At 37.2% G+C, this 55,643-nt stretch overlaps 7 protein-coding genes across 15 annotated transcripts; all 7 read left to right on the top strand.

The window, feature by feature from the left end:
- Nucleotides 12,915-14,957, top strand: LOC109235841. Its single transcript, XM_019402090.1, has 4 exons — nt 12,915-13,611; nt 13,792-14,204; nt 14,496-14,690; nt 14,781-14,957. Exons 1-4 carry the CDS (start codon nt 12,915-12,917, stop codon nt 14,955-14,957), a joined length of 1,482 nt encoding a protein of 493 aa, XP_019257635.1.
- LOC109235842 (cytochrome c oxidase subunit 3-like) lies at nt 20,716-24,934 on the top strand. The gene is made up of 2 exons (XM_019402091.1): nt 20,716-20,805; nt 24,515-24,934. The coding sequence occupies exons 1-2, from the start codon at nt 20,716-20,718 to the stop codon at nt 24,932-24,934; spliced, it is 510 nt and encodes a 169-aa protein (XP_019257636.1).
- On the top strand, nt 26,443-30,868 carry LOC109235214 (LEAF RUST 10 DISEASE-RESISTANCE LOCUS RECEPTOR-LIKE PROTEIN KINASE-like 1.2). Its single transcript, XM_019401231.1, has 4 exons — nt 26,443-27,410; nt 29,283-29,315; nt 29,404-29,652; nt 29,744-30,868. Exons 1-4 carry the CDS (start codon nt 26,642-26,644, stop codon nt 30,715-30,717), a joined length of 2,025 nt encoding a protein of 674 aa, XP_019256776.1. The 5' UTR covers nt 26,443-26,641; the 3' UTR covers nt 30,718-30,868.
- On the top strand, nt 32,070-35,168 carry LOC109235215 (LEAF RUST 10 DISEASE-RESISTANCE LOCUS RECEPTOR-LIKE PROTEIN KINASE-like 1.1). Its single transcript, XM_019401232.1, has 4 exons — nt 32,070-33,555; nt 33,674-33,706; nt 33,783-34,013; nt 34,092-35,168. The coding sequence occupies exons 1-4, from the start codon at nt 32,835-32,837 to the stop codon at nt 35,066-35,068; spliced, it is 1,962 nt and encodes a 653-aa protein (XP_019256777.1). The 5' UTR covers nt 32,070-32,834; the 3' UTR covers nt 35,069-35,168.
- LOC109235216 (LEAF RUST 10 DISEASE-RESISTANCE LOCUS RECEPTOR-LIKE PROTEIN KINASE-like 1.1) lies at nt 37,106-41,094 on the top strand. 3 transcript variants are annotated; one of them, XM_019401234.1, is made up of 5 exons: nt 37,106-37,521; nt 38,653-39,324; nt 39,438-39,485; nt 39,710-39,964; nt 40,045-41,094. In XM_019401234.1, the coding sequence occupies exons 2-5, from the start codon at nt 38,763-38,765 to the stop codon at nt 41,010-41,012; spliced, it is 1,833 nt and encodes a 610-aa protein (XP_019256779.1). In that variant the 5' UTR covers nt 37,106-37,521; nt 38,653-38,762; the 3' UTR covers nt 41,013-41,094. The 3 variants fall into 3 exon arrangements, with proteins under 3 accessions (XP_019256779.1, XP_019256780.1, XP_019256778.1); XM_019401235.1 differs by having other exon boundaries at nt 38,658-39,324; XM_019401233.1 differs by lacking the exon at nt 37,106-37,521 and having other exon boundaries at nt 37,538-39,324.
- On the top strand, nt 41,185-45,817 carry LOC109235217 (LEAF RUST 10 DISEASE-RESISTANCE LOCUS RECEPTOR-LIKE PROTEIN KINASE-like 1.1). The gene is made up of 5 exons (XM_019401236.1): nt 41,185-41,329; nt 41,501-43,891; nt 43,979-44,023; nt 44,266-44,520; nt 44,599-45,817. Exons 2-5 carry the CDS (start codon nt 43,147-43,149, stop codon nt 45,540-45,542), a joined length of 1,989 nt encoding a protein of 662 aa, XP_019256781.1. The 5' UTR covers nt 41,185-41,329; nt 41,501-43,146; the 3' UTR covers nt 45,543-45,817.
- Nucleotides 46,935-50,906, top strand: LOC109235218 (LEAF RUST 10 DISEASE-RESISTANCE LOCUS RECEPTOR-LIKE PROTEIN KINASE-like 1.1). Of its 7 annotated transcripts, none has more exons than XR_002069337.1 (6): nt 46,935-47,710; nt 48,210-48,245; nt 48,387-48,638; nt 48,788-49,570; nt 49,858-49,972; nt 50,478-50,906. XR_002069337.1 is itself a non-coding variant. In XM_019401240.1 (5 exons), exons 1-5 carry the CDS (start codon nt 46,996-46,998, stop codon nt 50,483-50,485), a joined length of 1,794 nt encoding a protein of 597 aa, XP_019256785.1. In that variant the 5' UTR covers nt 46,935-46,995; the 3' UTR covers nt 50,486-50,906. The 7 variants fall into 7 exon arrangements, 5 of the variants coding, with proteins under 5 accessions (XP_019256785.1, XP_019256784.1, XP_019256782.1 ...); XR_002069338.1 differs by having other exon boundaries at nt 49,882-49,972; XM_019401240.1 differs by lacking the exon at nt 49,858-49,972.

Raw genomic sequence — 55,643 nt, forward strand, 5'->3', positions numbered from 1 at the left:
GGATCTCAAAATTTTTTAGGATTTTCAATTGTTGTTAACTTTTGTGAGGATTTTTTAGAGGCTTAAAAACTTCTTTTCCAATGCATTTAGAGGCTGCCCTTTTATAGGCAAAAATGGGGTGCCAGATCTGATTTTCAGCCTCTTGCCAATTATCCCTCTTTTTTATTTAAGGTTTACAACTAGTCCTTATTAATTGACTTGCCTTCTAAGTAACTTACACTTATCTTTGCAATTTATCTAAAAGCCCCATCTAGAAGTCCTAGAAGTTCACTCTAAATTCCTACCTCGAATTCCTATTTGTACCCTGAGTTTAACCAAAATCGCAGCCTATAACCAAACAAATCCCTGAATCTGCTGAATTTCAACATACTGAGATAATCTAATTCAAGATAAGACTAACAAACTAGACTTTAACTAATTAACCGAAGATTGAAAGTAAAACAAGAATATCAGGAGATCATGATTCCTATAAGAGTAATACTGAAGTTGAAATAAGAATAAATTCTACCAAATCGACAGGAAAAAATTCAACAACACAATTATAACTAAATGATTATCATTAGCTAAAGAAACAATTTTACTAAACTGGAATCAGAATTCAAATCAAACTAAACTACACAAGCAACAAAAAAATTCAGCAGAAATAAAACTCAGAATTGGACAAAAAATAACTAAAGACGAACTATTAAACTAACAGTGATAGTAATGTATGGAGAGCCAGAGCAACAAAAAGGAACTTAGACAAAGAAAAAGAAAAACTCGGGAAAAACTCAGGACTTGATTTAGTCCTTATTTCCAGGATATCCAAATTAGTTCTCCGGTGATATGTTGTGGGCAGTCAACAAGGTGAGTTAGAGAAGCATCATTGAGAAGGGAAATTTTGTGAGGGAGTAGTGTGGGACATTTGGAGTAATTCGGAGCACTTAGGGTTTTGGCCGGAAAGACTCAAATTTGAAATGAATCAACAGTTATCTGCATGTTTGGAGGGTGTTCTGTAGGTCATTAGAAAGGAGGAGAACGAAGGAGGATTCACGTTTGAAAATTTGGGGTGATTTGGAGGAGGTTGCGTCATCGCGGAAAAAAAGCTTCTAAAACGATAATTCGATTCGGGTGTCGTAGCTGTCGAGGAAACCATTTACAGATTTGGAAAGAGGGGGACGAGAGGAACAAAGGGGTGTTAAGTTGGGTGGAGTGGGGTAGTTTGTCGGGGCCGTAGTTGTGTGCGATGGAGGCCGGGAGAGAAATGTTATGATCTAATATGCGAAGGCGTGTGGAGGTGGGATTTGAGGGAAGTGAAGTGATAAGATTGCGTTTGGGTAGAGGAAGAGGAGAGAACCTAGGGTGTTATTTTGATGTGGTGTTAGAGACGGGCCTGCCGTCCGTAGGCAGATTTCGCGGCGTTTCACGGCGGGCATTACGGTTTGATGGGTCTGTGAGGTATGGAGGACGTACTATAGAAGAGGGTGGAAGTGAGGGATATTGGACAGTCTTATATTCAATAAGACTGCCCACTTCACTGACTCGTCCGATCAGCTAACCTAGACGGGCTCAATATTTGAGCTGACCATAAACGGGTGGTTGTACGTTTTGGAGTTGATGAGTAAATGGAAGGCTGGGTTTTGGGGTTGAGGTTTGTGGTAGATGTTTGGTACTGGGATGTGAATTTTGAGGAAGGGTTCGTTGCTAATGAAATTAGGCCCAAAATAAATGCCTGTGTTCTCTTTTTGTTTTAAGACAAGGCGGTTAATTTTCAACGATTCTTCTTCTTCATATCTTTGGATTTCTTTTTCCTTTGGATGTATCTTTTAAATTTGGAAATAGACAACAAAATCTAATAATGTTAGCCTAGATAATTAAGGAAACAAAAGTCTGAAGGTTAAATCCCCAAATGATCGAAATAACTACGAACAAGATTACACACAAAGACTACCTAAAGACTAAATCAAGACATCAAAAATTTAAAAAAGGTGCCGAACTTATGAGCACTATACTTTGAGTTTGCTTTTATAAAGTAAGTATTCTAGCTAATTAATCCTCTATAGTAAATGATTGAATCCTCTATAGATGTGCAAATAGTTTGGTTAATGTGACTTTTTTTTTAATATGAATTAAAATGCGAAAAACAAGATGTGGAACAAAAATTCCCAGAATAGCAAACTCAAATGTAAGAAATTATTTTGTTTGCTTTGGGAAGTTTCCTATAGGGCAAAAATCACGTGGTGGCTCACGAGCTGCCACCTCTGTTAGCTCTGGGGGAAGCACGAGAGTCTCGTGGGCCAAAGTAATAAGTGAGCGGATCCACTGACGCGATTTTGTTGGCCGGTTCGTATATACTCCGTGTGAAGCATTGTTGGAAACCGTCTGACCGAACCCTGCTTCAAGGTTGCTATAATATCCTGGCTATAATAGGAATCTAGTCATTGTAGCTGGTATGGAAGGTGGTGGTAAGCTGACTAGGTAGCAGCTGGCTGATTTCAATTGCGTTGCTGCTGTCTACTGGCTGCTGAGCCTCCTTATTTACACAAAAGAAAATCAAAGCTAAGCTAGTCTATGTCTATCTAATACTATGATTACTGAAGATTCTATCTATAATCTCTTCGGAAAACTTTGATCTGAGTCTTAAACGATTTTGCTTGTTGACGTTCGACTGAATCTTGGAATAGCTCGGGCAGATTGTATAGGTGTTTTACTTCGGTTCAGTGCAGTATTGGGTCAAAACAGTATCAAGCGGAGCTGTGCTTCAATGCAGATTTTGAGCAACTCTGCACGCCTTGCGTCTACATTTTGAGTTCATTCTTTTGTATCTTTTTTCTTTTTCTTGATTCTGGATGGAGAATCATTCCTATGATCAGTCTCACCTTTGTGTCTTGATCGACCTGCTTAGATACCAGAAAACAGAATACAAACGAACGAAATTTTCTGCAGCCGCAGTTTTTCACTAGGGAAAATTCGAGTGAGTTAGTTATGACACATATGCTAAGTCAGTCAAAGTCAGATTGTGTATCGCGTGTAGTGGAATGAATCCAGAGTTGATGCTGTGAAATGTGACCGGGTTATGCCGGAAAAAAGAAAAGGGTCCTGGTTTGCCGGGACGGAGCAAGAAAAAAGTGATCTGTTGTCGGTTTCTTGGCGGGATTGGAAGGAAAAAGCTCCTTGGCTTTTGCCAGGGTAGAACCTCGGTTTTTGGCCGGATTGGGAAAAGAAAAGCTCCCTTGAGGTTTTGCCAGGGGTCCATCGGTTTTTTGGCGGGATTTTGGAGAGAAAAAGTCCTTCTTGTTTATTTGGCTGGGGAAGATACTCGGGTTTTTTTATTTTTTGGCCGGGAATTTGGAAAGAAAAAATGCTCCTCGGGTTTTTTGCCGGGAGGATCCGCGGTTTTTGGCCGGGATTTTGGAAAAGAAAAAGACTCTCGGTTTTTTGGCCGGAATCGACGGTTTTTGGCGCATTTGGAAAGAAAAAGCTCCTCGGTTTTTGGCCGGGAGATCCTCGGTTTTTAGCCGGGGATTGGAAAGAAAAAAGCTCGCTGCGGTTTTTGGCCGGGAGATCCTCGGTTTTGTTTGGCCGGAATTTGAAAAGAAAAGTTTCCATCGGTCTTTTTGCCGTGGAAAGTCCACTCTGGTGTGTGCCGGGATTTGGAAAGAAAAGCTCCTACGGTTTTTAATCGGGCTGAGAGATCCCGAGTTTTTTTCCCCCCCCCCCCCAAAAAAAAAAACACTACTCTGATTTTCAGATCTAAACTTGAAATTCAAACATTCAAAATCCAGAAACAACAAAAACAGAAAAATAAATCGAAAATAATCCACTGTTTCATTGCCTTCCTTAGGTGATTTTCAAATTCATAGCCATCTAGAGTAGTTTAGGGATTTATTCAAGTCATCATTGAACATTTCCAGTTGCTGAAGGTGTGCTGGATCATTTGGTTTCAATATTGAGTTTATTTGAATGTGTTCGAGTTGTTGCTGGTTAATTCTGGTGGTTTAAAGTGATCTGTGGTTTTCCTAAGTTCGATTTTGAGTAACTTGAAGTGTTTTGGTTGATCTGTTGCTATTTATTCATCTCTAAAGCACTCATGTTTACTGTGGTATCGTGTGGTGGGGGAAACTCTGTTTGGCTGCTGCTCTGATACTGTTACTGACTCCTATTTTTCTTCTACTGTGATTTAATACCCAGGTACACATTTGAATTCTCACTGATGTAGTTTTGATTTGAGGAATACATGATGAAGTGCCATTTGAATTGTTGTTTGAAGTCGACTCCTAAATTTACTTTGTTTCTGCCTAGTTCTAATGTATAAGACAGCTTGTTACTCGAGGTTTTGAGTCATTTGTATCATTGGACTACTGGACTCTCATATTTGCATAACCATTCTGCCAATAGTATTAGTAGTATGAATTATGTATAATTGAATTGTTAACTTTTCCTAGAACTAGAGAGACGTGTTTCCAGTGATAGTCGATATGTCTAGTGCAGTTTTTGAGTTCAGATTACTCATTACAGTTGTATCTACATTGATCATCTTCATGTGCAAATAATCAGGGTGCTAGGCTGTTAGAGTTATAGAATTCGTCTACCAAATAATGTCAAGTTGAGGTGTAGTTGTTCAATAATGTTTAGTTAGGGTGATTTAGTTCTGAAGCTTATTTCAATCCTCATCACACATCAGGATCGGTGTTGCTATTAAAAAATACAATGTTTCTAAAATCAAAAATACAAAAAAATAACGTTAGTCTATCAAGTTTGTTGTTTGAATTTGATATTTCAATTCAGTTAGTACTCACTCTAGTTTAATAATAGCCTCTGAAATATTGAAGTAGTATGTTGGTTTAGGCATAATCTGGATATGTGAGTTCGATTCTAATCAATTGCGTTGTTGAGTTGAGCTGTGATTAGTGATTGTCTAGACTGCACTTTGACTTTAAAATCGGATTGCTCGTGACTGTAATGACTTTAAATTTAATATGTCTATGAAGCTAAGTAAGCAGAATTGTAAATTGGCATTGGAACATTGTCATATTGGGCTCAACGCAGGGCCCAGGCATCAGTATTCAGCTGAACAACTGAGTTGCCCACACTGGCGTACCCTGTGCCTAGGCCCTTCCTCACAGGCCCAAATGTCACGCCCTTTATACACGGAATCTGGGCTTCTTTGGATAGTCACTAAAAACGCCCGGTGTTTCTTACTAGATTGTTAAGCCTAAATGAGTTGAAATCGATTTATAAGAACTGGGCTCTTTCAAATAATATTAATTGATTATGACCTTTTCTTATTTGTAGAGACAAACAAAAATAGAAAATATAGTTCACTTTAGGATATCCTTACATAAAAATGAAACGAGCCTCGCCAAATAAATGCATAAATTGCGGGGCCCTCTTTAATTGTTCTTATAAAAATACTTAGAATTTGGGATGGGCTGTCTAGCGAATTTCACGGCCTTCCTCAAAGTTAACAATACGCTAGTCGCTTTAGGGTCGTCATTAAATAATTTTACCTGCCTAAATACGGGTGCACATTTATGTGACCCAAATCCAAATCCCAACGAAGTCGAAATGTGTCAAAAATCGCGGGTGCATTTATGTGACGTGGTTCGAGACGCGTTTTTACGACGTTGCAATTCTCTTTAAAAATAATAATAAAAGCAGTTTAAAGTTGAAAAGCATAAGTTAAAACATGTATTAAAATCAGATTATAGCCAATTGTAATAATTTAAGCGACCGTGCGAGAACCACGGGATCCGGGTGTGCCTAACACCTTCCCTCAGGTCAACAGAATTCCTTATTCAGAATTTCTGGTTCGCAGACTCCAACTGGGAAGTCGAAATTTTCCTCGATTTGGGATTGGGACACCAAAAGCCAATCCTATCCCAAATGGCGACTCTAAAAATAAATAAATAATCTCATTTCGAATAATGTCACTTTAAATGGAAAAACTCCCTTATACATTATCCTTCGGGGTAGGTGTGTAAAAAATGACGTGTGACAAGCTCGGCGACTCTTGCTGGGGAAACGAACCCAGAATTTCGATTCAGGGTTCAAGAATTCGAGCTTAGTATGATTGTTAATATTTGGCTTTATCTGATTTTCCTACATGTTTCATGCTAAATGTGCTAAATGCTTTACCGCTTTGACATTATCTGAATTGTATATATGAAATTGTTACGAAACCCTTCTCTTCTCATCTCCGGGGATGTGCTCACTGGTTGAGACTCCCTATTCTGTTAGTGTCAATACCTTAAAATAAGAAAGAGGCCGGACAAGTTACTAAGCCGGATGGCCTTTTGGTTCCCGGTACGTAGCTCCCTCCCCGACTCGAGTTGTCCACTCGGGTACACAGTCTAGAACATATACTGAGGTTTTGAACCTAGAATAACTCGACCTCATGCCGGATCCCTAGTAGGACGTTTGTTTGCATCAGTGCATTTGACTTAGGGGCCTCAACACAGGGGTTGGGTCCGTCTAGGACATGTGACCCGAAATGAATTGACCATCTTGATGCATCTTAACGTGCTACTTGCGCATTTATTTGCTCGGCTGTGCATGTTGACCGGCTTGTATATAAGAGTGAAAAATTGTGAAAAGTAGCAGTGTTAGACTAAGTGAGGAAAATCATTTGTTTGAAAGAGACCCAATACCCAAATAGTACCAAAATGCTGCCGGATTTTTGAGAAAAATAAAAAAAAAAAGAGAAAATATTTGAAACACAGAAAGACAATTGTTGGTCAAAATAGTTTAGTTTTTTGGCAAATCTGACTGAACTACGCGGGTCTGATTCTCACCGGATTGAGATACGTAGGCAAACCTCATCGGTTCCGACCCCAATTTTCAAAAAAATCCAAAATAATATTTTCCTTCAGCTCTTTCTGTAAAAAAAAAATTTCAAGAAAATCTAAAAAAGAAAGAAATCAATACAAAAAATCCAAAAAATACTTTTAAATGTCTTTCTTTGGTAAATGCCATAAATATTTGAAACAATTGAATCCAAAAATATTTCGCTTTTTACTTGAGAAGTGCTTTTGTAAAATAAATAAAAGCTCAAAAATTCAAAATATTTTTTCTTAAAAAGTCCCTCTTTACGAAAATTAAGAGGTTACATCCGAAAGCCAAAAATATTTCTTTCTTCCTTAGCCTATTTGCTTTATTCCCGATCTGACCGAACTACGCTGGTTTGATTCTCACCGAATGTGAGATACGTAAGCAACCCTCATCGGGTCCAACCATCCCTTTTCAAAATAGCCAAATAATGTCAAAATTTTTAATGTTTGCCATAAATAAGTCGGGTGAGGCTATTCCTGTCTAAAACAAGCCGAATGTCCCTAAAGGGGCGCCGGAAGGCTGTCTTTGCAAGAACAGCCACCCTGTGTCATTTCTCAACGGTTAGCGGGCACAACCTTAAAATCTTCTCCCGAAGTGTTGAAAGGCCGTATCTGCAAACTGGCTGTTTATTTTAAATCAAGAATTTTGAATGAAAAGAATAGTGTCATTTTTTTTCTAGGCTAAAATAAGTGATTAAATCACCTTAATAAATGTGCAGGATGAGGTCAACAGGATCCAAAGCTGTAACACTGCCAAGAAAATTTGGGACACCTTACAAGTGGCCCATGAAGGAACACCTCAAGTGAAGAGGTCAAGAGGAACACTGCTATATTCTCAATATGAGAATTTTACTATGGAGGATGGAGAAACCATCCAAGAGATGTATACCAGGTTCACTACACTGACAAATGAACTTGAGTCTCTTGGAAGGTTTATCCTGGAAGAAGACAAGGTTGAGAAGATCTTAACTAGAGTTCTGCCAATTTCCTGGGAAAGCAAAATCACAGCCATTCAGGAATCCAAGAATATTGCTACCCTAAAATTGGATGAACTGATTGGAAATCTTACTGCCTATGAATTGAGAAGGCAGACTATGAAGATGGATGCTCCAAAGAAAGAAAGGAGTCTGGCTCTTAGAATCTCAGAAGGATCAGATCTTGAAGATGATGAAATGGCTAGGATAACCAGGGATTTCAAAAGGTATCTTATGAGAGGAAAGGGTCCTTCAAGAGGAACAACCTCTAACAAACCTCGGGCTCCTGAGAAGCAGACTAATGATGGTTGCTATAAGTGTGGTAAGACAGACCACATGATCAAGAATTGCCCTCAATGGGAGATTGAGTGGAAGAAAGAAAGAGCTGAACGGAGAAACAGGAAGAAGGAACAGGTCCAACCAAAAAGGAACAAAGGTTCAATTAAAGCTATGGTTGTTGCATGGGGAGAAACCTCAGATGAGGGCTCAGAAGATGAAGCTGAAGATGAGAAAGCTCTTATGGCCATCGGAGAATCAGAGGATGAACAGGAGGTAAGTATCCTACATCTTAAAGAAAAGATTAAATTTTTGTCTAAAGAAAGGTTGGCTGAGCTATTATTGGACTTCATTGATGAGTCTGAAATAATAAACAGTGAGAAGGATGTTCTGTCTAGGGAATGTGTTATCCTAGAAGCAAAATGCAAAAGGTTAGAGTCTAGGGCTGATGAGAGTGACAACACAAATGCTTAGTTGAAGAACCAGGTTCTTGAACTTGAAAATAATGTCCTAGAACTCAGATCTGAAAATATTAAACTGAAATTAGGGACAGGAAAGAAAATGGCTGATCAATCATTTCTCACACTAGAAGAAAATCTAGGAAAAATAAAAGATGAACTATATAAGAAAGATGAATTGATTAAGGCCCTACAGGAAGATTTAGGAAAGGTAAAGCATGAACTAGACAGAACATGCAAATGGAACAAGGCTTCTGATGCACTCTCCTGGCTGCAAGAACATCACAGCAGCAACAAGAGAGGACTTGGGTTTGGGAAACAAGCTCCAAAATGGGATCCCAAAAACAAGTATCTCACACTTCCTAAAAATAAGATATGCACACAATGTGGTAAGACTGGCCATTACAAAAATGAATTCAATGCAAAAGAAAAGGCCAGTCAAAAGAACAAAGCCTTTGTTCAAGAAAAACACAAACTGCCTGGTTGGGCAAAGAAAAATTTAATTCATCCTTTTGCCCATAGAAAGGGACCCAAACTAGTTTGGGTTCCTAAGACTAACCCATGATTTCATTTTGCAGGTCCAAGTGAAAAGGAGTAGCCAAATATGGTACATGGATAGTGGTTGCTCAAAACATATGACTGGGAACAAGGACCAGTTCCTTTCACTTGAGAACCTAAAAGGAGGTAATGTCTCCTTTGGAAATGGAAAGAAAGGTGAGATCATTGGGGTTGGAAAGGTAGGAAAGACAGACTCTCATTCCATCGAGAATGTCTATTTTAGATGGCTTGAAATATAGCCTGTTAAGTGTGTCACAACTATGTGACAGAGGTAATCTTGTAGCTTTCACCTCTACCAAATGCTTTGTGATTAACCCTACTACTGACAAGATTATTTTGCAGGGAAAGAGAGTTAACAATATTTACATTGTAGATTTGTCAACTCTCTCTGAAAATGAACTCACTTGCTTAAGTGTGTTAATTAATGATCCCCTCCTTTGGCACAAAAGACTTGGTCATGCCAGTCTAAACCAATTGAACAAATTAGTCTCCAAAGACTTGGTGATAGGGTTACCTAATATCAAGTTTAAGGAAGACAAAGTTTGTGAGGCATGTGCAAGGGGGAAGCAGGTAAGGTCATCCTTCAAACCCAAGAAAATGGTAAGTACGTCCAAGACGTTGGAACTGGTTCATATGGATCTCTGCGGTCCAATGAGAACCATGAGCAGAGGTGGAAAGAGATATGTAATGGTGCTTGTTGATGATTATCCTAGATTTACCTGGGTGCTTTTTCTAACCTCTAAAGATGAAGCATTTGAAATGTTCACTGCTTTTGTTAGAAAAACTCAGAAACAGTTAGGAAATCAACTTGCATCCATTAGGTCTGATCATGGAACTGAATTTGAAAATGCAAAGTTTGGTGAATTTTGTGATAAAAATGGAATAGATCATAATTTCTCTGCTCCTAGGACCCCTCAGCAAAATGGGGTAGTTGAAAGGAAGAACAGGACCCTTGAGGATATGGCAAGGACCATGCTTCTTTCCAGTAAACTACCTCACAGCTTCTGCGCAGAGGCTATAAACACTGCATGCTACATAATCAATAGATGCATGACTAGATCTCTTGTAGAGAAAACTCCCTATGAGTTACTTAAAGGGAGAAAACCAAACATATCCCATCTTAGGGCTTTTGGTTGCAAGTGCTATGTGCACAATAATGGCAAAGACTCCCTAGGTAAATTTGATCCCAGAAGTGATGAGGGAGTATTCTTGGGATATTCTTCACATAGCAAAGCATATAAAGTGTTTAATAAAAGAACTCTATGTGTAGAAGAAAGTGTACATGTTGTATTTGATGAATCTAACATTCTTTCTGAGAGACAGGAACATGAAGATGAAGCCATTGGACTGGTGAAACAATTGACTGAAGCCACAGCACAAGTCAAAGTGGTATCAAAGGAAGGAACAGGTGATAGAACAGGTCCTTCAAATCAGGGCAACCTGACAGGGGGAACTAATCTGAGAGAAATTAAACAAAACTCTCTGAAGGAACCTATACTTGAACCTGTTCCTCAACAACAGAACAATAAAGAAGCATCTAGCAGGAACCAGCTGGCAGGGAAATCTTACAAGTACCTGAGCTCACATCCCATTGAGAACATCATCAATGATCCAACATCTGGAGTCAAAACTAGATCTTAACTGAAGAATCTATGTGCATTTGATGCTTTTCTGTCCATCATTGAACCCAAAAATGTTGTTGAGGCTTTGCAGGATGCAGATTGGGTCAATGCTATGCAGGATGAACTTAATCAATTTGAGAGAAGTCAAGTCTGGCATTTGGTTCCAAGACCCAAGGACAGATCAGTCATTGGCACAAAATGGGTCTTCAGGAACAAACTAGATGAAGATGGAACGGTTACAAGAAATAAGGCAAGGCTGGTGGTTCAAGGCTACAGTCAAGAGGAAGGTATTGACTATGATGAGACCTTTGCTCCAGTTGCTAGACTTGAAGCAATTAGACTCCTCATAGCCTTTGCAGCACATATGGAATTCACTCTTCATCAGATGGATGTCAAAAGTGCCTTCCTAAATGGCTACCTCAAGGAAGAAGTGTTTGTGAAACAACCTCCAGGATTTGAAAGCAAGGAGTGTCCTGAACATGTGTACAAGCTAGACAAGGCTCTATACGGTCTCAAGCAGGCCCCAAGAGCTTGGTATGAAAGATTGTCAAAATTTCTACTGGAGCATGGGTACAAAAGAGGTAAAATTGACAGCACTTTGTTCCTAAGGGAAAAAGGTAAAGATCTTCTTGTTGTACAAATATATGTTGATGACATAATATTTGGGGCCATTACAGAAAGGTTGAGTAAGGACATTGCAAAACTAATGGGAAGTGAGTTTGAAATGAGTATGATGGGTGAACTCAACTTCTTCTTAGGTTTGCAGATCACACAAAGTCCAAATGGAACTATGATCCATCAGTAGAAGTACACAAAAGAACTAATCAAAAAGTTTAAAATGGAAGAATCCAAAGAAATAGATACACCTATTGCTACTGCCACTAAGTTAGAAATTGATGAACCTGATTCATCAGTTGATCAGAAGCTGTATAAGGGTATGATTGGTTCACTTTTGTATCTTACTACCAGCAGACCTGACATTATTTTCAGTGTAGGGCTTTGTGCTCGTTTCCAGGCAAATCCAAAGGAGTCACACTTGACAGCTGTCAAAAGGATATTGAGATATTTGAAAGGCACCACTGATTTGTGTCTTTGGTATCCCAAAGGTAGTAATTTTGACTTAATTGGATACGCTGATGCTGATTATGCAGGTTTTCTAGTGGATAGGAAGAGCACCTCAGGTATGGCACACTTCCTGGGTTCTTGTCTTGTATCATGGGCTACCAAAAAGCAGAATTCGGTAGCTCTCTCTACTGATGAAACTGAATATGTCGCTGCTGCTTCATATTGTGCTCAATTGCTGTGGATTAAGCAACAACTGGTAGATTTTGGAATTGAAGTGGGGTGCATACCAATATTCTGTGATAACACTAGTGCTATAAGTATGACAAAGAATCTTGTTCATCATAAAAGGACTAAGCACATAGATGTTAGACACCACTTCTTAAGAGATAACTATGAGAAAGGATTAATCTCCATAGAATTTTGTGCTACTGACAAGCAAATAGCTGACATCTTCACTAAGGCACTAAGTAGAGAAAACTTTGAAAGGAACAGGTTGGAATTAGGGATGATTAAGATCACCTAAAAGGTCCAGTTCAGAATGCACAACGAAAAAAAAATTGATGAAAAAAAAATGAATTTTTTTTTGGTTAGGAGTTCTTAATTCATGTAAATATCTAGACTAATTCTTACTCAGTCTCATACTTTAACCAGTATACTCATGTGACATATGTTTATATGACTCACTGATCTCTTACAAAGTTTTCTATTCTGACATTTAAGGCATAATCAAGAGAAGTTCTACTTGAAGAACCTGGTTCATCAATATATGCTCATGAGAAAGTTCAGGTATATTTCTATACTTTGCACTATTAGAAAGATAAAATTATCAATCATGAGCAGAAGTCCTTGATACACCAAACGTCCAAAAAATTTTATCTGTTGAGCAATTGAACCAGTTTCATTAAACTAGGAGTCTAACTATAACGGGTCTCTTCCCTAAAATCTTGCGATTTTCATTAATCACTTAGGAGACCGGAACTCTAACTTGATTGGACTCCTAATTGACCTCTGAAAAGGCTGCCATTACTGCCCTAATCATGGCCTCTCTTTAAAAACCCACCAAATCACTCATAACCGTCAATCTAATTCCCAAATTTCTGATTATCTGCTTTCTTCTCCAAAAATTCCCAAAATTCCCAGAAATTCTCTGCCATGACTAATCCTCAAGAAAATCCCGGAACTCCCCCACCAGTCTCCCCCAACACCTCATCTTCAACTCCTCCTAGTGAACCCCCAAAACCCAGATTTCGTCGCCAGAAAATGTTAGCTAGAAAAACAGTTGCATCTGGTCTTTTGAGGAAAGTCTTGAACGAAAAATTACAGGCTAGTCAAAGGAAGGAAGTTACAACCAAAGAAAGCGACTCAAGCTCTGAATCTGAAAAATTTATCTCTGCCAGTGAAGGAGAAGAACCTGGATCTTCTGACACTGACAAAAGTCAAGAAACCCCAGGAGAGATAAATACTTGCTTATTGTTTTCTGATGCATTAGAAAGGGAAGATAATAGGTTTGTTCTAGTAGGGTCTGTTAAAAATATTGAAGGGGCTGAATCTAGTAAAATGAGAAAGAAAAAGAAAGGGAAAGTTTTAGCTATATGTGGTAGTGGAGAAGAGGGAGGCATGAAGTCAGGGGGAAGTGGGTCAGGTGAAGCTGCTGAGGGACTGATAAATTTGAGTGAACAACCAGATGAACCTGGTTCATCTGTGGAGGAGACTTTGGCAGATATGCTAAAGAAGGTTGAAGCCAGTTATGATCCAAAGAAATGCAAGGCCTCCTCACAAAGGATCCCTGTTGCGTCCAAACCAACTAAGAAGAGCAAAGTTTCATCAGCTAAGTCTGCTGCACCTAGGGGTAGAGCCACAAGAAGTAGGGTGAGGCAAAGTGAAGCAGAATTGCAAAAGGCACTAGAGGAGAGTAAGAAAAAGAAGAAAGAAAAGAGAAAAGCAAAAATGGTTGAAAGTTCTGAGGCTGCTGTAGAAGAAGAAGAGGAAGATATGGAACTGGTCCATCAAGAGAGAGTTACGACTGTAGAAGTTCCCACTGTCAAATCAAAGAGAACCAGGTCTTCTGCAAAGAAGCCTTTCAAGTCTGTACCTGTTGAATCCTCTCTAGCTAAAAGAACTAGGTCAGCTGCAAAGGGAAAACAAGTACAAGTTGAAGAAGAAGAGGATGAAGAGTGGAGTGAAGAAGACGGAGAAGAAGAGTCAGAACAGGAACAAGATAGGTTTGTCAATTTTGGCAAAAGAAAAATTCTGAAGGGTAGATTGCTCAAAGACCTGGAGGAGCCAGGCATGGTAAGATTGTTGACTTCACTGGAGGCACAAGGATGGAAGGACATGGTCCTTCAGATGGATGGAAGATTGGCTAGGAAAGAACTTGTTGAGTTCATGGCTAATGGGACTGTGAAGAATGGGCTAGTAATCAGTATAGTGAAGGGGGTGAAGGTGAAATTTGATGCACCTGAGTTGGGCAGAATCCTGAACATTCCAAGTGAGGGATATGATGATTATACAAGGCAAACGTGGCCTTGTCTAGATGGTCTGCCTACTAAACTTCAAATCACTATGAACTTCTGTGACACTAAAGATGCTGAGGAGGTGCCGGAAGCAAGGGCTGTTCAAAAGAGTGAGATGAGGCTAGAGCATAAAGTGCTCTTTGAATTTGTGAACAAATGCCTGCTGCCTAGACAGGAGAGGAGGCACACAGCAAACTACATGGACCTGGTCCTCATGCAGTGCTTGGTGGAAGGAAAGCAGATTAACTGGCCTGCTTTCATTGTTAAGCTGCTAGACAGGGTGCTCAATGGTTCAAACGCTCATGCTATCCCTTATGGGTTTATTCTGACAGCTGTGCTGGACAAGCTGAACGTTCCTTTGAAGAAATGGAAAATGGCTTCCAGCAAAGAGCACTTTGGCATCAAGACTCTTCAGGTTTGTGATTATCTCCTCAGTGCAGGCCCTGTTGAACCTGGTTCATCAATACAGACTCCAGTGAATAGCAAGGTCAGAGCCTTGGTTCAGGAGGTAGGGACAAAGGATGCTGAGATTGCAAGGCTTCAAGCTCGAGTTGTTGAACTGGAAGAAGACAGAAATGGGTTAAGAGCTGAACTTGCAAAGGAAAAAGAAAAGTGTGAAGGGATGCTCCAAACTATGCTTAATCTGCTACAAACCCAATCCTCTAGCTCCTCAAAGCCTTAGGTTTCCTTGTCCTGTTTTAAACCAGTCTAGAAAACCCCCCAGTGACCCAGATTTGGGACTTTCTTTTGTTTTTACTCATGGTTGGTAGTTTTTGTTCTTTCTTTTTGTGGACTGTTATGTAGAAGCACTGCTTATCAATGACAATGTGCATTTCTCTTGCTTTATGTTAATTCTGATCTTTATAGTTATTTTTGTCAAGTTGATTTTTGATTAACTAAAGCATGTTTTCACTTGCAGTTGCCCCAGTGGCCATGAGTACTAATTAATATTCTGGGATTCACATTATTTATGCAACTTTTCGATGATGCCAAAAAGGGGGAAGATATTGTGCTTAAACTCTATTATCTGAACAATGATGTTTATGACCTAATTAAATCTGGCCCTTAATGACAAGTTAACATATTAAGTGTTAATATTTCAGCTGAGTTCCGCAGGTTCTTTGATCAGTAAAAGCATAGAGTTTGTCATCATCAAAAAGGGGGAATTTGTTGGCCCAAGTTCAGTTGAAGTTTTGAATATTGACAAATGAACTCAGTGATGGACCTGGTCCATTTGGTAAGACACAGTGTTTATCAACCATTGCATATGAGATGCATGTGAGGAAGATATACCGTAGAGATCAAGCAACAATATCTTCTGAACTAAATCGAAAAGATTGCAGTTGGGATAAGGGGAACAGTCTCCTTATGCGGTGAGAACACAATCCTAATCTAGGATAAGGGTTGGAGTTTGTATTGGTCAAGGACTCAAAATCGTCTAAGGATAAGCAATGGAGTCTCAATCAAACTCTAATTATTAACTCAATAAATAACTGAGTTTGTTCTCTTTTACAGGTATTGCACATACGCAGAAGTAAAACATAATTGAGAGCAAAGGAGCAAGTCTGTTTTGCAAGCAATATATGTGAGATATAAGTGTGCAAGCCTGAAGCTACTTGAACGAGATAGAAGAACCAGTTCCATTGTGTTTATTCTTATTCTAGTTCAATTGTAGTAGGAGTTTCTATTTGTACCTTTCAGCTTATTTAGAAACAATTGTATTAGGTATTTTGAGTATTCAAGTTAGAGTTAACTTGAAAGTGTCACAACAGTTGAGGCTATGTGCCAGACTAGGATTAGAGTTAATCCTTAGGTTTACAAAGAGTTTTTGTAAATGCTGTTTTGGCTCAGTGATTTTAGTGGAAGTTTGGGAAAATCCTACTGAGTAGTGGGTCGTGGTTTTTTCACCTTTTGAGCCAGGTGTTTTCCACGTAAAAATCTCCGTGTTCTTTATTTAATGTATTTATTATTCCGCAAACTGCAGTAGTTAGAACACCTAGAAGAACCAGGTTCTTCTAGAGCGAAAATTGGGCACCACACAAATCACCCCCCCCCCTCTTGTGTGGTATTGACGTTTAGAACATCAGAAGGTTTTTCAAGAGAGACGACTTCTCATATATGGGACCTTCAACCAACACTTGCACAAGAGAGAAAACTATCATGCTCGAGGCCTAACAACAAGATATGTGGTCAAGAGATTATCACAACTACTGAACGCGGGGGATATATATCAAGAATGGCATCAAATGTGGAGACGTCATTGTGATGACCCAAGAGGTCATCACTTATTTTTTAAATGCATTTTGCGTTTCGAGGCCTTAAAAACCTCTTTCATCATCACCTCAATTTGCGTGTGCGGTCCGGACGCGTAGCCGGAAAGCTATTATGTAAAAATCTGTGAAAAATATTGAAATTTTGGCTTAAAATGCATTTAAGTTGACTTCGGTCAACATTTTGGGTAAACGGACCCGGACCCGTGATTTGACGATCCCGGAGGGTCCGTGGAAAAATATGGGACTTGGGCGTATACCCAGAATCGAATTCCGAGGTCCCAAGTCCGAGAGGTGAATTTTTAAAAGAAATTGTTTTCTGAAAAATATAAAGGTTTTTGAAAGTGAAATGCTATGTGAAATTCTGTGGTATCGGGCCCGTATTATGGTTCCGAAGCCTGGTACAGGTTCAATATGATTTATATGTGTTGTCGGTAAAGTTTGGTAATAAACTGAATCCATTTGATGTGATTCGGACCTTAAATGCAAAATTTGATGTTTAAAGAAGTTTTGAGAAATTTCATTGATTTTGAGGTTTAATTCGACGTTTATGATGTTATTTTGGTGATTTGGTTACACGAATAAGCCCGTAGGATATTTTTAAGGTTGTGTGTATATTTGGTTTGGAGCCTCGAGTGCTCGGGTGAGTTTTGGATAGGTGTCGGGGTGTTTTGGAACTCAAAAATCTGGTTTTCTGCTGTTGCTGGTGTCCAGCTATTTTGTACTATGCGATCGCATAGGAAGGCTCGCAATCGCATAGTGTAAACTTCAGGGGTCCTGTTTTGTGCTATGCGATCACATAGGTCCTTCCGCGATCGCGTAGAGTAAATTCTGGGAGATCACAAATTGTTCTATGCGATCGCATTGTTCCTTCCGCGATCGCAATGTATTAAACCTAACCTGGGAAGGAAACCCATTTTCTTCTATGCGATCGCACTGCCTTGACCACGATAGCAGTGACCAATCTCCCTTACCCTATGGGATCACATTCCTTTCTTCGCGATCGCATAGACCAAAATCCGCCCAGTTATTTTTAAGTTCAAAAAGAGAATGTATTACGGGAGTTTCACCATTTTTCACAAACACCTTCTTCTCCACACCTCTTGGGCGATTTTTTGAAGAGAAACTTCACCATAGCTTCATAGGTATGTAATCCTAAGCTCGTTTTCTTCCATTTTTATCAACACCCATTAGGTTTCTAGGCCTACAACATGAGATTAAGGGTAGAAATTTAGGGATTTGGGTAGAGTTAGGGCTTTTTGATTATTTGGAAATTTGACCTCGTTTTGGGGTCGGATTTCAAAACAAATTATATATTCGGGCTTGTGGGTGAATGGGAGATCGGGTTTTGGTCCGAACCTCGTATTTTGACCAAGCGGGCCCAGGGTCAATTTTTTGACTTTTTGGGAAGAATGATTGAAAAGTTATAATTAAGCATTGGAATTGGATTGTTCAGTGTTTATTGATAATATTAAGTCGATTATGTCTAGATACGATTGATTTGGAGCCAAATTCAAAAGGAAAAGCGGTGTTTGAGGCTTGAGTTGGCCGTGGAAGTTCGAGGTAAGTGTTTGGTCTAACTTTAGCTTGAGGGATTAGGAGTTGTGTCCTATTTGCTACTTGTTTCTTGTTGAGTACGACGTATAGGCATGGTGACGAGTATCTATACGTTGGTGTCAAGCATGACTGTGAGTCTTGAATTGTAATTTATGGTGTTCTTAAATAATACTACGGGTGCTTAAGTTGATGATTCTCTGTATTGAGCAAGGATTATGATTATTCTCGTGGAAATTTCTTATGACTGAGTATTGGTGTTAGCTGAGGTAGTTAGATGTTGGAACAAGTTTGGTTATAGCTGTTTCCCCCTTGCCGGGGCATAAATACCTATACTGTCGATTCCCTTGCCAGGATAGTGTAGTTCCTTATTGATCCCTTGCTGGGACTCTTGTTATGGTTGTTGATTGTATATGGGGATCGGGTTGCGCGCCGCAACAATGATATGATTGGATCGGGTTGCGCGTCGCGCCAATGATATGATTGGATCGGGTTGCACTCCGCAACAATGATATGATCGGATCGGGTTGCACGCCGCAACAATAATATATTTGGATCGGGTTGCGCGCCGCAACAATGATATGATTGGATCAGGTTGCGCGCCGCGATAATGATATGATTGGATCAGGTTGCATGCCGCAACAATGATATGATTGGATCGGGTTGCACGTCGCAACGATGATATATTTGGATCGAGTTGCACGCTGCAACAATGATATGATTGGATCGGTTTGCACGCCGCAACAATGATATATTTGGATCGGGTTGCACGCCGCAATAATGACATGATTGGATCGGTTTGCACGCCGCGACAATAATATAATCGGATCGGGTTGCACGCCGCAACAGTGATAAATGATATGGATCGGGTTGCACGCCGCAACAGTGCCGTTAAATGTTAGGATCCGGTTGCGTGCCGCAACAATTGATGATACAAAGTGTTTATAGATTGGATACAAGTTCCTTATTGTTTCGCTATGAATTCTAAGTTGTCCTTATGCCTTTATTCTTGATTTACTGTTGATACTGATATACCCCGCAGCATGTACCCCCTCCCATCTTCACTTGTTTATTCCTGTTTTATTTTTCACTGTATATTATATAACTGCACAAGTTTATTTGGCAGTCTGTCCTAGCCTCGTCACTACTTCGCCGAGGTTAGGCTAGGCACTTACAGCACATGGGATCGGTTGTGCTGATACCACACTCTGTACTATTTTGTGCAGATCCCAGTGCTGCAGATTTCGGACCGCAGTGAGGTTTTGGCTTCTTACTTACCAGGCGACCCGGGGTAGTCCTGCAGGCGTCCGCAGGCCTTGGGGTCTCCCTCTTTTTTCCTGCTTCTCTTATGTAGTTCCAGAGACAGTATTTTGTTATTTCTTTTAGACCCTTATTTGTAGTACTCCTAGACAGTCTGTGATGTTGTGACACCAAATCTTGGGTGGTTTTGTTATGGGATGGTATTAGTAGTACTGTTAACTTGAAAATTTACTTCTTCCACTTGTTAAATTATGTTGTTATAAATTGTTGATGCTAAGTCATTAAATTAAAAAAAATGGAAGACAGGTCAAATAGTTCAGTTAGTTGGCTTGCCTAGCTTTCACTAGTAGGCGTCATCACGACTCCCGAGGGTGGAAAATCTGGGTCGTGACAGTCATACAGACTTGGAAAAGCATTTAAGATGCATTAGCAACAAAGCCTAGTTTACGATCATATTCATGATTTAGGCTTTTGTATAGAAAAATGTCTAGTTCCTTTTGTCTCTATATTTTTGGATGTATCAACTTTTGTACTATTAAATCAATAAAACATCTTTTATACTTCAATGCAATTCGTCTTCTTTTCCTCATAGATATGTGTCTCTACACTTGGAAGAATTAATATAATGATCCGATGACGCCAAACTTTTATTTTTTTAAAAACTCATGCGACTGAACTTAGAATGAAAGTCTAAGCTGCCTACGCACCTCGGTGAAGAGAATCAAGTCATAACGTAGTTCTGAGGGATGAGTTTTTTATTATTTTTTCTTTTTTTATGTCCTAATTTTTGCCTAGGCCGCCTCTCGCGAGGTTTTCAACCTAGCGGATTTTTTTTTGGCCGTACACAGTTTAGACTCATGCGGGCCAGGAGTATAGCAACGTGCAGTTTAGGCTCATGCGTCGAGGAGCGTCATGACTTGCAGTTTAGGCTCATGCGTCGAGGAGCGTCATGACATGCACTTTAGGCTCATGCGTCGAGGAGCGTGGTGACTTTCATGGAAAGTACTGCTTTAGAAATTTTCCGTTGATCGGACCAACTCTGAGACCATCCTTATCGACATTTTTGTATGCGCCACTTGAATAGGCTTCCTTCACAACATATGGCCCATTTTTGAGGTAAACTTGTTGCCTATGCGTTTGTTGAGGATTATGGGTCGTCGAACAGCTAGGACTAAGTCTCCCACTTGCAATGATTGTGTCCGCACTTTCTTGTTGAAGGCTCTAGCTAGTCGAGCTTGATAGCACTCCAATTTTTGTTGCGCTTCCAATCTTTTCTCATCCAATGCCTCTAACTCTACTAGGCGAAGTTGAGCATTCTCTTCGGACTGAGTCCTTCTTGGATTGCGATCCGCAATGATGGAATTTGTTGCTCTAACGGAAGGACGCTTCTACGCCATATACCAAAGAGTAAGGAGTTGCTTGTGTAGCAGTTCTGAAGGTTGTCCGGTATGCCCACAAAGCTTCACCAATTTTCGCAGTAAAAAGTAAGATTACCACTTATTTTTCAAGAAAATATTTTCCGTTATACCAAACACACCCCTAGTGTCATTTCTATAATGATTTTCTGCTGCCACTTACAGTTTGAACAGACAAAATAATAATATAAATATCTCATGTGTTATTTTTACAAATTTGTATTATATTTTTACTATCTCTCGTGAAAAATATGACATAACTAAAATAAGATTTGCGATGGATTACAAAATTAAATCTCCCTCTATTCCACGTCGTGTGAAGTTGTATGCAATTTCTAGAAGCAAACACAAATAAAATGTCAACCATGAACTAAGTCGTCAGTCTTGAACAAAAAGTTGATCATGAAATTTGGTATGAACGTTTAACTTTAAAAGTGAATTTTTTTTAGATTAGTCGAGTCTCAAAGTAAATATCCAACATCAAGTGAAAAATAAAAAGAAGCTGATCAAAATGGTTGGTCTGAAAATTGATTGTGTTATTTACGTGGGTGTACATCATCGGGATAAAACGAAAAACTAAATCAAATTTAAATTTGATCTTTAGGTTCAGTTTCTCTATTCTTGTTTTGAAATTTGAAGTAGAAATAACGCTTTTCGTCCCTTTGTAATTGTCTAATTCCAATTTTGATCCTTATGATATTGGGCTTAGCATATTTTACCTTTAATTAGATAAAATGAATGCTTATAGTCCTATTACTTTATGGAGGCTAACAGTTCAAACAGAATGTTCACTACTGCGAAGGGCAATTTGGGTATTACAAATATAACTCTTTAAGAACAAATTAAACCTACGCTATCCGTTTTAATTTATATGAACCTTTATTTTTTGAGAGCTAGTTTAACTAATCTTTGAAACTAATTTGGATTAGATTAACTCGATATTTTGAAGTTAGAATTTAAATATAAAAAATATAAGAAAAGTACTATAACTAGCAATTCTTCTCATGTCAATATCACGAAAAAATATATTTCAGAATATTGGTCAAAATTTACACAGTTTAAATCTCAAAAAGTAAAATGTTTCACATAAACTAAAAGGGAGGGAGTAGAACTCTTTCCGACACGTAAAAGAACATAAGAGAAAATTAATTTGATTGGTTTTACACATGAATTTATCTTACACAAGAAAAATAACTTCTCTATCTGTCCCAAAAAATTATACATTTTGAATTTCGAGATTGAAACTTTTTAGTCTTAAATATACAAGTATATATCAATTGCTTTAGTTGTTTAGAGGTGGACTTTCCATAAATAGCTACTACAAAATTAAACTTACTTTTAAAACTTAGATGCTTTAGATAAACTATATGTAATGCTTGCATATAATCCACTTTATCCTAAGCAAATATCATGGATATCATTATTTCCTAAAGTGGAGCAAGAATGCTTGAGTGGATGGATTTAGACCATTTTGAACCACTTCTTTCACAAAGGGGAACAATGAAAATTTGACAATAGAAAATCCAATTATGTGGCCAATAATGTAAAGAGACAATGACATGTCTATCAAGATATAAAGGTGATGTTGGCTCGCATTAAAGACGTGGTCTAGTGGTCAATAAAACGAGTATTAACTTTGAAAATTAAGGTTCAAAGAAATAATCGAGGTAAGTACAAATTAAACCAGACTTCACCGTTATAAAAAAAATAAAGATGATCTTGGCACTCATTTAGACCGCTCATTCCTAGAAATCTTTTCACCCAATCAGTATCTGAAATCTACTAATTCGATTAATTTGAGTTCTCGCCAAATAAGTTCTCTAACGAGATAAAACATTTCGTACTAAAGAAATTCCTAATTTTTAGAGCTTGAAATCAGATATCTTATTAAAAACAGAAGGATCTCAACCATCTCATCATACCCCTTCCGACGATTGGAATTTTGGCACTTACTCCAGTCTCTATCGCTCCTTATCACCATACATCCCCTATTCTCATTACTTTCTCGTTTATGATTTTGCATCACTTACTAATATTGCTTCATTTTTCTTGTGTGAAATCAGTATTTTTAAAAGTCAATTTCCAACACTTGAAATTTTTTGTCCTCTTGTTTGGGGTTCTCCTTTTTGGTTATGCTGTCTTTTGCTTAAGAAAATGACCGTCTAATAAAATTAAGACTTAATTTTATTTGCTTTATTTTGTTATATTGATACTGTCTTAGGACATAAAAAATAAAGGGACTAAAACCTATTGAAATTAAGAAATTGAATGGTGGCTTATCAAAAAAAATTAGTGATAATTTGATTCTTTATTACTTGATGATAGGCTATAATTATGTATTTTAGTCGCTTATTACACTCTAATTTACTGCACTTTAATTGAGTTTGAGCTTTAATCGCTAGTGTTTTGCACTAATGGTGTGTTTTATGCCTTATAGGAGTGATTCCGAGCTACGTAGATGTTATGGAATGAATTCAAGTGATTTGGAGCTTTGAAGTCTGAGTAAAAGCCCAAGGAATTAAGTCGGGATCGTGTTCAGAAATCAACGGATGATAGTTAAGAACGAACGACGAATCGAGTAGGCATATTACGCACTGCCTAGTAAAATGCACAACTTTTCGCTCAGAACTCCATTTGGGCTCCACAATATATGGTTGGAAAGCTACTCAAAGGGATACAACTTTCATGTTTTACGTTTTTCCAAATTTCAAAAAAAATAGGGTGAAAAGTGCGCGTCAAGTGCGCGGCCGCGCACTGGCCGGTCAAATGGGGCAGAACACTGGTCAATAATATACGCGGTCCATCCGCGGTTGATCCGTGGCCGCGCATGTCATATCCGGGAAAAGTGTCCTTTTTCGCTTAGTAGAAGGTATAATTGTTTGGGCCCGACCATACTTGGTATAAATACATGGAAAGACGGGATTTGGAGGACTTTTGATATAATTTAGACCTAAGGAGGCTAAGGAGACCGGGGATTCGACCGAAGGAGGCAAGAACACACTAGGAGCAAGGCGGAGAATTCTTCTACGAGTTTTTCACTTCCTTCTTCCTATTTCCATTATTGGTTATGAATTTTAGTATTGTAGTTATGCATACTATTATGAATAGCTAATTTGTTATCTAGGGTTTTGATGGAACCTATTGGAGTATGATTTTTCTGTTAAGTTAATATAGTTTTTCCGTAGTATTTTCTCTATTTGTTCAACTACGTTATTATTGTGGTTGGTTGAAGAGCTCTCAATCGACTGTGCCTATTTAGTGTGTATTACTCGGGAGAGAGTGTATATTTAGGTAGTTGTTGAACAACATCACTCCTAACGTCCAATATTCATGGAGAAAGAATCGTAATAAATGTAAAGAAGAGGCATCTTTTACCCAATAGCGAAGAGTTTGAACCAAGATTTCCAGATGAACGGGGTAGGGTATTAGTATATCTAATACATAATTTAGATGTGAAAAATTGTCCTCTAAAAAAGGAAATGTTGAATGAATTGATCGTAAATTATGAGATTTAAAAATCTTTTTGCCTTCGAAAGAAGATAAAGAAGATATTAATCGTAGAGAAAACGGAATTTCCACAATAAACGCAAATCCCTCTGATATCATTTGAGAATACAAACTCACACCCGCTAATCCGCGCTTCCATTCGCAACCTGAAGCCAAGCCATTGACGAGCCCCGAAGCGAGTGGTTGGTGGAATACGAGTAAGGACTTTGTTTGCCCAAGTCCCTTGCTTGAAGGACTATCGCACTTTCAGTGGTACTGAGACTGTCCCTACCACTACCCTTTATCAAGCTAGTTTACAAGAGTTCTGGCTTTCCCAACCGGACAAAACTTCTAGGGAATCATTTATCGTATCGGAGGTTATGTTCTTTTTTGCTCTTTTTCGGGCTTCTTCTCATTCTTCTTTGGCACCTACGGTAGAGATCGGAGGTATTTGGCCCCCAAAGGGGATTGCGGTTTTAGATCCTTGGGAAATCCCTTTTCTTAATACCCTTATTCCCCTTTCATCCGGAGCTGCCGTAACTTGGGCTCATCATGCTATACTCGCGGGGAAGGAAAAACGAGCAGTTTCTTCTTATTATGGCGGCTATGTTTTCGTGGCGAAAATGAACGAAAAGCGAGATGAGCGTGCTATTTTCAAATCGATTGATAGATAGCCTGATCTGTTCTGATAGATCGAAAGAGATAGAGAGGGAATCTCTCAAGAATAAGGGGAAATCTCCTATTTCTATCTATTGATGAGACAACTATCTATTCTTGATCCATCAGAAAGAAATCGATATGTATCTGATGGAGTCTACATCGTACATCAATACAAAGGGCTTAAAGGTGTGATTAGGGATAACGAAACCTTGGGTGCGATCCGAGTAAGCCGTACTTAATGCCAGCTAGCGTAATTTGGGAGAATATGTCTAGTAAATTGTGATAATTACTCGGGAAAGAGTTACGACAGTCAGATCCCTCATGATCGGTAGTGAATACTTTGGCGAATTTATAGAAAACGCAGCGGGAAGGATTCCGACAATAGGGGAAATCATAACTCTAGACCTCCTTAATCTTGTCTCTAACCCTTAGTATCTTTAGTTGTTAATTTACTATTTTAATTTGTTAGTTAATTAGTTAAACACAAGAATCTTAATATCTATAAGTAGGAATTGTTCAAGCTTGTCTTCTTGGTGATATTGAACAGTTGTAGCTAAGCCTTAGTTCTCTGTGGGATTCGACTCCGGACTTGTAAACCGGATTATATTTGCAACGTCCGCTTAGTCCTTTTTATAAGGCATAGTTGGGCGTGATCAAAATTTGACTATAATTATATATTTTAGTCGATTATTACATTCCAATTTATTGCACTTTAATTGAGTTTGAGCTTTAAAACTAAGGAATATTAAGAAAAGGACTTCCAAACATTCAACAATTTCTTTAAATTCTTAAAGTGGAAGAGGAAGCAGAATAATTCATCACGTGCCAAACACGTGATCGTCACAAAAGAGACAAAAAATTTAAAGAAGGGACATATTCTGTCTAGTTTTATAACTTAAAGGATGTAATATGTTATACTATAAAATATCATAGGAAAAATTAATATGTATATTAATCAAGTTAATGAGTTTCAGATACGGAATGATTATACCACACCCAGATAAAAAACCTTAGGATATTCAATCATCTCTGGATTTTCCAAAGAATTTGAATGGTAAAAACCCTTTGAGCATAGTACTAAAGGTTGCTTATTGATCTAAAAAAAAAATAGCTCCGGGCACAAAGTATGCCGACTCACACAGGATTCGGAAAAGGACTTTACTTTAGGAGTATGATGTAGACAGCATGTCCTAATGCAATGGTTCGAACCCGTTACCTAAAGAAATAGAGCAACAAATCATGTTTTTCCAACCAAAAATAAAATGGAAAATTAATGGCCAAATTACACTTCATATAATAAAAATCCAATCTTTCTTCTATTAGGGGTAGTTGCAAGTTGCTGCAGCAGACATATGAGCAGGAAACCCATGTCCCACTTTTAATATAAAATCAGAATTTTGTTTATCCTCTTATGAATTGACAAATATCTTTAAAGCCGACATTTGTATTACTATTTCAAGCTAAATAATCATTAGTCAAATAGAGTTTATTGGTCAATATATGCAACTTAATTGCTAAAAAAAATTGAGCCCATTTAATTTTAATCTTGAAACTTCAACTTTCTAAGGTAGATACAAAGTCAACTTTTGTATATCAAATATAATGAATCCATCTTTTTGCTAACAAAAAGAAAAATCCAAGAAACACCCTTATCTCCCCTTAGTGTATTTTTCATTATTTACTTGTTTTAGTTGTATATTTTGAGCTGCTCAAGATTACAAATGAACCAAGAAAACAGGTATATTTTGATAATATCATTAAACCTTTGTATATTTTCCTTAATCCTAGGTAAATGTTCTGGTGTTGATCCTCAGTTTATAGCATGTCAGCCAATAAATTGCAAAAATGGTCCAAAAATAAGTTTTCCATTTTATATTCAAGATGAGCAAGAATCTTATTGTGGATACCCTGGATTTGGGTTAAATTGTAGTGAACAAGGTTTTCCTGTTGTACATATTGCTGCAAATGAGTATATAGTTGAAAAGATTTCATATCAAGATCATATTTTTCAGCTGAAAAATTCAGTCTTTAATAGTACTACAAGCAATGGTTGTGTTTCTGAGATCAAGAACATCTCACTCGATAATCGCCCTTTTAAATTTGTCAATGAATCAAGAATTTACTTGTTGTCAAAGTGTAATGAGTCGATACCCGAGCATCTTTTGAAGAACAAGATTGGTTTTGGTTGTGGTGAAGAAAATGGAAATGAGTGGGGTGTTGCTATGTTTGCTGAGGATGAAGGCTTTGAGTCTGCATTAGAAATGTGCAAAAATCATGTAATGGTACCAGTAGAAATGAATGAAAATGAGGGAAGGAATCAAGTTCTTGATTATCAATTGATATTGAGAAGGGGTTTTAGATTGAGTTGGACAGCTAGTAATTGCAGTGAGTGTGCAGAAAGCGGAGGGCGTTGTGGATTTGAAGAAAAACCTTATCAATTCAAATGTTTCTGCACTGACAGGCCTCATTCCGCGAGTTGCAAGCCTACCAGTAAGCCCCTCTCTAGTAGTTAATTTGCAGTATAATTATGTAGAAACTTATGCTATGATGCATTTTAGGTTCTTTTCGTGTGATTACCAAGCGCTTAATAAGTATTGCTTGATGATCTAGGCATCAAGATACAGCTGAAATGGAGATCTGGATTATGCTGTAGATGATCAATGATTTGTAAAAACCAGAAAATTTGTTCACCCAAGGAAATATCCTTGTAGCAGCTAATAATTCTCTGATGAATGGTGTCTTGTTATGATTAAACTATGCATTTTGGGGTTTGATCTTTTGTCCTTGGTTACACAAATAGTATTTTGTTAAGTATATGAGGAAACCAATTTAAGATTTCCTTATTTCTATTCTCAATCTAATAGGCCACATTATCAAAGGCCATTAAAGGAATAGTGCAAGTGATCATCTCTTAGTTGAGCTTTATCTGTAGTAATCCATGTCCAAGGTTCCATCTGGTATTTGGACAAGTGGTTAACAGGAGATAGAAGGCTAATTGCCAATCAAGATTCAGCACAATCATCCTTCAAAATAAAGAAAAAAACAGTAGAAAATTTCCAAAACTCATCTTTGAGCTATGGAGATTGAAATGGCGTGCTGGGTATCTTCTTCTGCTATTTGGACAAGGGGTTAAGTTCCAATGAGCATAAATTCAAGTCTAGATTGAACTGTATTCTCTTTGTAATCCGTTACCGAAGCATGGAAAACCAAGTCAAACTCAATAAAATAAGGTAAAACATTTCAAAGTATATAATCAGGATCTGACTTGTATTTATCTTACTTAATTAACTTCAGTATTGGTAGAAATCTGCAACAGCAACCATGTTTTACTACTACTCCACATGTGTTACATATTATTCCTTCTCATTCATCAATCATGCCATTCTTGTCATTCGTCAACCATATTTGTTCTTGTGATTATCTAAGTTTGAAAGCTAACACACTCTTCTACATCACTATGAGTAGTTTCTTCCTGTGAGAGCCGATCACTTCGGTTGGTGAACACTGAGATACTGAATTCTTCATGCATAGCTCCCTCAAAAGTTTTTTGGGATCGATTGATCTCCGTTCACATTTGGTTCAACTATAGAAAATCTTAGTACTTGTTTTATGTCTGCAATAACTCTTTTCCCACGTAACGCCCAAAACCAATTGCTTGTGCTTCCAATGATGTGACTTATCCTTATGCTGTTTTAGATAATGGGAAAGACCATGTCGATTGTAGTTCAATGCCTTGAGAGTCATATGTTGCTGCACCAGTCGAAATATGAAAGAAGGGTAATCGAAATGGCAAGAGATAGACCATGTAAGGTGGTTGTGAAATGGATTTACACTAGATGGTCTGGAATTAGGTTAGTGGTTGTGAAAGAAGCAGCTACCATTGTGGCTTTGGAAATGGTGAACCTGTTTGTTATTGCTCTGATTAATCTCACCAGAATCATCGCTGTGATAGTAACTGCTACTACCTGATGCAACTTTAATGTACTAGGCATATAGATACTGAATATTTGCAGGGTTACAAAAGCTACAACGATTGAAGGCGCTTTCATGTGTATCATAAACATCCAAATCTCTTCTCTTATATATTAATATCAATTGCCTAAAAGCTCTATTAACAAGACTCTACTAAGATACTGCTCATGACCCGTAAGACCTGCGAAACCTAGGCTCTGATACCACTTTATTACGATCCAAAATCCATTAATCCGTCATCAAATCTTGGGAGTATTATGTTATTGCTTCTTTTATTTCCAGTTTGCACTGAAACATTTTATATGTTCTCTTTTCTTCCTTGTCAGATGCAGATCATTGCTTTTCTGTACTACCTCCTCCATGATTTGTCTGACATTACCTCATTTTCAGGAAAAAATAAATTGGGATTGATTCTTGGCTCAGGTAAGTTAGTGCTATATTATTATCCCTAAATTTGAGATATGATCATAGTTCCAACATCTTGTTAACTTTCATTGTTGTCTTTTTGCAGTTTTAGGTGGAGCAGTGTTAATAATCTTGGTGGTCGCCTTCATTGTCTGTCGTTACAAGAACGAACACAAAGGTTGTTTATTCTTCCAATCAAGAAACAAATTTTCTGATCCTTCCTCAAATTATGACTATGAGGGAGGTAGTAATTATGGCGTCCCGGTCTTCTCATACACTGAACTTGAAGAAGCTACTAGTAAATTTGATTCCTCCAGAGAACTAGGAGATGGAGGTTTTGGAACTGTTTACTACGGTAAGAATCTTGAAAGCAAAAATAGATGTTCGAATGACACGAATAGGTAACTAATTTATGCAGTTTGCTAAATTTGTACATTCCTTACTAGGTAAACTTAAGGATGGGAGAGAAGTTGCAGTGAAGAGACTTTATGAGCACAACTGCAAGAGAATGGAGCAGTTTAAAAATGAAATTGAAATTCTCACTCGCCTAAGGCACCGGAATCTTGTTACCCTTTATGGTTGCACACCAAAACATAGCCGTGAACTCCTCCTTGTTTACGAATACATTTCCAATGGAACAGTGGCTGATCACTTGCATGGTGATAGAGCAAAGGACGGATTCCTTGTGTGGCCTATCCGCATGAATATTGCTTTAGAAACTGCTTGTGCATTGGCTTACCTCCATGCCTCTGAGATAATACATCGAGATGTGAAGACTAGCAACATACTCCTTGACGACAATTGTTGTGTCAAAGTTGCAGATTTTGGGCTTTCAAGACTTTTTCCTAATGATGCTACTCATGTCTCAACTGCTCCTCAAGGGACAGCTGGATATGTTGATCCAGAATATCATGAATGTTACCAGCTCACTAATAAAAGTGACGTTTATAGCTTTGGTGTTGTCCTTGTTGAACTTATATCATCAATGCCTGCTGTTGATATTACAAGGCATCGACATGAGATCAATTTGGCTAACTTAGCGATGAAGAAGATTCAAAAAAGTGCATTCGATGAGTTGATTGATCCGTCACTGGGATTTACATCAGATGCAGAAGTTAGGAGAATGACTACCTCAGTAGCAGAGCTAGCTTTTCAATGCTTGCAGCTTGAGAAGGACTTCAGACCGACAATGGATGAAGTACTGGAGACGCTAAAACATATTCAGCGCGCTGATGATATCAAAGATGAGAAGACAAAGGAAAAAATTGTCAATGACACTGAACCTGAAAGTGAAAAGGTCCCTCCTTCTCCTGCACCCGATAATGTTGTACTGCTGAAGAAGAGGCAAATGCCACCTTCACCAATTTCTGTAACTGAAAAGTGGCTTAGTAGCTGTGGCAGTAGTAGTATTAGCGGGTGAAACTGTTACACGCTTTGCGTTCATCTAAAAGTACTTGATACAAATATGTACTCAAACACCCATTGCATCATCTGTAAAGGACAACAACAACAACATACCCAGTATTATCCCACACTGTGGGGTCTGGAGAGGGTAATGTGTACGCAGACCTTACCCCTACCTTGTGAGGATAGAGAGGTTGTTTCCAATAGACCCTCGACTCAGGAAAGCATAAGCACCATCATCTGTAAAGGAATCGCCAGATTATCGATCTCTTTCTTTGTATGTTTCTATTAAGTACAGTTTTTTTTTTTTTTGGAAATGGTAACAAGTTTTATATTATTAAAAACACAAAAGGCTGTGTGGGGCAAAATTACAAAGTGAAGGAAGCAAAAAGGTATGAACTACCAAAAAGTATCTTCTACCTTATAGAGACTCTAAGTACTTCTAATGGAGACTCAGTATCATCCATATATTCCTGTTTACACCAGAAATAGAACAGTATAATACAATTTAGTTTTATCATCTGGATTGAGTTGTTTTTATCTTCAAAACGTCTTGAATTCCTCTCCATCTAGACAGTCCACCATATGCAAGCTGGAATTATGCTCAATGCGTGGAGACAACCTCTTGCAAAATGCAGGGCAAGGCTGCGTACAATAGATCCTTGTGGTCCGGCCCTTCCCCGGACCCCGCGCATAGCCGGAGCTTAGTGCACCGGGCTGCCCTTTTCTTCTTTTTTGGTCTGTTGATCATTCAACTCTGCCAAAGTATCCATTGGCATTGTCCAACTCAGGCCTATCATTGCTAGAAAGATGTCCCATAATTGTGCAGCCATTTTGCAATTTAGAAACAGATGGCTTTCTCAAGATTTTCCACACAAATGGCCATTAGAACACAGTTACATTTCTCTCCTCTTCAGTTTTTCTTGAGTTAAACAAGCCTCCTTTGCTACCAGCCAAAGAAAGCATGCCACTTTGTATGGAACATTTACCTTCCATATGTGCTTCCACAGCCACTGTTGAGACTATTAAGTACAGCTTCTAATGTAGAGGATTCTAACTAGTGAAATGGAGGTGCTCTCCGTGCTAACTTACAATCATTTCCATAGACTGTTATGTTCACTGTAGTTTGGCTCGACGCCCAGGAAGGCAAACCTTCTTTTTTGTCATTGTCTTCCTCTGCCTTTCTCTCGGTAGAATCAAATCAATCTATAGCTTAATCATCCTGGAAGCTGAGAATTGGTCCAGATACAAGATATACCTCTTCATTTAATGAGCTTACACATTTACCATGTTATCTTAGCTTTGAGATTGCTTATAATGAATATCATCCACTTCACTCAAGACATTTGACAGCAAATATATAGTATGTGGAATGCTTATAACTAAATAATGGTATGTGCATAAGCATTCAGTAACCCTTGCATATTAATTAAAAAGATTTTTTTCTTGGTTTCCCACTCAATATCTGGTACCCGCATTGGGACCGACTAAATCTGGATTCGCGGCGGAAAGTTCCACATGGGAGGGTTTTTGGGGGGGGGGGGGGGGGGGTGTTACAGTGCTCATTGACAAAGGAAACAATATGTCCACGGCTCAAACCCGAGACCTCTGGTTAAGGATGAAATAGTACTTACCGCTCCACCACAGCCTTTGTTGGTACAAGAATACATGTCATATACTCACAGGTTTGAGTAAGTCTTTTTCCAGATTAGTAGATAACAGAATACCTTTACAGTTCACTAGAAAATGGCCCATAACTGATATATTTACCAACTTCCCTTTCTCTAATGGAAATATTACATGAGCCAAAATACTAACCTTCAGCTTCAGAAAGAAGATACATGCTTATTAAACTGCTTAAAATAGACAAAAGGAAGCAGAAAAATCTCTTAGATTAAGAGTCAATAAGTCAAGTCTTTACATTATAGTCAATGAGGAAGAAGAGTGGAAAATTCTTCCATCTTGTCCCTCACTTGAATCTTGTTTCCTTTTCCTCAAAGTCTTTGTAAAAAAATTCCAAGTCAACTGATAGAAAAATTAAACCAGATAACAAGGTTAATATTGCAGAATAAACCATTAACATCCTTCTTTTCTTGTTTTCTTGCTTTTTGAGACCATATAGGAGTAGATAGTATGGCTTCTACTTTCATGTTTTTGTGTTGTTTACTGATCTTTAACCTACCTCAACTACAAGGTAACTCCAAATCCAACTGCACCGAGGAATTCGAGTGTGGAAATCTTGGAGTTATGAAGTTTCCTTTCACAAATTCTAGCAACCCCGAGTGCGGATTATACAAGTTTGATTGTCAGGCTAAACCATATCCAAAGATTGAACTTGGTGGACAAAAGTATGATGCTTTAGTGAGGAAGAGTGATTTTTTCCTTCTTTCAGATCCTGAGCTTCAGAAACACTTAGAAAAAAAAAGTTGCAAGTCTTTTAACAAAAAATTCTCATTTCCAAACTCCCCTTTGATTTCTTTCCAAATTATTCCTAACTTAACTTTGTACAGATGCAACCATAGTCAGGACATCATGCAGAAGAAAACTGATGCATTTTTTCATGATTTTGATAATTACACTAAGTGTAAAGATTTCAATGTCTATTATCACCATCCCAATAAAACATTGGGAAATTCTAGTCATAAGATAAGTGGCAAACTTCCATATCAATGTTCAATTGTACAATTGCCAATTCCTTTGCCTACACCATCAAAACCATATGCAAGTGACTTGTTTGAACTGTTGAGTTCTAATATTCTTCTAGAATGGGAGTTGTCTAAAGATTGTCATCACTGTCTTGACAAAGGAGGGAAATGCCTGCTCAGTCGCGAACACAAGTTTCATTGTTCCAAAGGTATAAGCAACTGAAACTTACTATTGTATCAATCCAACTTTGGTGGTAAAAAAATCTTGTTTTGCTTGTTTTCTATTGAGTTTTATCTAAAATAGCTGTTCTTTTTCTTTTACTGCAGGAAAAAGCAAGTTGAAAATGATTCTGGCCTCAGGTAATACCACATTTGTAGTTTAAAAGGTACACTTCCAAAGAATCAGATTTTGATTACTGTATCTTCTATTTTCTAGTTTTTATTGGAGTTGGTTTGATCCTAGTATCTTCCATTGTCATCCTTTCTATCTGGCGTCGCAAGAGAGGGAAGAATGGTTCTACACAATTTCGTCGGGAGCTTGAGGTAGAGAGCAGATATTTTGGATTTCAAGTTCCAGTTTTTTCCTATGCTGAACTTAAAGAAGCCACCAACAATTTTGATCCCTCTAATGAGCTTGGAGATGGAGGTTTTGGGACTGTATATTATGGTAAGTATAGCTTTAAATATAAGATATATGTTAAGAAAAAAACTCAGTATCTCATTGTTGTTACATGTTATGAATTAGGAAAACTATATGATGGAAGAGAAGTTGCAGTAAAATGCCTATATGAGCACAACTGCAAGAGAATGCAACAGTTCATAAATGAAATCGAAATCCTTACTCGTTTGAGGCACCAAAATCTTGTGTCTCTTTATGGCTGCACATCAAGACGAAGCCGTGAACTTCTCCTTGTTTATGAATACATTCCTAATGGAACAGTTGCTGATCATCTCAACGGCGAAGGAGCAGGAGAGGGATTGCTCACGTGGCCAATCCGCATGAATATTGCAGTAGAAACAGCCAGTGCATTGGCCTACCTCCATGCTTCTGATGTGATACATCGCGATGTCAAGACTAATAACATTCTTCTTGACGACAACTTTCGTGTCAAAGTTGCAGATTTTGGGCTGTCAAGACTTTTTCCTAACGACGTTTCTCACATATCCACTGCTCCCCAAGGGACACCTGGATACGTCGATCCTGAGTATCATGAATGTTATCAGCTTACTGACAAAAGTGATGTTTTTAGTTTTGGGGTTGTTCTAATCGAGCTCATATCATCAATGCCAGCTGTGGACATTACTAGGCATAAGCACGAGATCAATTTGGCCAACTTGGCGATAAACAGGATACAAAGATGTGCATTTGATGAACTGATAGATCCATCGCTCGGGTTTACATCAGATACACTTGTTAAGAGAATGACTATCTCTGTCGCGAAGCTAGCTTTTCGATGCTTGCAACTTGAGAAAGATATCAGGCCAACAATGGATGAAGTATTGGACATTTTGAGAAATATTCAGAGTGGAAAATTCCAAAATGAGAAGACATTAGACACCAGTGCTAGTTTTAACTTAATCAAGTCTAAGAGTGTTAATATCCCTCCTTTTTCGCCTGAATCAGATGAAGTTGCACTGCTCAAGAAAGTTAAGTTCTTAAGTTCATCAGATTCTAATAGTGAGATATGGATTAGTGGCTCTACTACAAGCACAAGTGAGTGAGTAACTTAAGAATTTACAAAAAGAATGTATTTTCAGACTTCAGAATCTACTATAGGTAATGTATATATAATAAAGAAGTTATGCTTCTTTTGCTTTTCAACTGTCAATGTTCCTGAAATTATTTCCTTTCTAAAACATCAATGTGTTTTTGGTCTTGTTCCTGTGCCTTAACACAAACTACTGAGGAAAATGTCGGGATCGAAAAAAACAAGGCGTTATACGGATGCTAACAAAGCAAACATTAGCGACGATAAATCAATAAACTCAGTGGAATCCCATAAGTGGGGTCTGAGGAGGGTAATGTGTACGCATACCATATCCTTGCTTTATGAAGGTAGAGAGGTTGTTTCCGAGAAACCCTCGGCTCAAGAACAACGAGTGACAAAGTCGCTTATGAGGGAGCAACTAAAAGTAGGGGGAAAAAGAGCAACCATCAAATTTGTGCTTAGTTGCCTTGGTTAAACTCAAACTTGTTAATTTATAACAGGGAAAAATCCTCAGATATAGTAGGCTAGTCATCAAAGGCCAACATATCCTTGCGTCTCAATTTTATGATGTAATTTGAAACTAGGGATTTTAAACATGTCATACCGCTGGCTATAAGACTTATGAAACTTGGTCTTAATCATGTCATAATGATTATGTGGCCTATTAAAAATTCTCATTAAAGGTAAACACGAAGTTCAGAGTTAAATTGTTTCAAATATATAAATGTATTATTCTTTTTTGAACGGACTAATAGGGAAATAGTATCGCACAAACTGAAAAGATATAAATTATCTCCAGTTCTGGAGCTTCTATAAAAAACAATCATTATGGAATTATGTCACTGCATATAATCAATAAAAAGATAAATCTAGACATGATTTGTTCACATGAGTGAAAATGATAGAGAACTACTATTTTCTGTCCTTTCTTAATAAGACATAGTCAAATGATAAGATGAGTGGAAATTTTTTTCCAATTTCTTGTCTACATATGAGGTCCCTCTTTTTGTTATGTCTGCTTCTTCAAGACTTTACTAATGAATTCCAAGTCAAGTTGAGAGTGTTAGAAACTTTTGGAAGATCAATCATTTTCTTTGAAGACAAGTGGAGGAATACTCGCATTGGAGCCCGATTATATCCGGATTCGCGCCGCGTAGGCCCCATTTAGAGAGAAGCGCTCCCTATCAAGGATTTTTCCATACCAAGAAAAATATACTTCTTTACTTCTTTCAATTTGGTTTAAATAAAATAGCTATAGTACTTAGTGAGTATTACAATTCTTACATGTACAAAGTCTAGTATATGTATCATAATTTAATTGTGAATTTTTTCCTTTTATCGAATACATGTATTAAATCATATTGTATTCTTACATTAATTTCCTAAAACATGAACTTGAAAGATTTCGAGATGAATCTAGTTTATATATCGAATAAAAAGTTCACATCCTTTCGAGAAATTACATGTAAATGTACCTTGCTAATGTTCAATCATTTAGTTTTCATGATATTTTCCTATAATTTTTATGACATGTTAGAAACTTGTTTGATCTATTAAGTCATCAATTTATACTGCAGTAGAAATTAAAAATTTGTTAGTGTCATGATGTGAGACGAAAATGTCAAACTAACAATGAGATATCTATAAATAAAATAAAAGACACAAAAATTTGCCTGTCAATTTCCTACATTTATGGAGCGGTCTGATCATTCTGTCTTATGTGTGCACCGATCATTTCGTCCCTTCTGCTCGTGATGCCTTCTTAGCTAGGTCGTGCCTTTTGTGTTGTTATTTCGAAGAAATTAGAATAATCAGCCTAAACATATACTTAGTTTAACATCTAGCTCCTAACTTAAAGAATTCTATATAGATAGCCGATCAGATCAACTGTTTACCTTTTTTAGCCGAAATAGAGATTCTATTCTAATTTTTTATTTTTAACATAATTTTCCACTCGAACTATTCTTAAGATCACTATAAAGTATGCACCAATTATACTCAACTATATATATACGTGACTATTTTTAATTTAAATGATTATGTTTAATGTCTTTGGGCATTATGATTAATTCTTCTTCTTATAAAATAGACACCTCAACTTATGTTTCATGTCTTTGGTGATTTTGTTAAACAAGGGACTAAAATCATAAAAATAAAAATAAAAATAAAAGACAAAACGCCATTTCCGACAAGCTCTTACGTGAGGCTAGCCGGAATTGAAGATGAAAATGGGTTTAACGAATGAGGAGGAAGAGGAAGAGGAATGTAAAATGGGGAAGGGTTTGTTGAACCCTAGCTGGCCGGAAAATGTAAAGGGGATCACCGGAGTAATTTTCCGGCAAATCATTGAGTTTCAGAAAAAGCAGTGGTTTCTCCGTTCAAAAACTGGTAAAACAGAAAAGGAAGCACAATTGAAGAACACACGGGATTAGAAGTGTTTAAAGCACTTGATTTTTGAAAGTTGAGGTATATATTTGAGTACTCATGGAATTTAAGGAGTTTTTACTTTAAATATCTGTGCAAATACAAGTTTCAATTTGGGTATTAAGCCATAGTTATATGCACTCTTGTCCAGAATCGGATTTAGGATTTTAGTATATACTGTATTCGAATTTTAAGGTTATTAGTACTGAACTTATTGTAGTATTAAAATTATGGATTCAAAATTTAATATTTGTTGACATTTTAGTGTTTTCACATAATAAATCTATACTCCAGGTCGAAATGAATCTGTGCCGAAGCCCTGGATCCGCCTCGGGCTTGTTTCATAAGATAGCAATAAAAATTAATGATTTGATTCTTTCTCATATTTTTGAAGAAGATGGCTCGGAAATAGCAATAATTTCTTGCTTTCTATATATCGCCAAACTTGAAACGCTTTCTTGTAGTTTCCAGTGAGAAAGTGAGCAAATGGAATGTTTGATTTTTTTTTATTTTTTAATATTATTGAAGTGTCTTTTAGGGGGTGGCTAGAACCATTTCCTTTTTTCGCTTTCACCTTTGGATGTATCTGCAAACCATTTATCTGTAGACAACTGAAATGAATATAGCCGGGGGCGGATCAAAGATTTTAACTTTAAGGGTTAGTAATTTTCTTAACCTACAATTCATTTGATTTTCTAGGTTCAGAACATATTTTTTGTACCTATAGGGTCTGAGCCGAAGCTATTGGATTCGGTTGAACCTGCTCGTTATGTTGTAGATCCACCGCTGAATATAGCTTCTATTTCTACAGTTTAGGTCATCCGTTTTGGAGACTTTGGTTCTGAAAATGATTTTGCTGTTGATATGCAGAGTCAAGAAGTCAAGTTTTTCTAGTGCTGTCAATGACTAAGAGAGGCTAATGTGAACATTTCCTTTTTTTTTCTTCACCATCCTTTTCCCTAATAAGTCTTGCCCATGTTATACATTTGGTTCCACATAGTGTTTCTTTTTGACAAATTTACGACAATTTTGATCTTGTAAGGAAGTCTTGTGAGCTAGTTGGATTTGTAATTCGCAAAACTTCAGCTACTTTCCTCTTCTTTGCAGTAGGATTCAATATGGCTTTGGCTTATTGTTTTATTTGCTTCCTTTTGTCTCTTCTTCTGATCTTAGTTCAGGCAACGGGCAGAAATGATTCAACTTGTCCAAAGTCCTTTACATGTGGGAATCTTACTGACCTGAGCTTTCCTTTCTCTCTTTCACATCAATCCGACTGTGGAATAATGACCATGTCTGGTTGTGATGCTAAACCTTATCCGACAATCCAACTGCTTCCTGGAGGAGATTGGTACTATGCTTTAGGGAAGCATAATTCATCAGTTTGGCTTGGCGACCCGAAGCTTCAAATGACGTTGAGGCAACACAAGTGCCAGGCTTTTAACAACAATTTCTCCCTTCCAAACTCTCCTTCTATTTCTTTTACTATGCTTACGCTTTACAACTTCTTCAAATGCAACAGCAGCAGCAATAATACGCCAAATATTACCCAGAAGAAGAATGACACTTTCGCTGGTTATAAAATGTACAATGGATGTGAAGGCTTTAGCATATACTACAAGCGTCTGGGAGATGATAATGTTAAGGACATTCAAGCAGACAATCTTCCTGCCAACTGTTCACTTATCACATTGCCAATTCACTCGCTATCAAGTGATGGAGATTTGTTCCACTTGTTAGGTCCCGAATTTCTAGTAGAATGGGAACTATCTGATGACTGTTACCAATGTCACTATAGTGGAGGTCAATGCCAGACTGATATTACCAACAACTTTTGTTGTCACAAAGGTAGACATCTCTAAATAATCTACGTGTTCAAGGTCAAGTTTATATTCTTAGGGTCTTTTCTTGTTTTCGTATCACATATCGATAACATATTTCTTATATTGTCCCCTTTTTAGATGCAAAAACAACTAGAAGAAGTATGATGGGGCTGATTCTGGCAGCAGGTGGTTAAATATATTTTGTAGCTGTAATTTTATTACTACTTATTATAGAGATTCCACGCATATCATTTAAATTTCATTTTCATAGTGGTAAAAGCTCAAAGCCTTTCTCTAATTATTTAAATTACACAAAGTGTACGGATGGTGGAGTTAAGGGAAAATGCCTTCTCCTTGCTATTTCATTTTTTTTCTTTTCCAAAGACCTTGATTACTGGCTTCTCTTTCAGTTTTTGGTGGAGTAGGATTGGTGATGATAACTTGTTTAGTTGTCTACCTTATCTTGCATTACAAGAAGAGGAAATTTTGTCCATCCCGCTTTCTCTCAACAAAGAAATTCTCAGATATATTTAAGCATGATGTCGAGGGAGGCAGTATATTCTTTGGTGTCCCAGTCTTCTCTTATTCAGAACTTGAAGAAGCCACAAATGATTTCAATTCCTCTAGAGTACTTGGAGATGGAGGTTTTGGAACTGTTTACTATGGTGAGGAATTTCCTAATCCAACTGGCTTATGCTTCAACAATTTCATTTTTTTTGGCTAATTCTTGTCCGCCGCTGAACAGGAAAACTTAAGGATGGAAGAGAGGTTGCTGTAAAGCGCCTTTACGAGCACAACTGCAAGCGAATGGAGCAGTTTATAAATGAAATTGAGATCCTTACTAGACTAAGGCACAACAATCTTGTCACCCTCTATGGCTGCACTTCAAGCCGAAGCCGTGAACTACTCCTTGTCTATGAATATATTCTTAATGGAACTCTTGCTGATCATCTCCATGGTCGCAGAGCGAAGCAACGATCACTCTCGTGGCCAATCCGCATGAACATTGCTATAGAAACTGCTGGTGCATTGGCTTACTTGCATGCTTGTGACGTAATACACTGCGATGTCAAGACTAATAACATACTTCTTGATCAGAACTTTAGTGTTAAAGTTGCAGATTTTGGGATTTCAAGGCTCTTCCCCAACGATGTCTCTCATATTTCAACTGCACCCCGGGGTACCCCTGGCTATATCGATCCAAAGTATCACGAGTGTTACCAGCTAACTAGTAAAAGTGATGTTTATAGCTTTGGGGTGGTTCTTGTTGAACTCATTTCATCGATGCCAGCTGTGGATATGAGTAGGCATAGCCAAGAGATTAATTTGGCTAACTTTGCAATAAACAAGATAGTAAAATGTGCATTTAAAGAGTTGATCGATCCATCCCTGTTGTTCGATTCAAATACCAAGATCTGGGAAATGACTACTTTAGTGGCAGAGCTGGCTTTTCTATGCTTGCAGACAGATAGGGATATGAGGCCTACTATGACCGAAGTTTTGGATACTCTAAAGGAGATTCAGACTAGTGCATTTGACAATGAGAAGAGAGCAGAGTCTAATCTCAATGATAAAGAAGCTAAAATTGTTTCAGGGCCTCCTTTCCCTGAATCAGAAAATTTGTTATTGTTGAAGCAAGTCAAATCGCTACCTTCACCAAATTCTGTAACTGATAATTGGATTACATGCTATGACATAAATAATACAAAGTAGTTAAAGTTGTATACCCCTTTCTTTATGTTCTTGATGTAAATTCTGAGAGACTATGAATGTATTACTTAGAGAAGTTTCTTGAGCTATGTATCTATGAGTGAAAGTGATTCAATTTTTAATCTCATTATATTAGAGTTCAAGTTATATACACTGGCAGCAGAAAAGCTTTGAATGTGTGTTGGTTGGTTCCTTCCAAGATGTTTAATATATCAATGCGAATGGAAGTGCATTGCGTTCAGTCCTATTGTGACTAACTAATCTATCATTTGTGTGTTCTTGCAGCAGCAAAAGAAATTTGGGACTAATTCTAGTCACAGGTACATGTCTATAATTAGCAGTAACTTTTATCTGTAACTATACTTGCACAAAAATATCCTGTTGTTCTGCTCAAACTTAGAATTCTTATATAAGTTTAGGGGCAACTATTTATCCATTTCAATACCATAACCATAAAATGTAACCTGTTTAATATCTCATGTGCTCTGCAGTTCTCGGTGGTTTTCTGATCATAGCAATCTGCATAGTGATCCTCATTAACTACTGTGCAAGAAGGAAAACAGAAGTTTTTTTTGAATATTCAAGCACCCCTTCTGAGCCCTCAACACGAAGCTTCGAGATTGACGGCAGGTTTTTTGGGGGTCCTATCTTCTCTTATGCTGAACTTTGGCAAGCTACCATGAATTTTGATTCCTACAGAGAACTTGGAGATGGAGGATATGGAACAGTGAGCTATGGTAAGAAGCTTTTTTAAAGCAATCATCAAATCCTGTGTTCCGGTGACTATGAAAAGCAGCAACAGTAGCAAACGCTGGGAGCGAAACAACCATTGACTCACCGGAAAAAAAGGGGGGCCTAGACATGAATTTTATTAGAGAATGTGAGGCTCGCGGGAGTTTTGCTTCCGGCGAGGTGGGTTGGGGTTTGAAACTGGTGAAACCGACAAGTAATTGGAGAAAATGAAAAAGAAAAAGAACAGATGAAATGATGTCCTATGCGTACCTACAATTTGAATGGAAGTACATGACCCTGCAATGACTTTCATCTGCTGTGTTATTTTTAACTGATAGGTCAACAACAACAACAACAACCCAGTAAATCCCACAAGTGGAATCTGGGGAGGGTAAAGTGTACGCATTCCTTATCCCTATCCCTATCCCGGAGGAGTAGAGAGGCTGTTTCCGGGAGACCCTCGGCTCAAAAAGACGAACAAAGACATGTAACTAAAATAACAGTTATAGACTACAGAGCCAAATCTCTAGAAGAATGGAAGATGGTTCTATTATCCACATCAGAGCAATTGAAGAACATGCATGGTTAGAAGTGTTTAAAACATTTACCTTTTACAAATTGAGGTATCTATTTGAGAACTCGTAGATTTATAGGGCAGGCATTAGAAATTTGTGCAAGTACAGGTGTTAATTTGGGTTACTAATTTTTCAATCTTAGTGATAGACTCATAGTATCTTGGATTCTGGGTGCATTAAGCTAGGGATTAAAATTAATGATTGATTCTTTTTCAAATTTTTGAAGAAGATGGCTTGGAACATAGTAGCAAATATTTCTACTTTACTCCGTATGTTCTCCGTTAATCTTGAGAAAATTTCTTGGTATTTTCTAGTGACAAAATGGGCAAATGGAATTTTAACCATAAGAAGAACAAGATTTGAAGCTAAGTATGCAATGTTCTTTTGACATTTTCAGACTATCTTTATGTGCCTTTTAGTGTGTAACAAGAACCTTTTCTTTTGTTTTTCACCTTTGGACGTATAGCTTCTATTTCTACCATTTTAGTCATCATTTTTGGTTGGTCCTGAAAATGATCAGTAGTTGCTGTTACTATGCAGAGTCAAGAAGTCAAGTCTTTCTACTGGTGTCAATGCCTACAAAAGCTAATGTGAACATTACTTTTTTTCTTCACCTTTCTTTTCCCTAATAAGTCCAACCCTTCTTATACGTTAATTTGTTTTCACATAGTGTTTCTTTGTGACAAATGTTACCAATAAGCTAAAGGCTAGTAATGTTGAAAGTGTTCAGAAGTTATAAAACTTGATCCTATAAGATATCTGGTGAGATAGCTAGAGTTGCAATTCACAAAACTTCAGCTAGCTTTCCTCTTCTTGCAGTACGATTCAATATGGCTTTGGCTGCTTCTTTTATTTGCTTCCTTTTATCTCTTCTTCTGATCTTAGTTCAGGCAAAGGGCAGAAATGATTCTATTTGTCCAAAGTCCTTTTCATGTGGAAATCTTACTGACCTGAGCTTTCCTTTCTCTCTTTCCACACAACCTGACTGTGGACTAATGTCCATGTCTGGTTGTGATGCTAAACCATTTCCAAGAATTCAACTGCTTCCTGGAGGAGATTGGTACTATGCTTTAAAGAAACATAATTTGTCAGTTTGGCTTGGGGACCCGAAGCTTCAAATGGCATTGAGGCAACACAACTGCCAGGCTTTTAACAAAAGTTTCTCCCTTCCAATCTCTCCTTTTATTTCTTTCAATATGCTTAATATTCTCGACTTATTCAAATGCAAGAGCACTAGTAGTAATACCAAAAACATTACCCAGAAGAAGAACGGCACTTTCGCTGGTTATAAAATGTACAATGGTTGTAAAGGCTTTAGCATATACTACAAGCTTCCCGGGGATGATGATGAAGACGTTCGAGCAGACATTCTTCTTGCCGACTGTTCACTTATCCGATTGCCAATTCACTCGCTATCAAGTGATGGTGATTTGTTCAACTTGTTAGGTCCCGAAATTCTAGTAGAATGGAAACTGTCTGATGAGTGTTACCAATGTCACCATGGTGGAGGTCAATGCCAGACTGATAAAACCAAAAAATTTCATTGTACAAATCCATATAATCCACATGCTCAAGGTCTAGTGCATATCTCTTAAGAGTCCTTGCTTGTTTTCATATCACATAATGATAAACATTTCATAATATTTTCCCTCTTCATCTTAGGCGCAAAAACGACAAGAAGAAAGTTGCGACTGACTCTGGGCGCAGGTAGTTAAATATCCACTAATTTGAATGCTCTTTCCAATTAGAGAATTTCCTTGCATATCATTTGAATTTTCTTCTTCATTGTGGTAAAAGCTCAAAACATATCCATAATTAGAAAGGATGATAGAAGTGACAAGTACTTAAGGTTACAAAAATGTATAGATAGTGGAGTTGAGAGGACATCCTTTCTCCTTGCGATGTTTTCCCTTTTGTCTGAAAACCTCTGATTACTGATTTCTGTCCAGTTTCTGGTGGAGTAGGATTGGTGATGATAATTTGTTTAGTTGTCTGCTTTATCTGGTGTTACAAGAAGAGGAACTCTAGTCCATCCCGCTTCCTCTCAACAAAGAAATTGTCAGATATATTTAAACGTGATGTTGAGGGAAGCAGTATATACTTTGGTGTCCCAGTCTTCTCTTATTCAGAACTTGAAGAAGCCACAAATGAATTCAATTCCTCTAGAGTACTTGGAGATGGAGGTTATGGAACTGTTTACTATGGTAAGAAACTTCCTAGTCCAACTAAGCTATGCATCAACTATTTCTTCTTGTGGCTAATTCTTGTCCATCAATGAACAGGAAAACTTAAGGATGGACGAGAGGTTGCTGTAAAGCGCCTTTATGAGCACAACTGCAAGCGAATGGAGCAGTTTGTAAATGAAATTGAGATACTTACTAGACTAAGGCATAACAATCTTGTCACCCTCTATGGCTGCACTTCAAGGCGAAGCCGTGAACTACTCCTTGTCTATGAATACATTCCTAATGGAACTCTTGCTGATCACCTCCATGGTGACAAAGCAAAGGGCGGATCACTCACGTGGCCAATCCGCATGAACGCCGCCATAGAAACTGCTGGTGCATTGGCGTACCTGCATGCTTCTGACATAATACACTGTGATGTCAAGACTAATAACATACTTCTTGATCAGAACTTTAGTGTTAAAGTTGCAGATTTTGGGATTTCAAGGCTCTTCCCCAACGATGTCTCTCATATTTCAACTGCACCCCGGGGTACCCCTGGCTATATCGATCCAAAGTATCACGAGTGTTACCAGCTAACTAGTAAAAGTGATGTTTATAGCTTCGGGGTGGTTCTTGTTGAACTCATTTCATCGATGCCAGCTGTGGATATGAGTAGGCATAGCCAAGAGATTAATTTGGCTAACTTTGCAATAAACAATATCATAAAATCTGCATTTAATGAGTTGATCGATCCATCCCTGGGGTTCGATTCAGATACCAAGATTTGGGAAATGGCTACTTCAGTGGCAGAGCTGGCTTTTCTATGCTTGCAGACAGATAGGGATGTGAGGCCTACTATGGTTGAAGTTTTGGATATTCTAAAGGAGATTCAGACTAGTGAATTTGACAATGAGAAGAAAGCTAAAGCAGTAGCAGCTCCTCCTTTCCCTGAATCAGAAAATCTGTTATTGTTGAAGCAAGTCAAATCACTGCCTTCACCAAATTCTTTGACTGATAAATGGTTTACTTGCTCTGATATAACTAGTACAACTAGTTAAAGTTCTATAGCCCCTTTCTTTATGTTCTTGATGTAAATTTTTGAGAGACTATGAATATAGTATTGTCCTCTCTACCTCCACGAGGTAGGGGTAAGGCCTACACACTACCGTCTCTAGACCCCACTTGTGAGATTATACTGGGTATGTCGTCGTCGTTGTTGTTGTTGTTGTATGAATGTAGTATTGTGAGAAGTTTCTTGAACTATGTATCTATGAGTGGAAGTTATTCAATTTTTAGTTTCATTACATAAGAATTTAAGTTATACATTGGCAGTGCAATGAAAGTTTTACTCTATTTGTGTAGTTTAACCTGTTGTTGCAGGCTTATCTAGTTTATTTTTCGGCTTGTCATATCATATTTGTTATAAACAATTACTTGTTATTGCAGGTAACTTAACCAACGTATAAGGATATTATAACACTTTTAGTACACATACCTTAAATTCTTTAACTAATCATTAATTATAGGGTAAAAGGTCAAAATTTGTCCTTGTACTATCTAAAATTGCTCAATTTTTTCCTTTTTTGCACTTTTGGTCCATTCATATCCGTGCCGTTAACAAATCATCTCATATTTCACGTGTCATTAATAGATTCCAATATGAAATGAATGGGTTCCATGTGTCAAAATTCTTTGCCTAAAAAGGTATAAATTTATCCTCAACTTTGGACTATGGTTTATAATTATCCTCAAGTTAGAGTTTGGTTAAGGTCAAGGGTTAAAACGAGACTTTTTCCTAATTGCAGGATAATATTAAACCAAAAGTTTAATGGAGGATACAATTGTTCAAAATTGTTCAATCTCGAATAGTATAAGGGCAAATTTGACCATTTTCCCTTAATTCTACTTCATATTCTGGCTCTAGCCAATGGTTGACCTGCAAAAAACAAGACAAAAAAAAAAAAAAAAGAATATTCCACCTCTATAATCATGTTTCATTGAACAAAGATTTTATATATTTGCTCCCTTTTATTTAATGGTTTATTCTGATGAGATCACATTCAAACAAGTTTAGTCTCAAGGTAAAGTACAGCTTTATATTCTTAAGGAAATTGCATTATAATATATTTAGCTTCACCACTTGTATTCAGAAAAATACAACGGAGTAGAAACCCAGGCATAGACTCATTCAAAACTACATTCTGGAATTGATATAAATGATTATTTTGAAGAGTCAAATGATTGTAAGTCTTTTTATTCGGCTAGCTATAGTTGATTTCTTATTTAAATTTGCAGCCTTAAATGTCCCCACTGGTTTTGGCTTTTTATTTTATTGCTAAATTTATGTATTTTTTTAATGCCTGTTTCTTGAATTATTGGTGCAAGATAAGAAAGTCCAAAGTCAAGTATAAGAGGGATTCAGAGTGAACATAAGAACATTTTTGGTACTCATATTTTGTCTATAGTTTTTCTATATTTGTATGTAATTTGTTGAAGTTTAGAGTTAGACCAATGGCTGCAGCCTGTTTTTATGCTATGTTTTTGGTGTTTCATTTGGTTTTCTTTAACTTAGTTAAAAGTGAGAGTAAATCTTGTCCAAAAGAGTTCAATTGTGGAAAACTTGGAAATATGAGTTATCCATTTTCAGAAATCAAGAAACCTCATTGTGGATTATGCAAGATTGATTGTAATAACACTCTTCAAAATCCAATAGTAGAGATTGAGGGAGAGTTATACAATGCTTATAAGAAGTGGTTTTTAGTTAACAGTATCGATCTTTCGGACCCTATTCTTGATGTTTATTTAGCAAATAGAAGTTGTAAATCCTTTGAAAGGAATCTATCTTTTCCAAATTCTCCTTCTGTTTCATTTGGAGTGTTCAACAATATCACTTTGTTCAAATGTATGAATAGAAGTATGGAGGTTGATGGTTATTTTCGGAGTTTTCAGAACTACTCGAAATGTGATGGCTTTAGCTTATACTATCATAAACCAAGAACAAATCGAAGACGTAGTATTCCAACTAGTGTTCTTCCTGCAAATTGTGCAGTTATTCGATTGCCTTTGACGTTTCTTTCGCCTTCAGAACCAATTCCTAGTGATTTGTTTGATCTATTAAGTTCAAAGTTCAAGTTAGATTGGGAAGTGTCAAGAGATTGTTCTGATTGTATCTATAGAGAAGGGCAATGCCAAAGTAACAGCAAAAACCTCTTCTTTTGCTCCAAAGGTATTATTGCATAGATAATGCTTGTCAGTTGTAGAAGGGGAGCCTTGGCGTAACTGGTAAAGTTGCTGCCATGCTATGTTGCTCGGATTCTCCGAAAATGTCAGTGGGTGCATGTCAGATCCTTCAAAATAGTGCATTTTTGGAGGATCCAACAGAGGTGCGGCGCCATTTTGAAGGGTCCGCGCAACATAGCTGCCATGTGATTAGGAGGTCAAGGGTTCGAACTGTGGAAACAGCCTCTTGCAGAAATGCAGGGTAAGACTGCGTACAATAGACCCTTGTGGTCCGACCCTTCCCCGGACCCCGCGCATAGAGGGAGCTTAGTGCACCGGACTTCCCTTTTAATGCTTGTTAGTTGCTTGTTTGGATCTTATTTCAATTTTGGAAAGGATTTTAAATGTCTGTTATTTGGCACCTTCCAATATGTTTAATATGTCAATGTGTGCATTGCTTTAAGTCTTATTGTGACTAAGTAATCTATCATTTGTGTTTTCTGCAGCAGCAAAAAGAAATTTGGGACTGGTTTTAGGCACAGGTACATGTCTATAATCAATAAATATCCTATTGTTCTGCTCAAACTTAGAATTCTTTTATATGTTGAAGGGCAATTATGTATCCATTTTCAATACCACAATTGTAAAATGTAACTTTGTGTAATATCTCATGTTCTCTGCAGTGCTTTGTGGTTTCTTGATCATAGCAATCAGCATTGTGATACTTATAATCTGCTGTTGCAAAAAGGGTAATAGAAGTTTTGCGAATATTCTTCCGAGAAGTACCCCTTCTGAGCCCTCAACACTAAGCTACGAATTAGACAGCGGGTTCTTTGGCGTTCCCGTCTTCACTTATGCTGAACTTCAACAAGCTACCATGAATTTTGATTCCTCTAGAGAACTTGGAGATGGAGGATATGGAACAGTTTACTATGGTAAGAAACTTTTAGAAGCAACCCTCAATACCTATCTAAACAGTGTAATTTTCACGACGAAGGGGTGTCAATTAGCTATGTGGCTCCGCCACTGCTGGCCATCATTTTTTTCTTTTTCTTGAAGCTAATTGTTGTGTACTAAAAACTAGGGAAACTTCAGGATGGAAGAGAAGTTGCAGTGAAACGCCTGTACGACCACAATGCTAGGAGAAAGGAGCAGTTTATAACTGAGATTGAAATTCTAACAAGGCTAAGGCACAAAAATCTTGTTTCTCTTTATGGTTGCACGTCTAGACTCAGCGATCAACTTCTACTAGTTTACGAGTATGTCCCTAATGGAACGATCGCTGATCACTTGCATGGTCATAAGACGAAGGATTGCTCGCTCACATGGCCTATTCGCATGAAAATTGCTATTGAAGCTGCTAGTGCTCTGGCTTATCTGCATGCTTCTGGTATAATCCACCGCGATGTGAAGAGTAACAACATACTACTTGATCAGAACTTCAGTGTCAAAGTCGGAGATTTTGGGCTTTCAAGACCTCATCCGACTGACATTTCTCACATATCAACTGCACCTCAGGGTACCCCTGGCTACGTCGATCCAAAGTACCACGAATGTTACCAGCTGACTGATAAAAGTGATGTTTATAGCTTCGGGGTAGTCCTCGTTGAGCTGATATCATCAATGCCTGCAGTGGATTTCAGTAGACGTAACGAAGAGATTAACTTGTCTAACTATGCAATAAACAGGATTTTAAGGTGTGCATTCGACGACTTGATTGACCAATCTCTTGGTTTTCATTCAGATGCAGAAGTTAAGAGAATGACTACCTTAGTGGCGGAGCTATCTTTTCGATGCTTGCAACTCAACAAGGACATGAGACCTAGTATGGTTGAAGTACAAGAAACATTGCAAGAGATTCAACAAGGTGAGTTCAAACATGACAAGAAAATGGAGGGTAATGTTAACAGTAAAGAGAGTGTAGAAATCCCTCTTTCACCTGAATCAGAAGACCATGTATTATTGAAGAAAAACAAGATTTTAACTTCACCAAATTCTGTAACTCAAGTGTGGACTAGTGACTCTAGTAGAAGTACTACCACTAGTACATGAGCTTCATATGATTTCTTTTTTTTTTTTTTTTTTTGTTTCCTAGTTCATGTTGATAAGCAGAAATACACAGAGAATTTAGCCAAATCATACCATTAACTGTAGGTAATTGTTTCATGCTCATTGAAGGGGAGCCTTAGCGTAACGAGTAAAGTTGCTGCCATGTGACCAGGAGGTCACGAGTTTAAGCCGTGGAAATAGCCTTTTGCAGAAACGCAAGGTAAGGCTGCATACAATAGACCTTGTGGTCCGGCCTTTCCCGGACCCCGCTGCGCATAGCGCAATCTTAATGCTCCGGGCTGCCCTTTTTTTTTAAACTTGTTTCATGCTCATTGTTATATTGCCTGTCAAAATGTTTCCTATTCTGAATTAACTCATTCAAAATTGGAACTGAAGCATATCTGAAATAATATTTAAGCATATATAATTACATCAATTCTCTTATCTTTTCCTAGCCACTCAAAAATAATTTTAACAATTTGCACTATCATCATAGTCAGCATTATATTTCACCATCATCAAAAAGGACTATTGCTGCTAATTTTGTCTTTGGATGTTGACTTCGAGTTACATGAAACATATAATAACTTACCCCCTCCCCAGAAAAAAAAAAAATCATATCAAAAAATTGTTTTTATAAGTAAATTTTGGATCATAGCCCGGGAAATTATTAATATGATGGAATCAGGACACTTGCCTTATAAGCCCATTATTTCTGAATGCAGGTTGTTGATGGCTCGACCGGGGAATCTAGTCATCAGCCATATCTACACGGAGCAGAACCGGGTGGCAGACCTCCTAGCTAAAGAGGGAGCAAAGAAGAAGCTTTTTGACAAACCAAGAATTTTGGTAGTTCCTCCGATGTTTGCTAATGATACAGTATGGGCAGACATCTTAGGAACTACATTTGATAGAAAAACTGCGGAATGTAACATTGCTAATATTTTTGGATACAATGTTGGCCACCTAGACAACTCTATAAACATGATTATGATGTAATTATTAGTTACTTATAATGATAATCTAGTTCACCTAAAAAATATGAGAAAAGAAGAAAGCAAAATAAAAAGAATTATTTCACATCACACTTCTATACACCAACCCATTGGTGGATCCACTCATGTAATTGACACTCCTTCGCAGAAAATTATGTATAGGTAATTTTTATTTATTTTATATAAATACATATTATATATTGAATCCCCTTAACTCTTCGTATACTTGCTTTCTTATATTTTGATTTCCCTAGTGAAAATTATGGCTCTATCACTGACCGACCCCAATAAAAAAAGAAAATTTATGCCGTAAGTGTAGGCTGTTGGATATATCAAGAAATGTATGATAAGTCACATGATCAATAAAAATGATGTTGATTCCTCTAGAAGAGATTGTATTAGTTCAAGAAAAGACAGATGAGGTTATTGACCAATATAACATGGATATTTTGTATCGGAAAAATGACACTATATAGCCGGTGTAAAATAATAATCGAGAATATATATATATATATATATATATATATATATATATATATATATATATATATATATAGGCGTGACTGTCCTTAAGGATATTTCGCCACATCGTGATAAATAAAATTAGGCGTATCCCTCAGGATTCAACAAGCCCTTCTAGTATAAACTAGGAGCAGAAATAACAAAGATTAACAAAATAAAACCGAGCAATGAAAAATAATATAGCAGAAGTTTTAACTCTTAGTTTTTCCCACCTTGAAAGCAAAAGGAATTTGGGATTTTATAGATAAGAAAATAACCATCCTTGTTGAAATGCTCCAACTTATATAGCATTGAGTGATTAAAGAATTAATGAGAAAGACTATTACAAAACAAAGCTTACGGTTTTGTAACTTTCAAAGCAATAGATAATGATAATTTCACCATACCAATTTAAAACCATTAATAGCTAATCATAGATGATTTGGTATGAATACTAATAAAAAGTCAGTTATAATATGATAATAATGGCTATTAATCATGGGTAGTAAATAATAGCGACTATGTTATATTTTATTTTTGAGATATAAGAATTATCTTCTAACAATCCCCCACATATCTCAAAAATAATTCTAATAAATATAACAAAATAAGAAGTTTCGCTGGGTTTTCACGAATGAGCATAATGCATCGAATCTGATGTCTCTTTGAGTATGAACCAGACTAGATAAAATAAGATTAAACTTACAGGATAATTGGTGAAGTTTAAAACTTCTATGAACCAAGAATTCTTTTGCAAGTTTAGTGTCTTATCTATCACATTATACTGCACAAACTTTGTTGTTTGACGCAGTTTTGCGCTAATAGGCCATGCGCGCGCCTGGTTTTCATGAGTGCTCTAGAAATTTCGCCACAAATTTCATAGGAGCGGCCCCACTCCACACTCATATAGGTCCATCCATCAAGTGTATTATGCACCCAATACATCACCTATAAAAGGCTATGGATTATTGGATTAAGAGTTTAATAACTCAACCTCACATTCCTTGCAGTCTTGCACTATATACACACACACACCATAGGAAGCGACATAATTTGATAGTGCATATTTGATCAACTAATGATTTGTTATTACCCATATGAACCTACTTCATGAGATCTCCAATCACATAGGTTGGGTTACCATCATTGTTGATACATCTCAAATTGGCACAAGTCTCAACCCTTTGATGTTTCACTTATAAGTCAAAGGACCGTCTAAATCCTTTTTTTTACTACACATTATATGTATAAAAAATTCTCATCTCTAAGCAATTGCTTTATGACATTATATCTTAAGAAAATGTGTCTACTCTTCCCATTAAAAGATTTATTTTCTTACAATGGTTATTGCGTATTGGCAATCACAATTCATCGACATAATTATTGTGGTTTAACTCACCTAGAGGTTGCTTAATCAACCTCACTTCCAGGCAATTTTGAATATCATAACGCCCCACCAAAAAGGTGATCACACAATCATTAGTGAGTTTTTCACGTCTGAATCAGAGATTCAATATCATCATTGTATCCTTCTAATACAATGAAAAATCCACATACAGAACATTAACTCATAGTATTTCTCAGGCAAGGCATAAAATCATCTCAAATGAAATGGAACTTGACTTCCTTACAAGTGCCTTTTTAAACATCTTTCAACGCATATAAGAATTTATTTTCTTTTGATATCTTCCATATTCAAATATCACAATAAAATTTTCTAAACAGTGAGTAAATTTTAATTTCTACTGAAATATCTCAAATTAATATAAAACATGCCATAATTCAATAATTTCTTCATCGAAATCACTTAAGAGACCCAAAGCAAGATAATTTTTCAGAACCAGAACTACAATATAATTTTGATCTTCCAATATAAATTTTCACCATAAAAAATCTCAATTTTGTAAGGCCTCATTATAATTTTAACAAACTTAAGTTTTTCCTTCTTAGGAACATGATATATAACTCTGGACACCACGGACCCCCATATTTTCAAAAATTTTAGGTTAAGGAGATAACCTTTTCACAACTCATAAAGAGTTTTACTTTATAAGTAACAAGCTAATAATATAGCTTTACCCCGAAGATTTTCCTTCTATTTAGCTACATTATTTAGATTCCGAAGAATATGAAGGTCTTATGTCATGTATTATTTCTGACTACATCACATCATCGTAGTAGTTTATTCACATTAATTATTTTTCATACAAAAGGAATCACCACCTCATATCACTTTAGAGTAGCTAATGTGTCGCTTATAAATCATTTTAAATGACTTTATTTAGAGGACCAAATTGATATTCTCACGACTCAAATAAAACTAGTTATGCCGTATTTGAATAAATGTAAGGCAAAAATATTAAGATCTCACAAGATTATGGACAACTACCCATATTATACCATCATCAACAAATATTTTAAGAAAGTAACATTTTAATTAAAAGGTGGATAAAAGTTCTTAAAGAAGTATAATATATCTAGTTGATATGATACTTATAAGATGAGAAACATAAGCAAGGTAGATGATTTTTCTTCTTTATATCTGTCTATTATAAGACAACTTAATATCATTTTTACTAGATCAACTTAACATAAAAATGAATACCATTTTATAAAAAATTATAGATAACTAAGAGAAAACATACCAAGTTATCAATGTTGAACATCGATATACCGCCGAGTGGAAATTAGAACAATGACTAGAATAGTTTGTGCATCCAGCGTAGGAATATCAGCGAAAATATTGTAATTGGTATTCTCCATAATAACAGCGTGTAAATATCCATAAGATTGTTGGAAAAATTGGATGATTATGGAGAATAAAAGGTTTAGCTTGAGGCGTGTCAAGGACACTGTCCTTAAGGATATTTCGCTCACACCGTGATAAATAAAATTAGGCGTATCCCCAGGATTCAACAAGCCCTACAGTATAAACTAGGAACAAAAACAACAAAGATTAATAAAATAAAACCGAGCATGAAAAATATATATAGCAGAAATTTTCACTCTTAATTTTTCCCACCTTGAAAGCAAAAGGAACTTGGGATTTTATAGATAAAAAAATAATCATCCTTGTTGAAATACTCCAACGTCTATAGCATTGAGTGATTAAAGAATTAATGAGAAAGACTATTACAAAACAAAGCTTACGGTTTTGTAACTTTCAAAGCAATAGATAATGATAATTTGACCAAACCAATTCAAAACCATTAATAGCTAATCATAGATGATTTGGTATGAATGCTAATAAAAAGTCAGTTATAATATTATAATAATGACTATTAATTATGGATAGTAAATAATAATGACTACGTTATATTTTATTTTTGAGATATAAGAATTATCTTCTAACAAAAATTATACAAGTTTTATACACTTTTTGGGCTACCAGATGTAAATAGTTTCTGGCGCAGGCTAACAGTGATAATACCCCTTTTGTATCATGTTGCAGTGTAGATAATATAACTTAAGATATATGTTGCTCGGACTTTTCAAAAATGTTAGCGCACCCGTGTCGGATCCTTCTAAAATACACTACTTTTGGAGTATCTAACATGCACCTTGTGGTACTTTTGAAGAGTCCGAGCTGTTGGGCTCATGCCCATGTTGTCCAGCCAAAGGCCCAATGGCCTAATCCTATTCTCTTTTGGTTTCCATTCCTATTTGGAATTGGATTCGGTGTTTAGTCCTATTTTGAGTGGGTTTTGGCTTTAAGAGAAAGCACCACTCATGATCTATAAATAGGACAACCTTAGAGAATTATTCTATGCTCATTGATACAAGTCTTTGAAAGACTTAAGCACATAAGAGTGGTTTTTGAGAGAGCTTTCATCAAGAGAGAAGAGAGAAGAAAAGTATTTGTTTTGCTGCAAATTTTTATTCCGACCAGCCAACTTCAAATCATGTTTTTCGACTCGTTAACTGTTGGATCGGGATGAAATTTTGATTGAGTGTTCGTAACATCTTGGTCTTGGATTTGAACGATGGAGATCGGATTTGGAGGCTCGTAGCATCTGATTTCGAGCCTCGAACAGCAGCTTCATTTTTGTGGATTATACTCTTTCTTAAATTGATTAGTTGTTGCTCTTGTTGCTATTGTTGCTCCGTGTTTGGCCCTTGTTGTGTAGCCAATTTGGAGAACTTTTGTAACCCTCTTATTATTATAGTGGAGCTTTTTGGATCTTTGTGATCCCGTGGTTTTTACCTTCGATTTGAAGGGTTTTCCACGTTAAAATTTGGTGTTCTTTATCTTCTTTATTTTCGGGTTTGCCTCTTCCTCAACATAACAGTGGTATCAGAGCCTTGGTTATTTATCCGGGTTGTTACGGAATGGAGGCGAATATGAGCAATATGGTATGTTTAAATGGGAGAAATTATAATATTTGGAGAAGCAAG

The sequence above is a fragment of the Nicotiana attenuata genome, chromosome 12, assembly GCF_001879085.1.
Source record: "Nicotiana attenuata strain UT chromosome 12, NIATTr2, whole genome shotgun sequence".
In the NCBI taxonomy this organism is placed as follows: domain Eukaryota; kingdom Viridiplantae; phylum Streptophyta; class Magnoliopsida; order Solanales; family Solanaceae; genus Nicotiana; species Nicotiana attenuata.

What these genes read in the sequence shown, in the direction of transcription:
- LOC109235841 (XM_019402090.1), top strand. Translation starts at nt 12,915, where the DNA reads ATGACTAATCCTCAAGAAAATCCCGGAACTCCCCCACCAGTCTCCCCC. An exon ending in GTATAGTGAAGGGGGTGAAG is followed by an intron (nt 14,205 to 14,495) that starts GTGAAATTTGAT and finishes GTCCTCATGCAG; the next exon opens with TGCTTGGTGGAAGGAAAGCA. An exon ending in TTGGCATCAAGACTCTTCAG is followed by an intron (nt 14,691 to 14,780) that starts GTTTGTGATTAT and finishes GCCTTGGTTCAG; the next exon opens with GAGGTAGGGACAAAGGATGC.
- LOC109235842 (XM_019402091.1), top strand. Translation starts at nt 20,716, where the DNA reads ATGGAATTTGTTGCTCTAACGGAAGGACGCTTCTACGCCATATACCAA. An exon ending in GCAGTTCTGAAGGTTGTCCG is followed by an intron (nt 20,806 to 24,514) that starts GTATGCCCACAA and finishes CCTTGCTTGAAG; the next exon opens with GACTATCGCACTTTCAGTGG.
- LOC109235214 (XM_019401231.1), top strand. Translation starts at nt 26,642, where the DNA reads ATGAACCAAGAAAACAGGTATATTTTGATAATATCATTAAACCTTTGT. An exon ending in CGCGAGTTGCAAGCCTACCA is followed by an intron (nt 27,411 to 29,282) that starts GTAAGCCCCTCT and finishes CCTCATTTTCAG; the next exon opens with GAAAAAATAAATTGGGATTG. An exon ending in GGGATTGATTCTTGGCTCAG is followed by an intron (nt 29,316 to 29,403) that starts GTAAGTTAGTGC and finishes GTCTTTTTGCAG; the next exon opens with TTTTAGGTGGAGCAGTGTTA.
- LOC109235215 (XM_019401232.1), top strand. Translation starts at nt 32,835, where the DNA reads ATGGCTTCTACTTTCATGTTTTTGTGTTGTTTACTGATCTTTAACCTA. An exon ending in CAAGTTTCATTGTTCCAAAG is followed by an intron (nt 33,556 to 33,673) that starts GTATAAGCAACT and finishes CTTTTACTGCAG; the next exon opens with GAAAAAGCAAGTTGAAAATG. An exon ending in GAAAATGATTCTGGCCTCAG is followed by an intron (nt 33,707 to 33,782) that starts GTAATACCACAT and finishes TCTATTTTCTAG; the next exon opens with TTTTTATTGGAGTTGGTTTG.
- LOC109235216 (XM_019401233.1), top strand. Translation starts at nt 38,598, where the DNA reads ATGGCTTTGGCTTATTGTTTTATTTGCTTCCTTTTGTCTCTTCTTCTG. An exon ending in CAACTTTTGTTGTCACAAAG is followed by an intron (nt 39,325 to 39,437) that starts GTAGACATCTCT and finishes TCCCCTTTTTAG; the next exon opens with ATGCAAAAACAACTAGAAGA. An exon ending in GGGGCTGATTCTGGCAGCAG is followed by an intron (nt 39,486 to 39,709) that starts GTGGTTAAATAT and finishes CTTCTCTTTCAG; the next exon opens with TTTTTGGTGGAGTAGGATTG.
- LOC109235217 (XM_019401236.1), top strand. Translation starts at nt 43,147, where the DNA reads ATGGCTTTGGCTGCTTCTTTTATTTGCTTCCTTTTATCTCTTCTTCTG. An exon ending in GCGACTGACTCTGGGCGCAG is followed by an intron (nt 44,024 to 44,265) that starts GTAGTTAAATAT and finishes ATTTCTGTCCAG; the next exon opens with TTTCTGGTGGAGTAGGATTG. An exon ending in TTATGGAACTGTTTACTATG is followed by an intron (nt 44,521 to 44,598) that starts GTAAGAAACTTC and finishes ATCAATGAACAG; the next exon opens with GAAAACTTAAGGATGGACGA.
- LOC109235218 (XM_019401237.1), top strand. Translation starts at nt 46,996, where the DNA reads ATGGCTGCAGCCTGTTTTTATGCTATGTTTTTGGTGTTTCATTTGGTT. An exon ending in CCTCTTCTTTTGCTCCAAAG is followed by an intron (nt 47,711 to 48,209) that starts GTATTATTGCAT and finishes TGTTTTCTGCAG; the next exon opens with CAGCAAAAAGAAATTTGGGA. An exon ending in ATATGGAACAGTTTACTATG is followed by an intron (nt 48,639 to 48,787) that starts GTAAGAAACTTT and finishes ACTAAAAACTAG; the next exon opens with GGAAACTTCAGGATGGAAGA.